General features: G+C 41.8%; 1 protein-coding gene across 3 annotated transcripts; it reads left to right on the top strand.

Annotated features, from left to right (window-relative positions):
- The first annotated feature begins 26391 nt into the window (after positions 1-26391).
- On the top strand, positions 26392-56238 carry LOC125516059 (binding protein). 3 transcript variants are annotated; one of them, XM_048681547.2, is made up of 41 exons: positions 26392-26871; positions 27486-27549; positions 28480-28612; positions 29291-29464; positions 29631-29942; positions 32703-32925; positions 33565-33618; positions 33907-34347; positions 35328-35646; positions 35761-36210; positions 36310-36468; positions 36569-36718; positions 37083-37238; positions 37356-37397; positions 37496-37840; positions 38069-38242; positions 39305-39465; positions 43369-43678; positions 43770-44175; positions 44300-44627; positions 44811-44999; positions 45682-45946; positions 46058-46264; positions 46343-46564; positions 46655-46831; positions 46933-47042; positions 48908-49363; positions 49444-49654; positions 49820-50041; positions 50128-50601; positions 50689-50991; positions 51073-51525; positions 51601-51647; positions 51749-51842; positions 52108-52314; positions 52504-52629; positions 52720-53091; positions 53186-53417; positions 54327-55067; positions 55200-55286; positions 55822-56238. In XM_048681547.2, the coding sequence occupies exons 1-39, from the start codon at positions 26696-26698 to the stop codon at positions 55019-55021; spliced, it is 9639 nt and encodes a 3212-aa protein (XP_048537504.2). In that variant the 5' UTR covers positions 26392-26695; the 3' UTR covers positions 55022-55067; positions 55200-55286; positions 55822-56238. The 3 variants fall into 3 exon arrangements, with proteins under 3 accessions (XP_048537504.2, XP_048537503.2, XP_048537502.2); XM_048681546.2 differs by having other exon boundaries at positions 28480-28684; positions 55207-55286; XM_048681545.2 differs by having other exon boundaries at positions 28480-28684.
- Positions 56239-72089: the final 15851 nt, after the last annotated feature.

Below are 72089 nucleotides of genomic sequence, written 5' to 3'. Positions count from 1 at the left end.
CTTAAGAGCATAAGTATTCTACGGTGGGTGAACAAATTACTGTTGAGCAATTGACAGAATTGAGCATAGTTATGAGAATATCTACGCATGATCATGTATATAGGCATCACGTCCGTGACAAGTAGGCCGAAACGATTCTGCATCTACTACTATTACTCCACTCATCGACCGCAATCCAGCATGCATCTAGAGTATTAAGTTAAAAACAGAGTAACGCTTTAAGCAAGATGACATGATGTAGAGAGATAAATTCATGCAATATGAAATAAACCCCATCTTGTTATCCTCGATGGCAACGATGCAATACTTGCCTTGCTGCCCCTTCTGTCACTGGGAAAGGACACCGCAAGATCGAACCCAAAGCTAAGCACTTCTCCCATGACAAGAACTACCAATCTAGTTGGCCAAACCAAACGGATAATTCGAAGAGACTTGCAAAGATAACCAATCATACATAAAAGAATTCAGAGAAGATTCAAATATTATTCATAGATAAACTTGATCATAAACCCACAATTCATCGGTCTCAACAAACATACCGCAAAAAGAAGATTACATCGAATAGATCTCCACAAGAAAGGGGGAGAACTTTGTATTGAGATCCAAAAAGAGAGAAGAAGCCATCTAGCTACTAACTATGGACCCGAAGGTCTGAGGTAAACTACTCACACTTCATCGGAGAGGCTATGATGGTGTAGAAGCCCTCCGTGATGACGGCCCTCTCCGTCGGAGCTCCGGAACAGGCCCCAAGATGGGATCTCGTGGATACAGAAAGTTGCGGCGGTGGAATTAGGTTTTTGGCTCCGTATCTATTCGTTTGGGGGTACGTAGGTATATATAGGAGGAAGGAGTACGTCGGTGGAGCACCGAGGGGCCCATGAGGCAGGGGCGCGCCCTAGGGGGGTGGGCGCGCCCCCCACCCTCGTGACCGCCTCTTTAACTCCTTGGAGTAGGGTCCAAGTCTCCTAGATCACGTTCGGTGAGAAAATCATGTTCCCGAAGGTTTTATTCCGTTTGGACTCCGTTTGATCTTCTGTTTCTCCAAAATACTGAAATAGGCAAAAAAAAGCAATTCTGGGCTGGGCCTCCGGTTAATAGGTTAGTCCCAAAAATAATATAAAAGTGGAAAATAAAGCCCAATATAGTCCAAAACAGTAGATAATATAGCATGGAGCAATCAAAAATTATAGATACGTTGGAGACGTGTCATGTAGCATCGAAGATATCGTCATCTCTTGGTTGTTATGTTGACAATGAAAGTATACCTCTCAAAATATTATTCACCTCTATTTCAAAACCGAGCTCTGGCACCTCTACAAATCCCTGCTTACCTCTGCGAAGGGCCTATCTATTTACTTTCATGTTAAGTCATCATCTTCTTATTAAAAAGCACCAGTTGGAGAGCACCGCTGTCATTTGCGTTCATTACTGTTAGTTTACGTTGAGTATGACTTGACTGGATCTCTTTTACCATGAATTACAATGTTTAGTCAGTCCTTGATCTTTAAAGGTGCTCTGCATTTATGTTTTGCGGTCTCAAAAAGGGCTAGCGAGATACCATCTTGTTATATCATATTATGATTGTTTTGAGAAAGTGTTGTCATCCGAGATTTATTATTATTGCTCGCTAGTTGATTATGCCATTGATATGAGTAAACTTGAGACCTGAGCGTTATTGTGAATGTGGTTAGTCATAATCTTTGCTAAAAACTTGAATGTTGGCTTTACATATTTACAACAATAAGAGCAAACAGAGTTTGTAAAAGTTTTTCTTTATCACTTTCAGTTTATCAACTGAATTGCTTGAGGACAAGCAAGGGTTTAAGCTTGGGGGAGTTGATACGTCTCCGCCGTATCTACTTTTCCAAACACTTTTGCCCTTGTTTTGGACTCTAACTTGCATGATTTGAATGGAACTAACCCAGACTGACGCTGTTTTCAGCAGAATTACCATGGTGTTATTTATGTGCAGAAACAAAAGTTCTCGGAATGACCTGAAACTTCACGGAACAACTTTTCGGAAATAATAAAAAATCCTTGCAAAAGATGAAGGCTAGGGGGGCCACCACCTGTCCACAAGGGTGGGGGGCGCGCCTGCCCCCCTAGGGCGCGGCCCTACCTCGTGGGCCCCCTGGAGCTCCTCCCACCTCAACTCCAACTCTATATATTTGGTTTCGGGGAGAAAAAAATCAGAGAGAAGAATTCATCACGTTTTACGATACGAAGCCGCCGCCATGCCCTAAAACCTCTCGGGAGGGCTGATTTGGAATCCGTTCGGGGCTCCGGAGAGGGGAATCCGTCACCATCGTCATCATCAACCATCCTCCATCACCAATTTCATGATGCTCACCGCCGTGCGTGAGTAATTCCATCGTAGGCTTGCTGGACGGTGATGGGTTGGATGAGATCTATCATGTAATCGAGTTAGTTTTGTTAGGGTTTGATCCCTACTATCCACTATGTTCTGAGATTGATGTTGCTATGACTTTGCTATGCTTAATGCTTGTCACTGGGGCTCGAGTGTTGGGGAACGTAGTAATTTCAAATTTTTCCTACGCACACGCAAGATCATGGTGATGCATAGCAACGAGAGGGGGAGAGTGTGATCTACGTACCCTTGTAGATCGACAACGGAAGCGTTAACTTGGTTGATGTAGTCGTACGTCTCCACGGCCCGACCGATCAAGCACCGAAACTACGGCACCTCTGAGTTCTAGCACACGTTCAGCTCGATGACGATCCCCGGACTCCGATCCAGCAAAGTGTTGGGGAAGAGTTCCGTCAGCACGACGGCGTGGTGACGATCTTGATGTACTACCGTCGCAGGGCTTCGCCTAAGCACCGCTACAATATTATCGAGGACTATGGTGGAAGGGGGCACCGCACACGGCTAAGAATATGATCACGTGGATCAACTTGTGTGTCAAGGGGTGCCCCCTACCCCCGTATATAAAGGATCAAGGGGAGGAGGCCGGCCGGCCCTCTATGGCGCGCCAAGGAGGAGTCCTCCTCCTAGTAGGAGTAGGACTCCTACTAGGAGGGGGAAAGAAGTGGGGAGGGAGAGGGAAAGGGGGGCGCCGCCCCCCCCCCTCTCCTAGTCCAATTCGGACCAGGGGGGAAGAGGCGCGCGGCCCACCTTTGGCTGCCCCTCTCTCTCTCCACTAAGGCCCATAAGGCCCATTACTTCTCCCGGGGGGGTTCCGGTAACCCTCCGGCTCTCCGGTTTTCTCCGAAATCACCCAGAACACTTCCGGTGTCCGAATATAGCCGTCCAATATATCAATCTTTATGTCTCGACCATTTCGAGACTCCCCGTCATGTCCGTGATCACATCCGGGACTCCGAACTAACTTCGGTACATCAAAACTCATAAACTCATAATATAACTGTCATCGAAACCTTAAGCGTGCGGACCCTACGGGTTCGAGAACAATGTAGACATGACCGAGACACGTCTCCGGTCAATAACCAATAGCGGAACCTGGATGCTCATATTGGCTCCTACATATTCTACAAAGATCTTTATCGGTCAGACCGCATAACAACATACGTTGCTCCCTTTGTCATCGGTATGTTACTTGCCCGAGATTCGATCGTCGGTATATCAATACCTAGTTCAATCTCGTTACCAGCAAGTCTCTTTACTCGTTCCGTAATACATCATCTCGCAACTAACTCATTAGTTGCAATGCTTGCAAGGCTTATGTGATGTGCATTACCGAGAGGGCCCAGAGATACCTCTCCGACAATCGGAGTGACAAATCCTAATCTCGAAATACGCCAACCCAACATGTACCTTTGGAGACACCTGTAGAGCTCCTTTATAATCACCCAGTTACGTTGTGACGTTTGGTAGCACACAAAGTGTTCCTCTGGCAAACGGGAGTTGCATAATCTCATAGTCATAGGAACATGTATAAGTCATGAAGAAAGCAATAGCAACATACTAAACGATCGGGTGCTAAGCTAATGGAATGGGTCATGTCAATCAGATCATTCAACTAATGATGTGATCCCGTTAATCAAATAACAACTCTTTGTCCATGGTTAGGAAACATAACCATCTTTGATTAACGAGCTAGTCAAGTAGAGGCATACTAGTGACACTCTGTTTGTCTATGTATTCACACATGTATTATGTTTCCGGTTAATACAATTCTAGCATGAATAATAAACTTTTATCATGATATAAGGAAATAAATAATAACTTTATTATTGCCTCTAGGGCATATTTCCTTCAGTCTCCCACTTGCACTAGAGTCAATAATCTAGATTACACAGTAATGATTCTAACACCCATGGAGTCTTGGTGCTGATCATGTTTTGCTCGTGGAAGAGGCTTAGTCAACGGGTCTGCAACATTCAAATCCGTATGTATCTTGCAAATCTCTATGTCTCCCACCTGGACTAGATCCCGGATGGAATTGAAGCGTCTCTTGATGTGCTTGGTTCTCTTGTGAAATCTGGATTCCTTCGCCAAGGCAATTGCACCAGTATTGTCACAAAAGATTTTCATTGGACCCGATGCACTAGGTATGACACCTAGATCGGATAAAAACTCCTTCATCCAGACTCCTTCATTTGCTACTTCCGAAGCAGCTATGTATTCCGCTTCACACGTAGATCCCGCCACGACACTTTGTTTAGAACTGCACCAACTGACAGCTCCACCGTTTAATGTAAACACGTATCCGGTTTGCGATTTAGAATCGTCCGGATCAGTGTCAAAGCTTGCATCAACGTAACCGTTTACGATGAGCTCTTTGTCACCTCCATATACGAGAAACATGTCCTTAGTCCTTTTCAGGTACTTCAGGATGTTCTTGACCATTGTCCAGTGATCCACTCCTGGATTACTTTGGTACCTCCCTGCTAGACTTATAGCAAGGCACACATCAGGTCTGGTACACAGCATTGCATACATGATAGAGCCTATGGCTGAAGCATAGGGAACATCTTTCATTTTCTCTCTATCTTCTGCAGTGGTCGGGCATTGAGTCTGACTCAACTTCACACCTTGTAACACAGGCAAGAACCCTTTCTTTGCTTGATCCATTTTGAACTTCTTCAAAATCTTGTCAAGGTATGTGCTTTGTGAAAGTCCAATTAAACGTCTTGATCTATCTCTATAGATCTTTATGCCTAATATGTAAGCAGCTTCAGCGAGGTCTTTCATTGAAAAACTCTTATTCAAGTATCCTTTTATGCTATCCAGAAATTCTATATCATTTCCGATCAGTAATATGTCATCCACATATAATATCAGAAATGCTACAGAGCTCCCACTCACTTTCTTGTAAATACAGGCTTCTCCAAAAGTCTGTATAAAACCAAATGCTTTAATCACACTATCCAAGCGTTTATTCCAACTCCGAGAGGCTTGCACCAGTCCATAAATGGATCGCTGGAGCTTGCACACTTTGTTAGCTCCCTTTGGATCGACAAAACCTTCCGGTTGCATCATATACAACTCTTCTTCCAGAAATCCATTCAGGAATGCAGTTTTGACATCCATCTGCCAAATTTCATAATCATAAAATGCGGCAATTGCTAACATGATTCGGACAGACTTAAGCATCGCTACGGGTGAGAAGGTCTCATCGTAGTCAACCCCTTGAACTTGCCGAAACCCTTTTGCGACAAGTCGAGCTTTGTAGACAGTAGTATTACCGTCGGCGTCAGTCTTCTTCTTGAAGATCCATTTATTCTCAATTGCTTGCCGATCATTGGGCAAGTCAACCAAAGTCCACACTTTGTTCTCATACATGGATCCCATCTCAGATTTCATGGCTTCAAGCCATTTTGTGGAATCTGGGCTCACCATCGCTTCTTCATAGTTCGTAGGTTCATCATGATCTAGTAGCATGACTTCCAGAACTGGATTACCATACCACTCTGGCGCGGATCTTACTCTGGTTGATCTACGAGGTTCAGTAGTATCTTGTTCTGAAGTTTCATGATCATTATCATTAGCTTCCTCACTAATTGGTGTAGGTGTCACAGAAACAGTTTTCTGTGATGCACTACTTTCCAATAAGGGAGCAGGTACAGTTACCTCGTCAAGTTCTACTTTCCTCCCACTCACTTCTTTCGAGAGAAACTCCTTCTCTAGAAAGTTACCGAACTTAGCAACAAAAGTCTTGCCTTCGGATCTGTGATAGAAGGTGTATCCAATAGTCTCCTTTGGATATCCTATGAAGACACATTTCTCCGATTTGGGTTCGAGCTTATCAGGTTGAAGCTTTTTCACATAAGAATCGCAGCCCCAAACTTTCAGAAACGACAACTTTGGTTTCTTGCCAAACCATAGTTCATAAGGCGTCATCTCAACGGATTTTGATGGTGCCCTATTTAACGTGAATGCGGCCGTCTCCGAAGCATAACCCCAAAACGATAGCGGTAAATCAGTAAGAGACATCATAGATCGCACCATATCTAGTAAAGTACGATTACGACGTTCGGACACACCATTACGCTGTGGTGTTCCGGGTGGCGTGAGTTGCGAAACTATTCCGCATTGTTTCAAATGTACACCAAACTCGTAACTCAAATATTTTCCTCCACGATCAGATCGTAGAAACTTTATTTTCTTGTTACGATGATTTTCAACTTCACTCTGTAATTCTTTGAACTTTTCAAACGTTTCAGACTTATGTTTCATTAAGTAGATATACCCATATCTGCTTAAGTCATCTGTGAAGGTGAGAAAATAACGATATCCGCCACGAGCCTCAATATTTATCGGACCACATACATCTGTATGTATGATTTCCAACAAATCTGTTGCTCTCTCCATAGTACCGGAGAACGGCATTTTAGTCATCTTGCCCATGAGGCACGGTTCGCAAGTACCAAGTGATTCATAATCAAGTGGTTCCAAAAGTCCATCAGTATGGAGTTTCTTCATGCGCTTTACACCGATATGACCTAAACGGCAGTGCCACAAATAAGTTGCACTATCATTATCAACTCTGCATCTTTTGGCTTCAACATTATGAATATGTGTGTTACTACTATCGAGATTCAATAAGAATAGACCACTCTTCAAGGGTGCATGACCATAAAAGATATTACTCATATAAATAGAACAACCATTATTCTCTGATTTAAATGAATAACCGTCTCGCATCAAACAAGATCCAGATATAATGTTCATGCTTAACGCTGGCACCAAATAAAAATTATTTAGGTCTAATATTAATCCCGAAGGTAGATGTAGAGGTAGCGTGCCGACCGCGATCACATCGACTTTGGAACCGTTTCCCACGCGCATCGTCACCTCGTCCTTAGCCAATCTTCGCTTAATTCGTAGTCCCTGTTTCGAGTTGCAAATATTAGCAACAGAACCACTATCAAATACCCAGGTGCTACTGCGAGCATTAGTAAGGTACACATCAATAACATGTATATCACATATACCTTTGTTCACCTTGCCATCCTTCTTATCCGCCAAATACTTGGGGCAGTTCCGCTTCCAGTGACCAGTCTGCTTGCAGTAGAAGCACTCAGTTTCAGGCTTAGGTCCAGACTTGGGTTTCTTCTCTTGAGCAGCAACTTGCTTGCTGTTCTTCTTGAAGTTCCCCTTCTTCTTCCCTTTGCCCCTTTTCTTGAAACTAGTGGTCTTGTTGACCATCAACACTTGATGCTCCTTTTTGATTTCTACCTCCGCAGCTTTCAGCATTGCGAAGAGCTCGGGAATAGTTTTATTCATCCCTTGCATATTATAGTTCATCACGAAGCTCTTGTAGCTTGGTGGAAGTGATTGGAGAATTCTGTCAATGACGCAATCATCTGGAAGATTAACTCCCATTTGAATCAAGTGATTATTATACCCCAGACATTTTGAGTATATGCTCATTGACAGAACTGTTCTCCTCCATCTTGCAGCTATAGAACTTATTGGAGACTTCATATCTCTCAATCCGGGCATTTGCTTGAAATATTAACTTCAACTCCTGGAACATCTCGTATGCTCCATGACGTTCAAAACGTCGTTGAAGTCCCGGTTCTAAGCCGTAAAGCATGGCACACTGAACTATCGAGTAGTCATCAGCTTTGCTCTGCCAGACGTTCACAACATCTAGTGTTGCCCCAGCAGCAGGCCTGGCACCCAGCGGTGCTTCCAGGACGTAATTCTTCTGTGCAGCAATGAGGATAATCCTCAAGTTACGGACCCAGTCCGTGTAATTGCTACCATCATCTTTCAACTTTGCTTTCTCAAGGAACGCATTAAAATTCAACGGAACAACAACACGGGCCATTTATCTACAATCATACATAAACAAGCAAGATACTATCAGGTACTAAGTTCATGATAAATTTAGGTTCAATTAATCATATTACTTAAAGAACTCCCACTTAGATAGACATCCCTCTAATCCTCTAAGTGATTACGTGATCCAAATCAACTAAACCATGTCCGATCATCACGTGAGATGGAGTAGTTTCATTGGTGAACATCACTATGTTGATCATATCTACTATATGATTCACGCTCGACCTTTCGGTCTCCGTGTTCCGAGGCCATATCTGTATATGCTTGGCTCGTCAAGTATAACCTGAGTATTCCGCGTGTGCAACTGTTTTGCACCCGTTGTATTTGAACGTAGAGCCTATCACACCCGATCATCACGTGGTGTCTCAGCACGAAGAACTTTCGCAACGGTGCATACTCAGGGAGAACACTTCTTGATAATTTAGTGAGAGATCATCTTATAATTCTACCATCAATCAAAGCAAGATAAGATGCATAAAAGATAAACATCACATGCAATCAATATAAGTGATATGATATGGCCATCATCATCTTGTGCTTGTGATCTTCATCTCCGAAGCACCGTCGTGATCACCATCGTCACCGGCACGACACCTTGATCTCCATCGTAGCATCGTTGTCGTCTCGCCAATCTTATGCTTCCACGACTATCGCTACCGCTTAGTGATAAAGTAAAGCATTACAGTGCGATTGCATTCCATACAATAAAGCGACAACCATATGGCTCCTGCCAGTTGCCGATAACTCGGTTACAAAACATGATCATCTCATACAATAAAATTTAGCATCATGTCTTGACCATATCACATCACAACATGCCCTGCAAAAACAAGTTAGACGTCCTCTACTTTGTTGTTGCAAGTTTTACGTGGCTGCTACGGGCTTAAGCAAGAACCAATCTTACCTACGCATCAAAACCACAATGATAGTTTGTCAAGTTGGTGCTGTTTTAACCTTCGCAAGGACCGGGCGTAGCCACACTCGGTTCAACTAAAGTTGGAGAAACTGTCACCCGCAAGCCACCTATGTGCAAAGCACGTCGGGAGAACCGGTCTCGCATAAGCGTACGCGTAATGTCGGTTCAGGCCGCTTCATCCAACAATACCGCCGAACCAAAATATGACATGCTGGTAAGCAGTATGACTTATATCGCCCACAACTCACTTGTGTTCTACTCGTGCATATAACATCAACACATAAAACTTGGCCCATTACTTCTCCCGGGGGGGTTCCGGTAACCCTCCGGCTCTCCGGTTTTCTCCGAAATCACCCGGAACACTTCCGGTGTCCGAATATAGCCGTCCAATATATCAATCTTTATGTCTCGACCATTTCAAGACTCCTCGTCATGTCCGTGATCACATCCGGGACTCCGAACTAACTTCGGTACATCAAAACTCATAAACTCATAATATAACTGTCATCGAAACCTTAAGCGTGCGGACCCTACGGGTTCGAGAACAATGTAGACATGACCGAGACACGTCTCCAGTCAATAACCAATAGCGGAACCTGGATGCTCATATTGGCTCCTACATATTCTACGAAGATCTTTATCGGTCAGACCGCATAACAACATACGTTGTTTCCTTTGTCATCGGTATGTTACTTGCCCGAGATTCGATCGTCGGTATCTCAATACCTAGTTCAATCTCGTTACCGGCAAGTCTCTTTACTCGTTCCGTAATACATCATCTCGCAACTAAATCATTAGTTGCAATGCTTGCAAGGCTTATGTGATGTGCATTACCGAGAGGGCCCAGAGATACCTCTCCGACAATCGGAGTGACAAATCCTAATCTCGAAATACGCCAACCCAACATGTACCTTTGGAGACACCTGTAGAGCTCCTTTATAATCACCCAGTTACGTTGTGACGTTTGGTAGCACACAAAGTGTTCCTCTGGCAAACGGGAGTTGCATAATCTCATAGTCATAGGAACATGTATAAGTCATGAAGAAAGCAATAGCAACATACTAAACGATCGGGTGCTAAGCTAATGGAATGGGTCATGTCAATCAGATCATTCAACTAATGATGTGATCCCGTTAATCAAATAACAACTCTTTGTCCATGGTTAGGAAACATAACCATCTTTGATTAATGAGCTAGTCAAGTAGAGGCATACTAGTGACACTCTGTTTGTCTATGTATTCACACATGTATTATGTTTCCGGTTAATACAATTCTAGCATGAATAATAAACTTTTATCATGATATAAGGAAATAAATAATAACTTTATTATTGCCTCTAGGGCATATTTCCTTCACCGAGTGCCATGATTTCAGATCTGAACCTATTATGTTTTCATCAATATATGAGAGTTCTTGATCCTATCTTGCAAGTCTATAGTCAACTATTATGTGTTATGATCCGTTAACCCCGAATTGACAATAATCGGGATACTTACCGGTGATGACCGTAGTTTGAGGAGTTCATGTATTCACTATGTGTTAATGCTTTGTTCCGGTTCTATTAAAACGAGGCCTTAATATCCCTTAGTTTCCATTAGGACCCCGCTGCCATGGGAGGGTAGGACAAAAGATGTCATGCAAGTTCTTTTCCATAAGCACGTATGACTATATTCGGAATACATGCCTACATTACATTGATGAACTGGAGCTAGTTCCGTGTCACCCTAGGTTATGACTGTTACATGATGAATCGCATCCGGCATAATTCTCCATCACCAATCCATTGCCTACGAGCTTTCCATATATTGTTCTTCGCTTATTTACTTTTCCGTTGCTATTGCTATCATCACTGCAAAATACCAAAAACATTACTTTTGCTACCGTTACCACTACTATCAAATTACTTTGCTACTAAATACTTTGCTGCAGATATTAAGTTTCCAGGTGTGGTTGAATTAACAACTCAGCTGCTAATACTTGAGAATATTCTTTGGCTCCCCTTGTGTCGAATCAATAAATTTGGGTTGAATACTCTACCCTCGAAAACTGTTGCGATCCCCTATACTTGTGGGTTATCAAGCATCATGAAATTGGTGATGGAGGATGGTTGATGATGACGATGGCGACGGATTCCCCTCTTCGGAGCCCCGAACGGACTCCAGATCAGCCCTCCCGAGAGGTTTTAGGGCTTAGCGGCGGCTCCGTATCGTAAAACGCGATGAATTCTTCTCTCTGATTTTTTTCTCCCCGAAAGCAAATATATAGAGTTGGAGTTGAGGTCGGAGGAGCTCCAGGGGGGCCCACGAGGTAGGGGGCGCGCCCTAGGGGGGTAGGCGCGCTCCCACCCTCGTGGACAGGTGGTGGGCCCCCTGGTCTTCATCTTTTGCAGGGATTTTTTATTATTTCCGAATAGGTGTTCCGTGAAGTTTTAGGTCATTCCGAGAACTTCTGTTTCTGCACATAAATAACACCATAGCAATTCTACTAAAAACAACGTTAGTCCGGGTTAGTTCCATTCAAATCATGCAAGTTAGAGTCCAAAACAAGGGCAAAAGTGTTTGGAAAAGTAGATACGTCGGAGACGTATCAACTCCCCCAAGCTTAAACCTTTGCTTGTCCTTAAGCAATTCAGTTGAAAAACTGAAAGTGATAAAGAAAAACTTTTACAAACTCTGTTTGCTCTTGTTGTTGTAAATATGTAAAGCCAGCATTCAAGTTTTCAGCAAAGATTATGAACTAACCATATTCACAATAACGCTTAGGTCTCAAGTTTACTCATATCAATGGCATAATAAACTAGCAAGCTATAATAATAAATCTCGAATGACAACACTTTCTCAAAACAATCATAATATGATATAACAAGATGGTATCTCGCTAGCCCTTTCTGAGACCGCAAAACATAAATGCACAGCACCTTTAAAGATCAAGGACTGACTAGACATTGTAATTCATGGTAAAAGAGATCCAGTCAAGTCATACTCAATGTAAACTAACAGTAATGAATGCAAATGACAGCGGTGCTCTCCAACTGGTGCTTTTTAATAAGAAGATGATGACTCAACATGAAAGTAAATAGATAGGCCATTCGCAGAGGGAAGCAGGGATTTGTAGAGGTGCCAGAGCTCGGTTTTGAAATAGAGATGAATAATATTTTGAGCGGTATACTTTCATTGTCAACATAACAACCAAGAGATGGCATTATCTTCCATGCTACACACATTATAGGCGGTTCCCAAACAGAATGGTAAAGTTTATACTCCCCCTCCACCAACAAGCATCGATCCATGGCTTGCTCGAAACAACGAGTGCCTCCAACTAACAAGAGTCCCAGTGGGAGTTTTGTTTGCAATTAATTTGATTTAGTTTGCATAAAGCATGGGACTGGGCATCCCGGTGACCAGCCACTTTCCCGTGAGTGAGGAGCGGAGTCCACTCCTCTTAAGAATAACTCGCCTAACATGGAAGATATGGACAGCCCTAGTTGATACATGAGCTATTCGAGCATAAAAAACAGGACATTTATTTGAAGGTTTAGAGTTTGGCACATACAAATTTACTTGGAACAGCAGGTAGATACTGTATATAGGTAGGTATGGTGGACTCGTATGGAATAACTTTGGGGTTTATGGAGTTGGATGCACAAGCAGTATTCTTGCTTAGTACAGGTGAAGGCTAGCAAAATACTGGGAAGCGACCAGCTAGAGAGCGACAACAGTCATGAACATGCATTAAAATTAATCAACACCGAATGCAAGCATGAGTAGGATATAATCCACCATGAACATAAATATCGTGAAGGCTATGTTGATTTTGTTTCAACTACATGCTTGAACATGCGCCAAGTCAAGTGACTTAAATCATTCAGAGGAGGATACCACCCTATCATACCACATCACAACCATTTTAATAGCATGTTGGCACGCAAGGTAAACCATTATAAGCTGCTAGCTAATCAAGCATGGCACAAGAAACTATGATCTCTAGTTGTCATTGCAAACATGTTTTTTCATAATAGGCTGAATCAGGAACGAAGAACTAATCATATTTACAAAAACAAGACAGGTCGAGTTCATACCAGCTTTTCTCATCTCAATAAGTTCATCATATAATCATGATTATTGTCTTTCACTTGCACGACCGAACGATGTGGATAATAATAATAGTGCACGTGCATTGGACTAAGATGGAATCTGCAAGCATTCAATAAACAGGAGAAGACAAGGCAATATGGGCTCTTTTGTCAGATCAACAATAATGCATATAAGAGCTACTTCAACAATTTAATTATGGTCTTCTCCTACGACCCCCAAAGAAAAGAAAGGAAATAAAACTATTTACACGGGAAAGCTCCCAACAAGTAAAAGAAGAAAAGGAAATCTTTTTGGGTTTTTCCTTTTTTTAATTACTACTACAAGCATGGAAAGTAAACTAATTAAAAGCTACAACTATTTTTTTAGTTTTTCTTAAGGTTTATCAAACACACAAGAAGAGAGCATAAAAAGGAAAATAAACTAGCATGGATGATACAATGAAAAAGTATGAGCACCGACATCTAGCAATGAGTGTGTGAACATGAATATAATGTCGGTGAGAAATGCGTACTCCCCCAAGCTTAGGCTTTTGGCCTAAGTTGGTCTATGGCCACGGTTGGCCTGGCGGATATCCATAGTAATAGTTGGGGTCGTACTGAGATGTAGCGGCTATCGCCTCCTGAGCTGCAGCGTGGCGACGAGCGGCCTCCGCCCTCCTCTCGTACTCATCTGCCTCCTCTCTGGTAATAACATATCTTCCTTTTGCCTGATAATCAAAGAAGGCAGGAGCATGGAGAGTAATATGGACAGCACGACGTCTGTCAAAGATTAAACGATACTGGAGAGGTGATTCATTCCTCTCGACAAACTGGTGGTGAACCATAGCATTAAAGTCTAGGTAAGCAGGAGGTAATTCAATATCATCATTACATATAGTAACACCAAGAAAATCAGCTAAGCGGGTTGCATAAATTCCACCAAAGAAATCTCCATTAAATCTATTCAGATGCAACCTACGTGCAACAATGGCTCCCAAATTATAAGATTTATCTCCCAACACAGCACTCCTAAGAATACTGAGGTCAGGGACACACATGTGACATGCTTTATCTTTACCGTTAATGCATCTACCTATGAAGAGAGCAAAATAATGTATAGCAGGAAAATGAATGCTCCCTATGGTAGCTTGTGTTATATCTCTAGATTCCCCCACAGTTATACTAGCAAGAAAATCTCTAAATTCATATTTGCGAGGTTCCCTGACACTACCCCATTGTGGAAGTTTGCGAGCAGTGGTAAAATCCTCTAAGTCCATAGTGTAAGAATTTTCATAAAGATCAAACAGGACAGTTGGAGAATTACGTGAAGATGAACATTCAAACCTCCTCACAAAGGAACTAGTGAGATAGTGATACTGGCTGCACTTTTCTTCCTCGAAGCTCACAAGATCAGTGTTACGCAAATATGCGTTAAATTCTTCCTTAATTTCCGCTCGATCCATAAAATTTTCCGAAGGCCATTCACGAGGACGCACTGGAGCGTTTCTTGGTGGCTCATCATCAGCATCACACATTGCAAGTCTGGGCTCTTGTTTCCTTGAAGAGCCACCTTGGTACATTTTCCTAAACATATTTCTTCCTCTGAAAAATTTCTGAAATTTTTAGTAGCTTCAAAATAAAAGTGAACCAAACTCAATAATATTGATGGCAACTACTCCTACAAGTGCCTAGAGCCTATATCATGCATCAAAACTACTTTTTACCATATAAATTTGACATGCAAGCTCAAGAACAGGGTCACCTAAGCAGCACAATTTTGCAATGAATAAATCACTAGAACGAAAACTAATTGGACCAATTGAGGAGTCACATACCAAGGAACAATCTCCCCAAGCAGTTTTGTGAGAGGTGCTTTGAGCAAGGAGATCGAAAATGGCAGCAAAATGAGCTTGGACTCGGGTTTGAGCTGGATATTCGTGTTTGTGGGAGGAAGGAGTGTGTGGGTGCAAGGATAAGTGGAGAGGGGCCATCATGGGCCCACGAGGCAGGGGGGCGCCCAGGGGGGTAGGGCGCGCCCTCCACCCTCGTGGCCAGGTGGATGACCCCCCTGTTGTGTTCTCGGTGCCAAATATTCTCAAATATTCCAGAAAAAATCATATTTAAATTTCAGGGCATTTGGAGAACTTTTATTTTCGGGGTATTTTTATATTGCACGGATAAATCACATAACAGACAGAAAAATACTATTTTTATTTTATTTAATATAAATAACAGAAAGTAAAAGGAGGGTACATAAGGTTGTGTCTTCTAGTTTCATCCGTCTCATGATCATCAAAAGGAATCCACTAACAAGGTTGATCAAGTCTTGTTAACGAATTCATTCTGAATAACATGGAACCGGAGAAATTTCGAATAACACTATGTTACCTCAACGGGGATATGCACATCCCCAATAATAAGAATATCATATTTCTTCTTGACAGTAGGAAGAGGAAATTCAAAACCTCCAAATATAATCGATGGAATTTTTCCAATAGAGTTGATACTATGAACTTGAGGTTGTTTCCTCGGAAAGTGTACTGTATGCTCATTACCATTAACATGAAAAGTGACATTGCCTTTAGTGCAATCAATAACAGCCCCTGCAGTATTCAAAAAGGGTCTTTCAAGAATAATAGACATATTATCGTCCTCGGGAATATCAAGAATAACAAAGTCCATTAAAATAGTAACGTTTGCAACTACAACAGGCACATCCTCACAAATACCGACAGGCATAGCAGTTGATTTATCAGCCATTTGCAAATATATTTCAGTAGGTGTCAAGTTATTCAAATCAAGTCTACGATATAAAGAGAGAGGCATAACACTAACACCGGCTCCAAAATCACATAAAGCAGTTTTAACATAGTTTCTTTTAATGGAGCATGGTATAGTGGGTACTCCTGGATCTCCAAGTTTCTTTGGTATTCCACCCTTAAAAGTATAATTAGCAAGCATGGTGAAAATTTCAGCTTCTGGTATCTTTCTTTTATTTGTAACAATATCTTTCATATACTTAGCATAAGGATTCATTTTGAGCATATCAGTTTATCGCATACGCAAAAAGATAGGTCTAATCATTTCAGCAAAGCGCTCAAAATCCTCATCATCCTTTTTCTTGGATGGTTTGGGAGGAAAAGACATAGGTTTCTGAACCCATGGTTCTCTTTCTTTACCGTGTTTCCTAGCAACAAAGTCTTTCTTATCATAACGTTGATTCTTTGATTGTGGGTTATCAAGATCAACAGCGGGTTCAATTTCTATATCATTATCATTACTAGGTTGAGTATCATCATGAACATTATCATTACCATTATCACTAGTTTCAGGTTCATTACCAGATTGTGTTTCAGCATCAGAGATAGAAATATCATTTGGATTCTCAGGTGTTTCAATAACAGGTTCACTAGAAGCATGCAAAGTCCTATCATTTTTCTTTTTCTTCCTTTTAGAAGGACTAGGTGCATCCACATTATTTCTCTGAGAATCTTGCTCAATTCTCTTAGGATGGCCATCAGGATACAAAGGTCCTGAGTCATTCTACCACCTCTAGTCATAACTCTAACAGAATTATCATTATTCTTACTATTCAATCCATTGAGCAAATCATTTTGAGCTTTAAGTATTTGTTCTACTTAAGTGGTAACCATAGAAGCATGTTTACTAATAAGTTTAAGTTCACCTTTGATGTTAGCCATATAATCACCCAAGTGGTCAAGCATATTTGAATTGTATTTCAATTGTCTACCAAAATAAGCATTAAAGTCTTCTTGCTTAACCATAAATTTATCAAACTCATCTAAGCATGGGCTAGCAAACTTAGTAAATGGGATTTCAGCTTTATCATGTCTATAGAGAGAATTTACCTTTACTACCTGTGTTGGGTTATCAAGACCATGAGTTTCTTCAATAGGTGAAGGATTAAGATCATATGTTTCTTCAACAGGCGGTAAATTAAGACCGTGTATTTCTTTAATAGGAGGTAAATTCTTAACATCTTCAGCTTTAATACCTTTTTCTTTCATAGATTTCTTTGCCTCTTGCATATCTTCAGGACTGAGAAATAGAATACCCCTCTTCTTCGGAGTTGGTTTAGGAATAGGCTCAGGAGCTGGCTCAGGAAGTGTCCAATTATTTTCATTTGTCAACATATTATTCAATAGAATTTCAGCTTCATCCGGTGTTCTTTCCCTGAAAATAGAACCAGCACAACTATCCAGGTAATCTCTGGAGGCATCGGTTAGTCCATTATAAAAGATATCAAGTATTTCATTTTTCTTAAGAGGATGATCAGGCAAAGCATTAAGTAACTTGAGAAGCCTCCCCCAAGCTCGTGGGAGACTCTCTTCTTCAATTTGCACAAAATTATATATATCCCTTAAAGCAGCTTGTTTCTTCATAATGATTAGCAGATATAAATCCCAAGTGACTCAAAGAATACAGCTATGTTCCCCGGCAACGGCGCCAGAAAATAGTCTTGATAACCCACAAGTATAGGGGATCGCAACAGTTTCCGAGGGTAGAGTATTCAACCCAAATTTATTGATTCGACACAAAGGGAGCCAAAGAATATTCTCAAGTATTAGCAGCTGAGTTGTCAATTCAACCACACCTGGAAACTTAATATCTGCAGCAAAGTATTTAGTAGCAGAGTAATATGATAGTAGTGGTAATGGTAGCAAAAGTAATGTTTTTGGTATTTTGTAGTGATTGTAACAATAGCAACGGAAAAGTAAATAAGCGAAGAATAATATATGGAAAGCTCGTAGGCAATGGATCAGTAACGGAGAATTATGCCGGATGCGGTTCATCATGTAACAATCATAACATAGGATGAGACAGAACTAGCTCCATTTCATCAATGTAATGTAGGCATGTATTCCGAATATAGTCATACGTGCTTATGGAAAAGAACTTGCATGACATCTTTTGTCCTACCCTCCCGTGGCAGCGGGGTCCTAATGGAAACTAAGGGATATTAAGGCCTCCTTTTAATAGAGTACCGGACCAAAGCATTAACACATAGTGAATACATGAACTCCTCAAACTATGGTCATCACCGGTAAGTATCCCGATTATTGTCACTTCGGGGTTAACGGATCATAACACATAATAGGTGACTATAGACTTGCAAGATAGGATCAAGAACTCTCATATATTGATGAAAACATAATAGGTTCATATCTGAAATCATGGTACTCGGGCCCTAGTGACAAGCATTAAGCATAGCAAAGTCATAGCAATATCAATCTCAAAACATAGTGGATACTAGGGATCAAACCCTAACAAAACTAACTCGATTACATGATAGATCTCATCCAACCAATCACCGTCCAGCAAGCCTACGATGGAATTACTCACGCACGGTGGTGAGCATCATGAAATTGGTGATGGAGGATGGTTGATGATGACGATGGCGACGGATTCCCCTCTCCGGAGCCCCCAACGGACTCCAGATCAGCCCTCCCGAGAGGTTTTAGGGCTTGGCGGCGGCTCCGTATCGTAAAACGCGATGAATTCTTCTCTCTGATTTTTTTCTCCCCGAAAGCAAATATATAGAGTTGGCGTTGAGGTCGGAGGAGCTCCAGGGGCCCCACGAGGTAGGGGGCGCGCCCTAGGGGGGCAGGCGCGCCCCCACCCTCGTGGACAGGTGGTGGGCCCCCTGGTCTTCATCTTTTGCAAGGATTTTTTATTATTTCCGAATAGATGTTCCGTGAAGTTTCAGGTCATTCCGAGAATTTTTTTTTCTGCACATAAATAACACCATAACAATTCTGCTGAAAACAGCGTCAGTCCGGGTTAGTTCCATTCAAATCATGCAAGTTAGAGTCCAAAACAAGGGCAAAAGTGTTTGAAAAAGTAGATACGTCGGAAACATATCAATTGATAATATAATAGCATGGAACAATAAAAAATTATAGATACGTTGGAGACGTATCAGCATCCCCAAGCTTAATTCCCGCTCGTCCTCGAGTAGGTAAATGATAAAAACAGAATTTTTGATGTGGAATGCTACCTAACATATTTATCCATGTAATCTTCTTTATTGTGGCAAGAATATTCAGATCCATAAGATTCAAGACAAAAGTTTAATATTGACATAAAAATAATAATACTTCAAGCATACTAACCAAGCAATCATGTCTTCTCAAAATAACATGGCCAAAGAAAGCTATCCCTACAAAATCATATAGTCTGGCTATGCTCTATCTTCATCACACAAAATATTTAAATCATGCACAACCCCAATGACAAGCCAAGCAATTGTTTCATACTTTTTATGTTCTCAAACTTTTTCAATCTTCACACAATGTATAAGCGTGAGCCATGGATATAGCACTATATGTGGAATAGACTGGTGGTTGTGGAGAAGACAAAAGGAGGGGAAGATAGTCTCACATCAACTAGGCGTATCAACGGGCTATGGAGATGCCCATCAATAGATATCAATGTGAGTGAGTAGGGATTGCCATGCAGCGGATGCATTAGAGCTATAAGTGTATGAAAGCTCAAAAAGAAACTAAGTGGGTGTGCATCCAACTCGCTTGCTCACGAAGACCTAGGGCATTTTGAGGAAGCCCATCATTGGAATATACAAGCCAAGTTCTATAATGAAAGATTCCCACTAGTATATGAAATTGACAACATAGGAGACTCTCTATCATGAAAATCATGGTGCTACTTTGAAACACAAGTGTGGTAAAAGGATAGTAGCATTGCCCCTTCTCTTTTGTTCTCTCATTTTTTTGTTTTATTTTATTTTATTTTTTTATTTGGGCCTTTTCTCTCTCTTTTTGGCCTCTTTTTTTATCTTTCGTCCGGAGTCTCATCCTGACTTGTGGGAGAATCATAGTCTCCATCATCCTTTCCTCACTGGGACAATGCTCTAATAATGATGATCATCACACTTTTATTTACTTACAACTCAAGAATTACAACTCAATACTTAGAACAAGATATGACTCTATATGAATGCCTCCGGCGGTGTACCGGTATGTGCAATGATTCATGAGTGACATGTATGAAAGAATTATGAACGGTGGCTTTGCCACAAATACGATGTCAACTACATGATCATGCGAAGCAAATATGACAATGATTGGAGCGTGTCATAATAAACGGAATGGTGGAAAGTTGCGCGGTACTAGAGAGGTTAGCAATGATGGAAGAGTGAGAGTGCATATAATCCATGGACTCAACATTAGTCATAAAGAACTCGCATACTTATTGAAAAAATCTATTAGTTATCGAAACAAAGTACTACACGCATGCTCCTAGGGGGATAGATTGGTAGGAAAAGACCATCGCTCGTCCCCGACCATCACTCATAAGGAAGGCAATCAATAAATAAATCATGCTCCGACTTCATCACATAACGGTTCACCATACATGCATGCTACGGGAATCACAAACTTCAACACAAGTATTTCTCAAATTCACAACTACTCAACTATCATGACTCTAATATCACCATCTTCATATCTCAAAACAATCATCAAGTATCAAACTTCTCATAGTATTCAATGCACTTTGTATGAAAGTTTTTATTATATCCCTCTTGGATGCCCATCATATTAGGACTAAATTCATAACCAAAGCAAACTACCATGTTGTTTAGAGACTCTCAAAATGATATAATTGAAGCATGAGAGTTCATCTATTTCTATAAAATAAAACCACCGCCGTGCTCTAAAAGATATAAGTGAAGCACTAGAGCAAATGGCAAACTACTCCGAAAGATATAAGTGAAGATCAATGAGTAATTGAATAATTATGCAACTATGTGAAGACTCTCTAACATTTAAGAATTTCAGATCTTGTTATTTTATTCAAACAGCAAGCAAAACAAAATAAAATAAAATGAAGCTCCAAGCAAAACACATATTATGTGGCGAATAAAAATATAGTTCCAAGTAAAGTTACCGATGAACGAAGACGAAAGAGGGGATGCCTTCCGGGGCATCCCCAAGCTTAGGCTCTTGGTTGTCCTTGAATATTACCTTGGGGTGCCTTGGGAATCCCCAAGCTTATGCTCTTTCCACTCCTTATTCCATAGTCCATCGAATCTTTACCCAAAACTTGGAAACTTCACAACACAAAACTTAACAGAAAACTCGTAAGCTCCGTTAGTGTAAGAAAATAAATCACCACTTAGGTACTGTTGTGAACTCATTCTAAATTCATATTGGTGTCATATCTACTGTATTCCAACTTCTCTATGGTTCATACCCTCCGATACTACTCATGGATTCATCAAAATAAGCAAACAACACATAGAAAATAGAATCTGTCAAAAACAGAACAGTCTGTAGTAATCTGTATCAAACGTATACTTCTGTAACTCATAAAATTCTCAAATAAATTGGTGGACCTGAGTAATTTGTCTATTAATCATCTTCAAAAAGAATTAACTAAATAGCACTTTCCAGTAAAAAATGACAGCAATTCTCGTGAGCGCTAAAGTTTCTGATTTTTACAGCAAGATCACAAAGACTTCATCCAAGTCTTCCCAAAGGTTCTACTTGGCACAAACACTAAACTAAACATAAAAACTCAATAATAACAGAGGCTAGATAAATTATTTATTGCTAAACAGGAGCAAAAAGCAAGGAGCTAAAATAAAATTGGGTTGCCTCCCAACAAGCGCTATCGTTTAACGCCCCTAGCTAGGCATGATGATTTCAACGATGCTCACATAAAAGATAAGAATTGTAACATAAAGAGAGCATCATGAAGAATATGACTAGCACATTTAAGTCTAACCCACTTCCTATGCATATGGATTTTGTGAGCAAACAACTTATGAGAACAATAATCAACCAGCATAGGAGGGCAAAACAAGCATAACTTTAAGATTTTCAACACATAGAGAGGAAACTTGATATTATTGCAATTCCTACAAGCATATATTCCTCCCTCATAATAATTTCCAGTAGCATCATGAATTAATTCAACAATATAACCATCACATAAAGCATTCTTATCATGATCTACAAGCATAGTATTTTTATTACTCTCCACATAAGCAAATTTCTTCTCATGAATAGTAGTGGGAGCAAGCTCAATAAAATAACTATCATGTGAGGCATAATTCAATTGAAAGTTAAAATCATGATTACAAGTTTCATAGATATCATTATTCTTTATAGCATACAAGTCATCACAATAATCATCATAGATAGCAACTTTGTTCTCATAATCAATTGGAACATCTTCCGAAATAGTGGATTCATCACTAAATAAAGTCATGACCTCTCCAAATCCACTTTCATCAATATAATCATCATAAATAGGAGGCATGCTTTCATCACAATAAATTTGCTCATCAAAACTTGGGGGACAAAAAATATCATCTTCATCAAACATAGCTTCCCCAAGCTTGTGGCTTTGCATATCATTAGCATCATGGATATTCAAGGAATTCATACTAACAACATTGCAATCATGGTCATCATTCAAATATTTAGTGCCAAACATTCTAATGCATTCTTCTTCTAGCACTTGAGCACAATTACCGGAATCCTTATTCTCATGAAAGATAGTAAAAAGATGAAGCATATGAGGTATCCTCAATTCCATTTTTTTATAAATTTTTTTATTAAACTAAACTAGTGATAAAACAAGAAACAAAAAGATTCGATTGCAAGATCTAAAGATATACCTTCAAACGCTAACCTCCCCGTCAACGGCGCCAAAAAAGAGCTTAGTTGATGGGTTGTTAGTGCCGCTTTCCTTGCCTCCTCGGCAACGGCGCCAGAAAAGAGCTTGATGTCTACTACACAACCTTCTTCTTGTAGACGTTGTTGGGCCTCCAAGTGCAAAGGTTTGTAGGACAGTAGCAAATTTCCCTCAAGTGGATGACCTAAGGTTTATCAATTCGTAGGACACGTAGGATGAAGATGGTCTCTCTCAAGCAACCCTGCAACCAAATAACAAAGAGTCTCTTGTGTCCCCAACACAACCAATACAATGGTAAATTGTATAGGTGCACTAGTTCGGCAAAGAGATGGTGATATAAGTGGTATATGGATGGTATATAAATGTTTTTGTAATCTGAAAATATAAAAACAGCAAGGTAACTAATGGTAAAAGTGAGCACAAACGGTATTGCAATGCTAGGAAACAAGGCCTAGGGTTCATACTTTCACTAGTGCAAGTTCTCTCAACAATAATAACATAATTGGATCATATAACTATCCCTCAACATGCAACAAAGAGTCACTCCAAAGTCACCAATAGCGGAGAACAAACGAAGAGATTATGGTAGGGTACGAAACCACCTCAAAGTTATCCTTTCTGATCGATCTATTCAAGAGTCTGTAGTAAAATAACACGAATCTATTCTTTCCATTCCATCTATCATAGAGTTCGTACTATAATAACACCTTAAGACACAAATCAACCAAAACCCTAATGTCACCTAGATACTCCAATGTGACCTCAAGTATCCGTGGCTATGATTATATGATATGCATCACACAATCTCAGATTCATCTATTCAACCAACACAAAGAATTTCAAAGAGTGCCCCAAAGTTTCTACCGGAGAGTCAAGACGAAAATGTGTGCCAACCCCTATGCATAGGTTCATGGGCGGAACCTGCAAGTTGATCACCAAAATATACATCGAGTGGATCAATAGAATACCCCATTGTCACCACGGGTATCCCAGCAAGACATACATCAAGTGTTCTCAAATCCTTAAAGACTCAATCCGATAAGATAACTTCAAAGGGAAAACTCAATCCATTACAAGAGAGTAGAGGGGGAGAAACATCATAAGATCCAACTACAATAGCAAAGCTCGCGATACATCAAGATCGTACCACCTCAAGAACACGAGAGAGAGAGATCAAACACATAGCTACTGGTACATACCCTCAGCCCCGAGGGTGAACTACTCCTTCCTCGTCATGGAGAGCGTCGGGATGATGAAGATGGCCACCGGATAGGGATTCCCCCTCCGGCAGGGTGCCAGCATGGGTCTAGATTGGTTTTCGGTGGCTACGGAGGCTTCTGGCGGCGGAACTCCCGACCTATTCTGCTCCTCGAAGTTATTAGGGTATATGGGTATATATAGGAGGAAGAAGTACGTCGGTGGATCTCCGGGCTGTCCACAAGACAGGGGGGCGCGCCCAGGGGGTGGGCCCGCCCCCACCCTCGTGGGCAGCCCGGGACTCTCCTGGTCCATCTCCGATACTCCGTGGGCTTCTTCTGGTCCAAAAATAAGTTCCGTGAAGTTTCAGGTCAATTGGACTCCGTTTGATTTTCCTTTTCTGTGATACTCTAAAACAAGGAAAAAACAGAAACTGGCACTGGGCTCTGGGTTAATAGGTTAGTTCCAAAAATCATATAAATTAGCATATAAATGCATATAAAACATCCAAGGTTGATAATATAATAGCATGGAACAATCAAAAATTATAAATACGTTGGAGACGTATCAGACCACTACGTGGTGCACTAAGAGGCTGAGCTAACATAATCACCACTAACACCCTAATAGGCAACCTAGGGACTTCAAGCATCCGGAAGAGCTGCATCCCCCAGCTGAGAAAGCTCCAATGCTCCCTGGCCACCATGATCAAGCAGGGCATCCTCGATGCCTTTGTTAGTCAAGTCATCAAGATGGAAAAATGATCAGTACTGCGGATAAGAAGAAATGGTTTTAAATAGGCACGGCATATGTTCCAAAATGATCATGGGCTCATTGTGATATCAACTAGAGCATTCATCGCCTATTTCTACACACACGTTGACAATGTAAATCTTGTAAGTGAAAAAAAAACCCCGCAAGTTATACATATCTGTTTTGCCTCCACCATAGGTACAGGTGGACCATGGCCCTCTCCATTGTACACTTAACTTTTATTTATCATTCTAAGATCCCAATCATCAATTCCTTATGTTATCTCTTTCCCTGACACTTGCTCTTCTCGACCGCAAGAAGGACCGAATAAATTGTTGTGAAACGCTAGAAGAATAATTTTTTATCGGGAAGGATGTTGATGATGCTGTTGTTGCACCAACCCAACCCTTCATGGAATGCTGAAGGATTGCAAATTTCGGTTCACATATAGATTCATATAGTTCAGATGTCGAGAAACCCTTTATGATGGACTAGCAATCTTCCTTTTTTCTTGAATATTGTTTTCACCCATTTTTTGATTTCTCGTGCTCGTGGTTAATTGTTTGACACATATTAGAGTCGTAGAACTTTTACTCTCGCATAATCACACACATGATATTCAAGAGCAAACATGTCAAGAGTGCATCATAGCTATGTGGCTGATACTCTTCACCAGTGCTTTAAATGAGTGGAGTGAGCATGATAAGATGGATGTTAGGTGGCACAAAGGAAGTTATGCAAACACATTTCATATATCAACGAATGATTAGTGTTGTCTATGTGAATGCATGAAGATGGGCACATTGAAGTCCTCGACAAACTTCATCCCTGCTACTAGGATATCCGTTGATTGTAGCTTGTGATTAGAGACGAGCCCGAGCACATGTGTAATTTTTTTACACGAATGTAGATTTTTTTTTCAAGGGTACGTCAATAGCGTACCTTAGCTTTATAGAAGGAAGAGAAATATGTACAAGAGGTTACAATTTTGCCGGTTAAGGGCCACAAGCCGACCGTCACCGAGCCTCCATTCCACTCACACGCTACTCTACTGCTCTGACCTACGTTGAACTCCAAACATGATTATACGGCTCGCCACATGCCTTTGGTTCAAAATGCAAAGTTCTTAGAGGAAGGTGATTTATTCCGTGGTATGATGGTTTTTTGTAATAGTTTTCCGCCCTGCATGACGTTTGCTATATAACGATTATAATAATTTTAATTAATTAATATATGGGTGGGGTTTTGCAATAAAAAAACTCTAAACTCGTCGCTCCAAGCTACATCCTCGATCTCAACATCAGCAAACTAGGGTCAACTCTCAGGGAGGGAATCCAAGAATCCACAGGGTTACCCATGCAAAAGCGCAGAACGCAAGGAAGCCTACTCTGGCTCACCATACTGTACACTCCCTTTTGCGGGAAAGGCCCTATAGAAATTCACATTTTTATCCAATCGCCCCCCTGAGTCTCCCCCAACATCTCCCCGTTGCTTCCTTCCAGAATTAATCCAGATCCCTCTCTCCTCTCGCACTCCTCCTCGATCCGACTAAACCAAAAAGGCTTCGCACGCACGCTAGAGACCAAAACATTTCCCCGAATTCCGATCTCCCTCACGCGATCTCCCCCCCACCTCGTCTCCACTCCTGTCACTACCCGGGGATCGGGTCCGGGCTGGGTTGGATCCGGAACGAATCCCGCGGGCTCGTCGTCTTCCCCGCGAGCGCGCGCGCAGGCGGCGGTGATGCGCTGCTCGAACTGCTGCTGCTGCTGCTGCTGCTAGCCGCGTCCGATCGGGGGCGATGAACATCGTGAAGGGCGTCGCTGATCTCCTCCGCAAGTCGACGCCCTCCTCGCCGGGCTCCGGCGGTGGCGGCGCCGGTGCCGGTGGAGGCAGCCCCGGCGGAGGCGGGGGCGGCACCGGCTCCCCCTCCGCCGACAAGTTCGCCGCCGCGCCCTCCCCCAGAGTCCGCTTCAGGTACACAGCCCTACTCCCGAACACTCGCGAATTGCCATTGGCTCGTTTGCGGTGGGGAAACGCGGCTTGCTCGTGTGAACTGCGTGGGTGGCTGCTCAAGTTACGCTGCCTAATTTCGAGCTACTGTTGGATGGTGACGGATGGGTTTTTGATTTTCTAGTTTATTACTTCAGTCTGTTAAGTTCTTCGTGCTTTTGTTTGGATGAAGCCTCCAGGTGGGGGTAATGGCTTAGCTAATTGGAAGTAGCTACACCTGTTAATTTGTTAACTCATAGTAGAACGGTAACACTATGATCCTAGAGATTTAAAATATTGATTAATTTATTCATCCTTTTCCATTTCACTAGGTCTGCTCAGCATTTTGCTGGAGACACACTAAATCATTGGCAATTGGGTAGTTGAATGGATTGCCCTGGTTCCTTATACCTAATTTCACCAATTGTGAGCTCATAACGTACCGTGATGTTACAATGTAGAAAAACAACTAAACTCTGTCGACGTTTTCATTCACCACTTCTGTTTCTTAATGAAATGTACCAGAAGCTGGTGCAGTATTGCTAGTTTTGCGATTGAATGTGGGCATTTTATCCTAATCCTGTGTTATATGGTTCCAGTGACACTGGTGAGGAAGGAATCTTAAACACACTCTGGCAGAGGTACGAGAATGCCATCGACAAGGTACTCACCCCTTCACAGAAATTTTCACTACTAAATCTAAGATAGTGTCACTGGGTCCTTCAGTTATATCACAAAAAACCTCGCGTAGTGCAGATAGTGTCACTCATTCCTTCGATTAGTAGCGCAAAAAACCTGGCGAAAATGCAGACCGTAGCCTCAAACTTGAAGTTGTCAGCATACATCTCCTAATTTTGGTGCAACATGAAATATTTCCTAATACTTGAGTATCTCTTGTTGAATTTACTGAGTGAGTAATTGGACTAATATCCTCAATAAGAGTCCTGTATTATTGTGGAACTTGGTTGGGTAAGTCTCTGAGGGCAGAGCCTTGAGAGATTGTCCTCATCTTGCTGCTGGCAAGGCTCTTCACTGTTGTGTAGAGTTGCTTTAAGACTGAAAGAAGGGTCTATGGAGAGACTATAGAGAACTTATGCATATTCTTTGTTTATTCAAAAATAGTTGGCAATGCCGTGCCTATACTGACGGTGACCTGAAAAGGATAGCTAGTACAACCAAAACACAAGATCAAATCTGAACTATCTTCTTAACATAAATATACACTTCTAACTAATTAGGATGCCTTATGCTGGTCATTCCTATATTTTAACGAACATAACCCCTTCTAAACCAATAGTGCTTCACACTTATGCACTGATTATTGCCCCTTGCACGCACGCCGCTGCACATAAATCATAAATGTATAAAGAGAGGAGCTGTCCAAGTTCATGAATGAATCAACGTATTTATATTCTAAATCATGTAAATTAGTTTAAGAATGGATCTGCACACATTTGTATTTTTTCAACTAGATAATAATATCGAGGAGGTACTTGTGATTTATAACAATATTTAAACCCTATAATTTCTCTATAGCACGTTTCCTATTTATTTTATGACAAATGTCCATTTCTCATGTCAACAATTTCATAGGCTGAAAAGAAGAAGTCCCTGCAAATATTTGTCCTGCATTTTATACAAGCATTTAAAGACTGGGAGCCACACCGTATTGATCAATCAGTTGACCGGAGATCAGTATCAGATGATACAGTTATAGGATGTTCTGGTGGGCATCCTTCTGAGGTCATCCTTATTCTCGTTCAGGAGATTTCTCATTTAACTTCATTTGTTACTGAGAGTAAGTGGGCCCACTGGAGAAAATATATCTTTCTTAACTACAGATTCTTGGCCCCTTTGTTTACCATTCTTATACCTTAGCATACAATGTTTTTTCAAGTTTCCACTCACTACTGACACCTTCTCAAGCTGCCATATGTCTATAAGGACATGGTTGTATGTCATTCTCACTGAATGATCTAAGACCAAGACTGGTGAAAAAGGAGCAAAATAATTGCTAGACCTGGGAATTGAGATAATATATGACTTAGGAAGCAGTTAGTTCACTAATCAAATAATGTTAAACACAGTTCTAAATTTGTAATGTTCGCTAGATGCTCTCAAGCAGGTAGAAATTGTAAGATTCAATTTAAGTACACCGAAAGGCTGTGTGGCGTAAATTCCTGAGTCAGTTATTTATTCCCTGAACTGTCTCTTGAACATTTTCAACTTCTTTTATTGTGGAAGTTCATTGTACTACACTAAAATGGGCACTTGCATTCTACATACCAGATTAACAATGACCAATTGTTAGACCGTGCCAACTGTTAATTATAGTGGTTTATTAGGTTTAGCAACTGCAGTGATTCGGTGATAATTGGATCGATCTTGTTTCCTGTATTCGCAGGCAGCAGCTGTCCAGAATCCTCGGCTAATCTCTCAGAGCAATCCACAGACCTGGGATTAAGCACTGAAGTATTACCTGTTTTGGAGTGTTTCACCATTATTACTCGCTCAGTGCATAACTGTAGAGTATTTAGTTATTATGGAGGTGTGCAAAAGGTTACTGCTCTTTTGAAAGGTAGATTCTTTCTTTAGTTGGGTATTTATTATCCTAGATTCATGTTGATTCTTTACTCCTTTCTCCATGTTATGAATCTCCTTGTAGCATAGGTTATGATAGCGGTGATATATATGTTAATTCTGTAATGAATCTAATTTAACTGGCCTTTCTTTTGTATATTCAGCCGCAGTTGTAAAGCTCAAGACCTTGACAAGTTTGCTTGCCACAGATGAACAACTGTCAAATAGAACTGTAGAAAATATGAGGATGATGCAAAAGATTCTTGTACACATTGTTACGATAATTTCAAACTTCATGGATTTGGAGCCAGCTGCAACAAGAATTTCACGGGTTGTCAATAGCACTGATCATACCCCATCAAACAACTTAGCCACAGTTACTCCCAATGCTATAAGAAGATTTGTTTCTGATAGAAATTGGCAGCAAAAAGCCATTGTTTCAGTTATGGAAGCTGGCGGCGTCAATTGGTTAGTAGGTAAAGTTGGTTTTTCAATGTTTGTACTTTGTATACATTTGATTATATCTTTAACTATTTTGCTTCATTACTTGCTTAGGACAGGGAATCTTAGTCTCTACATTGCGTAACTCTTACAGTTCTAGCATGGTCCACAACTCCGCTTTACTTATAAGAGTTTGCTAGTAGCTTGAAGTGCAATGCGTAATTTCCGCTCTGGAGAAAGAGAGAAGTGCATATTTCAACCCTGAACTCTTGCCCTAGTTTAGTTTACAACCCCGAACTTTAATACCGTCTAAATTACAACCCCCAAGTCTCAAAACCGGGCAGGATTCAACCCTCCCCTCTCTGTTGACCGGTTTTGACCTGGGGTGACCAGTTTTGACTAGTCAACGGGTCCAATCAGCATGCCACGTCAGATTTTTTTTCAAATTTCAAGAAAAAGTAAATAAAAATCTGTAAGATCAGGAAAAAAATATAAAAAAGCAAAATTCCGAAAAAATTGTTCGCGAAAAAAGCTAGGGAAAATAAAAAATGATTTTTTTCTGGAAATTGAGTTTTTGGGTTTTTTCTGGATTTTTTTTGGAAATTCGTTTTTTTATTTTCCGTGTTTTTCGGAAATTGGATTTCTTATTTCTTTTCCTGTATTTTCTTCGATTTTACAGGTTGTTTCCTTGGAAATTTTGCATTTTTTGCTGATGTGGCATGCTGACTGGACCTGTTGACTGGTCAAAACCGGTCAACAAAGAGGGGAGGGTTGAATACTGACCGGTTTTGAGAGTTGGGGGTTGTAGTTTAGACGGTATTGGAGTTCGGGGTTGTAAATTAGACTAGTCCAAAAGTTCAGGGTTGAAATATGCACCTCTCTCCTGGAGAAATATTCTGCAGGAAATATCAAAACAAAGATTAGATGGCATGTAGGTTCCACTCTTGATATTAGGCTGTGGATATTATTGATGCAATTAAGACATGTTTTGGTATAACTGTAGATGGAAGTGAGCAACTTGTGGATCATCCCTGAATGTGGGATAAACAAAGTACTACTCCCTCCGGTCCATATTACTTGTCGCTCAAATGGATGTATGTAGCACTAAAATACGTCATAGATACATCCGTTTGAGCGACAAGTAATATGGATCGGAGGGAGTACCTTCATTCGGAATAGACTGCATGCAGTCAAACTTCTCTTATTTTGACCATCGATATGTCAAATACTATTTGAATTTCTCATGGAAAATACTATAACTACATTTTTTATGAAAAAATACACTCATAATTTTATAAATTTTACTAACATATTCATATGGAAAATAATGGTCAACGTTGTGGGCCAGAGACTGTATCAAAACCTGAAATGTCATTTATTATTTTAAGGGAGAGAGAGAGGGGGGAGGGAGGGAGGGACGACGGCAATTTTACCCATGGGTATGGGTATCCGCGGGTACCGTACCCACATGGCAGGGTACGGGCACACTTTTATACCCACGGGTAGTACCCATATCCTACCCATTAAGTCATGGGTAGGGTATGGGTATAGTCTTGTACCTACGGGTATACCCATACCCTGCCCGTTTATGAACTAATGTTAAGTTGTCGTCAATTAGTCCTTAATTTGTCATGTGACTCGTCCACTCCTATTGACTTAAGAGTATGTTGTGATTTCTAAATTTTGATATTGGTCAATTTACTCATCTACATGTTATTGCGCTGAGATAATTGATTTTTTTGTCAAATGTGCTATCAATGAGCTTAAAATTGTGAACAACTTGTGCACTATTTGTTCTACCCGCTGGGTACCCAATGGGTACGGGTACCCGTCGGGTATGGGTATGGGTAAAGTTTCATACCCATGGGTACGGGTATGGGTAGAATTTTGTACCCATTGGCTATACGGGTATGGGTATGGTATTGCTCTACCCTGCCCATACCCTACCCATTGCCATCCTTAGGAGGGAGCATAAGTTTTCCATACATTGCAAACTATAAAAATGCAATTACAAGTTTTTGGATTTTGTTCTTTTCTTATGAGTAGATGTAGAATAAGCAACGTTTAACGGAAAATGTTCTTTTTGGCGAACTGCACAGGAAGAACACATGATCTATAATTGTGAATATGCTGTCACTATTTGCTACTCCTTCCGTATCAAAATATAAGACGCTTTTTGACACTGTCATAGTGTAAAAAAACATCTTATATTTTGATACAGAGGGAGTATTTTTTTTATCATCATATTTGTCTTTATGTGGGCCCCAAGTTTAGAAATATTTCTCTGTGAAATCTTGCTTACTTAAAGTGCACTCTAACATGTACTCCCTCTGTCCGGAAATACTTGTCGGAGAAATGGATGTATCTAGGCGTATTTTAGTTCTAGATACATCCATTTTATCCATTTTACCGACGAGTATTTCCAAACGGAGGGAGTAGATATTAGTTTTTTTTTGAAATTAATAACTACACTGTAACTTTTCTAAGACAAGAACTCACTGGAGCTTGGTATATAAAAAAACCCCACACTCTTCCGTACATAGGTAGTGTATACGTTGTTTTGTACTCCGTCCGTTTCTAAATATAAGTCTTTTTAGAGATTTCAATGCGGACTACATACGGATGCATATAGACATATTTTAGAGTGTAGATTCACTCATTTTGCTCCATATGTAGTCTGTATTGGAATCTCTAAAAAGACTTATATTTAGGAACGGAGGGAGTACATATCAGCTGGTAGCACATCCATGTTTTCCATCGTTATTATGTTACTTATCTGAAATTGTTTGTTGCAGAACTCTTAAGGGTCATTCGAAGACTAAATTTGAAAGATCAGTGGACTGACTTGTCACTTCACTTTATAACTTTGTATGCTCTGAGATCAACAATATCTGAGAATACTCGTGCACAGAATCATTTCAGAAGCATCGGAGGACTGGAGGTTCTATTGGATGGACTGGGACTACCATCAAGCAAATTTTCAGTCTCAAAGCATTCTTTTGTCCCCAGTGATGAAAGGTAAGTGTTTCACTGTTTCAGCAGTGGCATATTGCTTTGTTCCGTGCCATAGAATTTAGTTCTGCGACCATTTATTTCATCTGTTCCACCGAGCATCAATATTAATAAATTGATACATATTCCGTAGCTTGTACTTTACAACAGCTAGTGCTGCCAACTTTCATGCACTGCCATTGAAGAGCAGTATCTTACATCTCCCTTTCTACTAGAGGAGACAGCTTTATAGTAATGTTAGTGTCTTCTTAGCCACTCCCTCCATTCCATAATCAAAGAGATTCTAGTTTTGTCCTAAGTCAAACTTAGAACTTAGACATCTATGACACCAAATTAATACAGTATGGAAATATATTTCATGATGGATCTAATGAAACTAACTTGGTTTTGTAGATGTTGATATATTTTTCTATAGGCTTGGTCAAACTTAAAGAAGTTTAACTTAGGACAAAACTAGATCACTTACATTTTGGAATGTAAGGAGTACCTGCTATCAAGTGTTCAATAGGACCAGTTTACCATTATAAAAACTGAAGGCACATTTTAACAACAATCTGCGATAGCAAAGATACATTTATCTGATCGTGTTTTGTGCGTTTGCCGTTCAGTTCCGTTCTTGTGTTCTAACATGACATGCTTTTGCAGGAGTGACATTCTGCAGCTCCAGATACTATCTTTGGAAATTCTGAGGGAAGCGGTGTATCCTGTTGCATAACTTTTCCTTTAGATAGATCGTTGCATTCCTTATAATACTTTGTTCTATTTCTAGATTCTGCCTTTCTGGAGCAATGATAACATATAGGTACTTCATATGCTGACCTCTTATGTAGCAAACGAGTTATAGTTAGATCATTGGCATAGATTGATAGTGCTAACTTTACCTATGAGGTCGTTGCTCACCATTTTGGTCAGAATTTTGTTTTCTGTTTCGACTTAGATGACATATAATGTTTGCAGTCTCTCTTGGATCCTTGACTGTTTATTCAGTTTCGGTAATGTTAACAATTTGCAGTTCCTATGTGAAAATGGACGGATACATAAATTTGCGAACAGCATCTGTTGGCCCGCATTTATGTTTCAGGAGTTTCATCAGCAGAAATTTCTTGATCCCGAGGTGCCCAACTGGAAACTTGATAGACAAAGTACCGGGAATTCACCTACATTAGAATCATTCCCAAGTCCTGTTGATATTCTTAATACGATCGAATGGAATGAGTATTCTGTAAAGTTAAGCAAGGCACTTTGTTCTTTCCTTCTTCCTCCTAATGAGATCAGGTACTGTCCTGGTTCAACTGTTACCAAAATTTCTCTACCCATCTCGTTGGCATACTGGGAGCAATGTGCAAGGTGGATCATAAAGATTCTTTCAACTGTTTTCCCGTGCATCAAAGCATGTGCTAGTGAAACGGAATTGCCTAACCATATAAGGTAAGTTCTTATTCCCCATTGGTTTGGTGTACGTCCTTGTTAATTAGATTAGTTAATTATCACTCACTGTTTCAAAATTTCCAGTCTATGAAGAGTATTGGCAAGAGGGCACCTCCTGCACCCATGGGCATATGCACCCACTTTTCAAAAAATGCACTTTAAGCATGTTTCAAAATGTTGAAAAATTCAAAAAAAATAATTCATGCATACATGTTCGCAAATGTGTGTGTGTGGCACAAAGTTTTGTGAAAAAATGTCTTTTTGTTTTGTCTCCGCAAAAAGGACAAATTTCAGTGCTTCTAAATAGTGTTCCACGACACAATTTTTTGTCTTTTTTGCACAGGCCACAAAAAAAGTTATTTTTTCGTGAAACTTTATGCACACACATAGAACATGGAGACGTATCCGTGCAACCTTTTTCAGATTTTTTTAGCATTTAGAAATGTGTTATCCGAAGTGGGTTCATATGTACCCGGGTTCATCCATGAACTTCCCATGTATTGGCTTCATATATAGATACTGTCCAAGCTAAGATTTAGAGGAAAAAAGTTCTGTTACATAGTTAATTCTACTCCCTCTGTTCGGAATTACTTGTCTCGGATATGGATGTATCTAGAACTAAAATACATCTAGATACATCCATTTCTGCGACAAGTAATTCCGAACGGAGGGAGTACCATATTGCATTATTGCCATTTCCAACAATCTGTTAGATACTATCCAACATATGAGTAATTTTCCGTAGCGCGGCTAGTGTCGTAGTATCTATTGTCGCTCCTTTTTTCATTCTTCTTGCAATTGTTCATTGTTCTGTTTATAATTTTTCCCTTTATGGTCAACACCTTTGTCTGTATCTGTATGCAAATACCATGTTTCCTTAGTTCCTTCAGGTGATTGAATTTCTAATTGTCTATGTAGTTTAACTGCATTGTTCTGTTCTGTAAATTTCCTTTGTTGATAAATTATTTTGATGTATTCAGGATTTTATCAAATATCCTACAACATTACATGCTCAGCACATTTAGGAAAGTTCTCATTTCAGCACCAGTTCTACTCAAATCTTTTCGAGAGGAGGGCTTGTGGGATCTGATATTCTCAGAGAAAATTTTCTATTTCGGATCATCCCTGGAGTGCATTCATCAGATTGTTGGTGAGACTGAGACACAAACTGATCATTTCACTGACGCTGCCGAATCAACTGGCTACAAAAGTAATCTACCTGATGTCAACATCCTTCAGTCAGAAGCTATTTCCTTCTTGGAGTTTGCTGCAACACTGAATGAAAACACAAATAACCTGGTATCCAAAAATTTTCTTTCCCCGCATAATATGTTGCTCATTTTACATAATTTTGAATACTGTCATGTTTTTTTTTGCATTCATGTCTTTAAAATAGTTTTGTTTTGTTTGTAGCCAGAATGCTCAGCATTGTTAAGTGCACTGGAACACTGCACTAATGGTCCTGGATTGGTTGCTACCATTCTTAAGAGCTTTCATGTTATCCTGAAACTTGCCACTGAGCAAACTCTAGTTTCTTTCAAGTCATTGGACGTGCTTACCAGAGTCCTGAAGGTTGCATGCCTTCAAGCACAAGAACTAAGGAAGGCACATCCAAGCGATGACTTCAGGGGAAATGGTTCTCAATCAAACAATGTTCAGATGGATTCTCTAGATGAGAGAATTAAGAATGCTCTTACATGTGTCGAATTGGCTTTCAACCTTTTCAAGGAATATGTCACAATATCTAACCTTGGAAGGATGATAATTTTACATAATGCCAATTGTATTGGGTGCCTATTTGATTTATTCCAAGAAGAGAACCTCCGGAAACATGTACTGGAGCAAGTTCTTGCCTTATATAGGGTATAACCATGTTTACTATTCTCTCGTTTTTATCACACTTGATATTACTTCTAGAATTAACTTTCTCCTCCCTTGTTCTTTGTTCTTTCTTACAATCAGTTGCCTCCATCATCAGCACAAGATCATACAGCAAAGTTGCAACTATGCTCCAAATATTTAGAGACCTTCACTCGTGCAAAAGAGCATGAAAAGAACTTTGCAGAAATGTCGATTGATTTATTAGTTACCTTGAGAGAGATCATTTTGATAGATCGCGCGGTATGTTTTTTTATAGATGGGGACAGTAATTGCATATTATTGGCTTGTTTCTTCCTTAGTAGCACTCCATGCCTGATGAATCCCTAATATCTTTTGCTAGTATTACCAAAATCTGTTTCGCAATGGGGAGTGCTTCCTGCATATAGTCTCTTTATTGAATGGAACTTTTGATGAAGCAGTTGGGGAGCAATTGGTCCTTAATGTCCTTCAGACGTTGACCTCATTACTTGCTGAAAATGATGAATCCAAGGTAATCATATACTGCTTTAGTTCGCTTCACATGTTCTCTGTATGAGCTATATGGGGCCAATAATAGTTTTTGGTCTTTTCTGGATGGCCACCTGTGCTGTCCTCTTGTTACAAGGTATTCACCCAAAATTATAAAGGTTTACTTTGTTGTGGAACCAGCTGATTTCTGGTGAAACCAGGTTATCCAGCAATAAAAAAAATTCTCCTATTTCTCAATGGTCACACAATTTTTTTCTTCCATTCTTTGTAAGGATTAATTGAAAACGTCAATTAGAATAAAAGTTGCCATAATCAACGAGCGTAGTTACTCTGGTTCATGTAACTTACTTGCTTAATGCTTTTTTTTCCTGATTTATCTTATCCAGGCTGCTTTTAGAATGTTGGTTGGTGTGGGCTACCAAACACTGCAAAGCTTGCTATTGGACTTCTGTAAATGGCTGCCAAGTCGGAAACTCTTGGATGCCCTACTTGGTATGCTTGTCGATGGGACTTTTGAGATAAATGAAAAGACAACAATAAAGGTATGCAATCTTCATGATCTTTGAAGCAATGTGATCCTTGTATATTCAGTTGCTTCACTCAATTGTACCTGCATTGTAACTTGATTCTTTACCCTGATGTTTTCTTTTTCTCCACAGAATGAAGATGTAATTATACTTTTCTTAAATGTTCTACAAAAGGTTCGCCCCCCCCTCTCTCTCTCTCGCGCGCGCACACACACACACACTGTTGTTTTGCATTCATATGTTTATGTAACAATGGTGCTTCTGATTGGCAGAGCAGTACTTCGCTTCAACATTATGGGCTTGTGGTCTTACAGCAATTGCTCAAAGGGTCCATTACAAATAGAACTTATTGTTTCAAAGCAGGATTACTTAGCTTTCTTCTTGACTGGTTTTCTGTTGAGGAATGGGAGGACACAGTTATAAAAATTGCAGAGTTAATTCAGATTATTGGAGGACATAGTATTTCCGGGAAAGATATCCGGAAAATGTTTGCTCTCTTGCGTGGTGAGAAAATTAGTGTCAAGCAGAAGCATAGCTCATTGCTTTTGACAAGTCTTAGTCATATGCTCAAGGAAAAGGGACCTGAAGCTTTCTTTGAGTTCAGTGGTCATGATTCTGTGAGTTATTTTCATTTCAGTACTTTAATTGTTTTCTATAATCTGTTTCCTGACATAACTTTAATGATCATTTTAAGTATATTTGCCTCAGTTGCCATTATGGTATACAAGTTTATATTTTGAAGCAATGCCATATTGTTCTCTTCATGGTTCTGAATAAAAGCTGCCGAACAGTTACTTTGTTTTATTCAAGTAATATTTATGTGGTGAATTTCTTCCCCTCAACAGGGTATTGAAGTAAAATCACCTGTTCAATGGCCTTACAGTAAAGGTTTATCTTTCTGCTGTTGGCTTAGAGTGGAAAGCTTCCCTGAGAATGGTATGATGGGCCTTTTCTCCTTTTTCACGGAAAATGGAAAAGGATGTTTAGCTATGCTTGGGAAAAATACTCTAGTCTATGAGGTAATGGTGGTTGCTGCCTTCATCTTTTCCAAGAACTTTCGGTAAATTAGTCTTGTATTTCTTTTTCATTGGTTAAATTATATCCTGACAAATAAATTCTTTGGTCAGTAAAATTGGGAAATATTTATTCAAGACAAAATTACTTTCTGAAGTTGGTTATTCGATCGCTAAGTTGGCTACATAACTGTGTGAAATCCAACATAGTTGCTGACTTACGTTTTTTTCATGAAAATCCTAGTTTGGTTTTACATATATTTCAATAAATTTCTTTGTTTCCTCAAAAGAAGATTTGTCTCCATTTCACTGACTAATCTTTGATCATGTAATGCTGGTTTCACCATAGATTAATCCACGCTAACAGAAGTATGATTTAATCCATGTTTCTATTTGAGTGAAATACACTATTGTTCCGTAAACTTTGAGGAAATGAGTACTTCAGTCCATGAACTCCAGAGACGCACACATATCACCATAAATTCGTTTAAGTGATGCAGTTTAGTCCAAAACTGGTTTGGTGGGGAAGATGACGCGCAGTTGGACCGATTGCGCGCACCCCAGCGAGAATGCGCGACGGTGCTCCTACACCTGCGTCTCCTGCTTGTACTTCCGCCGGGACCTGGCCTCCTGCCGCAAGGGAGACGCATGCAAGTAGCGCACAACGTCTTCGAGTCCTGGCTCCACCTGACGGCGATATGGTGTCGAGGTGGAAGGCGCAGTCGGTCTGAGAAATTTACAGAAAACTCCCTTGCTAAAACTCCCCCTCGGTCGAGGTCCTCCACTCGCACACATGCTGCGTCACCAAATCGTTTTTTGGACTAAAATGACTGAAACAAGTTTATGGTGCTATCTGTGCGTTTGTTGAGTTTGTGGACAGTTGTTTAGTAGCCATTACCAAGATGGTTTTTAAAACTCGGCCATTTTGCTGATAAGAACTCTATATGTTACTTAGTTATACATATAAATCCATATGGCATGAGCTCGTTATTTGACTTCAGTTGTCGAATAACAAAGTTTGATTTTAGTATTAATGTCAAATTTAATCACCCTATCTACCTTATGCAGTCTGTCAGTCAAAAGAATCAGTGTGTTTTGTTGCCTTTAAGCCTCCCAACGAAGCAATGGAAATTCCTTTCTGTTACTCATACAGTAGGGAGAGCTTTTTCTGGAGGAAGCCAGCTGAGATGCTATGTAGATGGCGATTTAGTATCAACTGAGAAATGCAGGTGAGTTAGCACACCATTTGACTGAGCCTGTTCTGTTTCTGTAATAATATCTAAGGATTTGAAATAGTCCCTAGTATTTTCGTGTTTAATATTTGAAATTTCTTTTCTTTGTCCATGGTTTTTATCACTATTAGTTCTTACATGTGTGTGTGTGTGTGTACCTAATAAGGACTCCTAGACCAATACTAATACTCCTTAACACCCCCCTCAAATGCAATGTGTATTCAATAGCATTGCATTTGAAGAAGTGTAACACTAAAAAATAAATGATAACCCAAAATCCGCGTCTTGAGAGTGTAGCATGAAGATTCTTCAAAACCTGTTGAGTCAAGCCAAAGGAGATAAAGAGAAGATGGCGCATTAGAGGAAGACACCACATCAGTAGAAGATACAAGAGATCAATAGAAGTTGGGTTGTCAAAAGTTGGCACATCAAGAGGATGAAGCATTGCACACAAAATCATAGCCCAAGAAAACTGGCGGCAAAAGAAGCTCGGCAGCATGAGAATGGACGTAGATTGACAATGCAAAAGAGGCCACAAAAATCCTATAGAAAGGACAAGGTTCAGAAAGAGGCTGACGGATAAAGATATGGTGGACTCGCATGACATGAGAAACACGAAGAAGAGCAACGGACTTGGTGGACACAACGGAAAACATAGAGAGCTAGAAGCTAGAAAGCATACACTAGACGAAGATGCAAGCCATGTAGTCAGAAGAGGCTGCGGAGGAGACCGTGCAGGTGAGATGCCGGCAGGAAGCAGAAAAGAAGAGCAACTAGTGGAAGAGCACAACGCCGATGAAAGGTGTATGTGCGAGACGGAGTCGACAAAGAACATCGTCGAGAATCACCAAACATCAAGGGAAAGAAGAGATGCTAGATGACATTGTACCCCCCCCCCCCCCCCCCCCCCCCCTACTTGAAAAATCTAATCTACGAAGAAGGAACACCCGTATGGGCACTTAAGGTAGAAGCAGATCAACAGATGTAGGAGAGCAGCACGCAAGCAGCAGCACAAGGAGGACAGTAGCATACAAGCAGTAGCACAAGGAGGACAGCAGCATGTAAGCAGTAAACAGCCAGGCATGCGCGCTAGCAGAGGAGAGGTGCATGCGGGGAAGCAGGCTAGCAGCCCTGCAATGCGAGAGCCAGCCTGGAGGCGGAGGGCAGACGCGGCTGTTGGAGATGGGCGGCGGAGAGCAGGCCGACGGGAGTGGCGATCTGAACGGTGCCGCCATGCGGGGATCTGTAGGTGTGGAGGAGATAGCGTTGGCCCGATCCAATTGGGCCCTAGTCGATGCAGGGATTGAACGAGGCGGGAGGCCGAAACAAAATTGATCAAGAGGAGGACGAGTTGTGGCGTTCGGGGAAGAAATCCCTAAACCTGGGCTCATGATGCCATGTCATGGATGCAACTTATCTCTATTGCATAACCCAAGGGGCGTATATATATTAGTACATCAGAGCAACTCCAACGCGGCGACCATTTCGTCCGCGCACGTCCGTTTGGGTCGGTGCGAACAGAAAAGTCGGCTCAACGCGCCGACCCAAACGGACGTGTGTTCGCTTTTCGTCCGCCTGCCGACCCATTCCCGGCCCATTTTTGAGCCTCATTTGCGTCGGCGCGGACACGAGACGGACGCGCGTGGTGCCCGCCTACTCCTCCCCTTGGCCCGCTAGCCGGTGGCACATTGGCCATCCTCTCCCATTCCAACAGCAAACCCTCGCCCGCCTTCTTCGTTGACGCTGCCGCCGCCCATTTTTCGGTGCCTCTGCTAGCTGTCAGTGCCGCAACATCCCCCCACCCCCCTCCACCGCCGCCACCTCCCACGTCGCCGCCATCGCCGTCTCGCCGCCGGGGCTCTGAAAGCTTTCCACCCCCACCTCCCCGACATAGCCGCGACCAAGAAGCTGCCTCGCCGCCCCGCCAGCTCCTTCGTCCTGACAACGGCACGCTCGTCAGACGCCGCTAGGGCAGCCAGCTAGTCCGAGGGTGGCCCGACTCCCTTCGCCGGCTGGCTCCTTCGTCGACGCCCGCAAGCTTTTCGATAGTTTGCCAAGGTACAAAATGGACCCCGCTGACGAGTTCTTTTTCCATAATTTCCTTTGCGACTCTGACGATTCCTCGTCCGATGATGGGGAGGAGATCTTGACTGCCGTGTTGGTCCATCACCACCTCAATAGCCAGCGGTCGTTGTTCCATGGCTCCATTCCGGGGCACCTTCCGGCGTTGAATCGCAACCGAGAGAGCGGGCATTTCCTTCTTTGGAAGGACTACTTTGACACAAAGAAACCACTGTTCAAACATCAGAAATTCCGGCGCCATTTCCGTATGGGTAGGCATCTTTTCAACCGTATTAGAGAGGGGGTGGTCGGATACGATGACTATTTCGAGTGCAAAGAGGATGCCCTTGGAAAGATTGGCTTCTCCTCTTATCAGAAATGCACTGCAGCCGTCCGGATGCCTGCATACGGAGTGCCCGGTGATCTCATTGACGAGTACGTCTGTATGAGCGAGTCTACATGCCTAGACTCCATGTACAAGTTTTGCAAGGCTGTGATTGTTGTGTTTGGCCCTGAGTACTTGAGAGAGCCGACTCCTCAAGATACAACCCGCTTGTTGGGATGAATGCCAGTAGGGGCTTCCCAGGGATGCTTGGCAGCATAGACTGCATGCACCATAGACTGCATGCACTGGGAGTGGAAGAACTGCCCTTCTGCTTGGCAAGGGCCATATAAGGGCCATGTCAGGGCTTGCACTGTCATACTTGAGGCCGTGGCATCACAAGATCTTTGGATCTGTCACTCTTTTTTCGGCATGGCTGGATCACACAATGATATCAACGTGCTTCAAAGCTCGCCGGTGTTTGCAAGGCTTGCCGAAGGCAACAGCCCACCGGTGAATGTTACCATTAACGGCCACAACTACGACAAAGGATACTACCTAGGTGACGGTATCTATCCTCAGTGGACCACTATTGTGAAGACAATCCCCAACCCTGTCGGAGAGAAGAGGAAAATATTCGCCCAAGAGCAAGAGAGTGCTAGGAAGGACGTCGAGCGTGCCTTTGGTGTTTTGCAATCTTGATGGGGCATCGTTCGGTATCTTGCTAGGACTTGGGAGCACGAAGAAGCTGTGGGAGGTGATGACTGCTTGTGTGATCATGCACAATATGATCGTAGAAGATGAGCGTCCGGGACGTATACGATCAAGGGTTTCAGTTTCAGGGTGAGAATGTTGCGCCTGAGCATGGAGGAGCGGCAACGTTTGAACAGTTCACCCAATTTCATCATGAAATGCGTGATTGGGAAACTCACATGCAGCTGCAAAATGATATGGTCGAGCTTATGTGGGCTCATGTTGTCAACCAATAGATGTATCCTTTTTATTTGGCTTGTAAAACTATGCGAGAACAATTTAATTTATATTCGGGCTTGTAAAATTATGCTTTATATTTGGTTTTGAATACTATGCTTCCTTGTGAAACTATATATTTGCTTGTGAAATATGCAAAGTGTTCATTGAAAATGGAGGCCAGCCGGCCACACCGGCAAATATGGGTCGGCGCGTTGGGCGCACTGCTGACCCAAATCAAAAAGAGGGCGGACACCGAGCGGGGGCCAACACAAACGGAGCGCGTTGGAGTTGCTCTAAGACTTGGGGTACAAGGAAAGAGACATAGCCTAATAAGGACTCATAGACCAATACTAATACTCCTTAACAGGTGCAAATTTGCTAAAACTTCGAAAAGAAAACTGGCATCTACATGCCCTAACTGCAAAAGATAGCAATTGGATCCTGTGAGCTCATATATGGTTAAGATATCAAGGATTTTTTGTCTGTTGTTTTGATTTTCAGTATATTAGTTAAGATGTTTTATACCACTTCTTTTCTGTTCTCAGGTATGCAAAAGTCAATGAAGTGATGACTCGCTGCAGTCTTGGAACAGAATTAATGCCCATTGGTGAAGAACCAACTTCTCTTGGTTTTGAGGGCACTTTTGCTTTTACTGGTCAAATGGGCCCAGTTTATGCATTTTCTGATGCTCTCTCTGCCGAACAAATAAGAGGCATATACAATCTTGGACCAAGTTACATGTACTCTTTCCTTGGTGATCAAAACTTGCTTATGAATAATGACTCACTTTACAAGGGAATTTTGGATGCAAGGGATGGTATTTCATCGAAGATGATTTTTGGCTTGAATGCACAGGTACGAACTGGCCTCCAAATAACATGTTATATTTTCTTGATCAATTGCTGGAACCAGAGAATTGAATATTTTGTTCTTTTTTTTCTCCTAGGCTAGCAATAATAGGACTTTGTTCAATGTGTCTTCTGTACTTGATAGTCTTGACAAGAGCAAGCTTGAGGCAACCATCATGGGTGGTACAAAGTTATGCTCGAGGCGCTTGCTGCAGGACATAATTTATTGCGTTGGAGGTGTCTCTGTATTGTTTCCTCTTCTGATACATTTTGATGATGCCATCACTCATAGTGGAGAATCTCCCACTGGGGATCAGTTGGCAGGTCAAGTCATTGAGCTTGTTGCATCTGTTCTGGATGGAAATGTAGCAAATCAGCAACAGATGCATCTTCTTTCTGGATTCTCTATTTTAGGCTTCTTGTTTCAATCTGTTTCACCACAGCTGCTAAATTTCAAGACTCTTTCAGCACTGAAGCACTTGTTTAATATTTTGACAAACAGTGGTGACGTCTCTCTCTCTCTCTCTCTCTCTCTGTCTGTCTCTCTCTTTGTCTCTCTCCCGACAGTCGGCCACATTTTTCTGCCTGCTTGAAACTATGTATATCACTAACATATCTGTTCTTTCAGGTATGTCAGAAATTCTATTGAAAGATGCTCTTTCACAAATTTATCTGAACCCGCATATCTGGGCATATTCAAGCTATGAAGTACAAAGAGAACTTTATCTGTTTCTGATACAGTATTTTGAAACTGACGGGAAATTGTTACCAATGTTATGTGGACTCCCTAGGATCATTGATATTGTACGCCAGTTTTATTCAGAAAAGTTAGATTCTAGGTCTTCTAAGCCTTTGCTGCATTTGGTTACTGAACAAGTGATTGGAGAGAGACCACATATAGAAGAAATTCGCAAGATTCGTCTTCTCCTCTTGAGTCTGGCAGAAATGAGCTTAAAGTAAGTACTTTCAACTTTACATTCAGAGATGCAATGTTGTGTTTTTTTCTCAATCCGTACTTCCATATTTTTGTTTGTTCTGCTATCATTGTTTTATTATCATTCAATGCTGCCATATACTCAAGTCTAAAAGATATATTCCTTGGATTCATATGCTAACAATTCAACTAACTTTTGTTGTAGGCTGAAGGTCTCTTCACATGATATAAGAGCTCTTGTGTCCTTTTTCGAGAAAAGTCAAGATGTTGCATGTATCGAGGATGTACTTTACATGATTATCCGTGCTCTTTCACAGAATTCACTTCTATCATCTTTTCTGGAGCAAGTAAATTCTGTTGGAGGTTGTTACATTTTCATCAATCTTCTTAAGAGGTAATGCACATCTAGTTATTTATGAGTCATATTTTGGACCTAAGTCATGCAGTGCTTATGTTTTGTGCACTTTACTGAGTGATAGACTGATAGGGGCTGTTTGGATTAGAGCCCCGAGCTGCCGTGCCAAAAAATAGGCGTTGACTGAGGGGTTAGTTGCTTGTTTGGTTGGCCGCCGATAAATTGGTGTGCCCATGTTTGCTTTGGCTCCTCGGTTCATTTCACGCGAACATTTTGGCGAGAAGCAGGAGCCCGATTCCTTCGCCAATTTTTTGGCGCACCCGCAAATTGGTAGGGCTAGCCCTGGCGGCATCCAAACAGCCCCGTAGTCTCCGAGTGTAAAGTTACTATGGATGAAATTCCACTTTGACAGGGAGCTTGAGTTTTAGCCACCCGTTTAGTCAGTGATAATGCTATTTTTTGTGCATATTGCATTTTGATCTTTGAAATAGGTTCTGTGCCCATTTTTTCCGGACTAATTCTTCTGAGAATGATGGGTCTATGCTACCATAGTTTTGCCTCATTTCCTGGCATTCCTTGTTTATATGTCTAAATCATGGGCATTATGTAGTGTGGAAGATGACTGTTCTGATTCTGTATTACCCTTTGCAATCCGTGTTTCTTTTAACTTCTCAATCAGTATTATTGAGGATGTGTATTTATAACATCACCTGCTGTTCAGGGAATTCGAACCAATTCGTCTACTGGGTCTTCAACTTCTTGGAAAGCTTCTGGTTGGAGTTCCATCTGAGAAAAAAGGACCAAAACTTTTTGGCCTTCCTGTAGGACGGCCTAGATCTATGTCCGAAAATATACGGAAAGGAATAGCAGCAACACCCCAACTGTTTTTCTATTCAATATCTGAGAGACTTTTCAAATTTCCACTTTCAGATCATTTATGTGCTACTTTTTTTGATGTTCTTCTTGGTGGAGCCAGCCCTAAGCAGGTAAATTTTGTCAAACTTCACATTGAATATGGTGATACTATGCTGTTTATCCTCTGATGTTAAACTTCTGTAAACAAATGATCTGATTTGTTCGTTATATTTTTTGTTCAGGTCTTACAGAAACGGTCCCAATCTAATGAGCTAAAAGATAGAAGCAGTATGTCAGTAGTGAGCTTGGCTCCATTTTATGTTCCTCAGATTTTGGTCTGCATTTTTAAATATATGCACTCTTGCCAAGATGCTTCAGCACGTGCAAAGATCTTGAGTGATCTTCTTGATTTACTTGATTCAAACCCCTCAAATGTTGAAGCCATCATGGTAATTGCCACTTGCTGTATTTCTAGGCCTATACAAATTACTTCTATGTTATCATAATTCATAAATCAATTTCATCAGGAGTATGGTTGGAGCTCTTGGCTTGAGACATCTGTGAAGCTTGATGTCTTCAGGGACTACAGACCAATTTCGAAAGCTAATTATGCCAGTTTGGAGACCAATGAGCTAATTCTTGTGAGGAGCATGTATTCATTAGTCCTTTCTTATTTTTTGTGCTACGTGAAAGGTGGCTGGCATCAGCTGGAGGACACAACAAATTTTCTTCTCTTAAAAATTGAGGAGGTTGGAATGCTAACTCGTTTGTTTGTGTTACAGCAATCTAGTAGCCTTTCCCATGTCCTAGTAACTCTTTGAGTATTGCTTAATCCACAGGGACAGTTAACAAATTTCTGTCTGCTGCGAGACATTTTCGAAGATATCATTGGAAGCCTGCTCGAGACTTCTCCTGATGAGGACATATTCATTTCACAGCCATGCCGTGATAATATCTTGTACCTTTTGAAGCTGAGTGATGAATTGCTTGTTGATCAAATTGGAATTAAGCTCCTGGTATCCTCTGAGCAACATGTCCTATAGAACAGAAAAACATGCTACACTTTTCTTTTTGTATAGTGCGTCGTTCACTCATTCTGCCCCTTTTTCTCTCACAGTTTCATCCACCTGATATGTGTGCCTCTTCATCCGATGGCTCACAGAAAGATGACATTGGCTCTGCATTTGTGGAAATTATAAATGCTGAGAGCAATAGCCAACCTGCAAGGTAATATATACTCCCTCCGTCCCATAATATAAACGCGTATTATGGGACGGAGGGAGTACCATACAAAGCTCGTACCTCATGATGTGTACCATCAATAGGATCCTGACTATTGTAGAGGAGGGGGGGTGGGGTGGCTTTGGCTAAAACAGGTTTTGAGCCAATTGAGGAAAATAGGTTTTGCACAAATCAGGATGTAGATGCAATCCTTAGGGTATTCCCTTATTGAGCAATGTGGTGAGCAAGCAATCAGTATGATGAGCAAGCAATCAGTATTCCTCTAAGAAAAGTAAACGCACAAGTATAAGATCAAGAGAAGAAAACCACAGATGGCCTCGATGAATGTATAGAGCCTTAGATGCAAACCACGGGATCAACATATATTAGCAAGGGAAGATAAATGCATTGTAACCCTTATTGAGCAATGTGGTATTTGATAGGTATCAAGCTACTAGGCAACGCTAAAAGTAAGCTTAGCAACTTGGTCTTCAACCTAACGACAAAGATCGCGCATTGCTATAAAAATGCCCCCAGTCTTTATTTTTAACTTTGCCTTGAGACACTTTACTCAAATCCGGGATTATTTCTCCTTCATTAATCACAATGAAAATGTTCATACAATAGGATTGTTTAATCATCAAAACTAATTTATGAGATTAGATATGCTTTCGCAATGCAACCATATGGAAAAATATCTCTAATAGGTAATGACGTAACGTGCACATGTTAAAGATCAAAGGTGCTGAAAATATCCACTACTTGTACTGAATTGCACACTGGAGGCCATCATGTATTCCTGTGAAGAACCTTATCCTGATGTCGTGAGTGCCTGATGTGTCACATCATGGTTCTTTTTTTACAGCTCATTTAATCATTTATATTTTACTCAGTTTAGTAGAGATTGTTTCACAATCACCACACAGGCAGGACACAGAGACAAGCTTAGAGAAGAACAAAGATCTGTTTGGTTCATTGGGGGAACATGCTATAATAAAGCATGATTGGGATTTTGCTGCTTAAGTTGCTGATATTACCATTTCTTCTTATATGCCTGTTAGAGATATATAGTTGTGTTATAGTAGAACTCTTTGTATTTCCTGCTGTATGTCCGTTTCCTACTCTTTCTTATACATGTATTTGTATATTATGGGCCTAAGGCCAAGGAGTAGAACAAGTTGCTTCCCTCGTACTCCCTCCGTTCCAAATTACTCGTCGCAGAAATGAATGTATCTAAAACTAAAATACATCTAGATAAATCCATACCTGCGACAAGTAATTCGGAACGGAGGGAATATAATAGAACAAGGTTTCCAAACCTTTTTTTTCCTCCACATGTCTGGTTGCTGACAAGGTTGCTGCTCTGTATTTTATATTTCCTTTTTGTATGTACGTTTCCTACTCTATCCCATGCATTTGTATATACTCCCTCCGTTCCTAAATATAAGTCTTTTTAGACATTTCAAATGGACAACAACATATGGATGTATGTAGACATATTTTAGAGTGTAGATTCACTCATTTTGCTCCGTATGTAGTCACTTGTTGAAATCTCTTGAAAGACTTATATTTGGGAACGGAGGGAGTATTTGATCCTTAGGCCATGGGAATGGAACAAGTTGCTTCCCTCATGACAATGTTAAGTGGAATACCTTAGGATTAGTGACTGCTGCTGCATTACAAGTAACATTTTGGTGGTATCTGGTAGTTAGGCGATTCAGTATCGGTAATTTGACACCGAACTTCCTCTAGTAACTCTTGTTCCCATTTCTGTTCACTTGCTTACCTTCTGTTTGATGATATGTAAGAGTAGAACTTCTGATAAATTTATATTTACCATCTGTAAATATGTTTATTTTGCACTTTTGCAGTCTTCCTTGGAGTAGCAACATATTTACTGATGGTGAAAAACTGAGTGATGACTGGTGGAGCTTTTATGACAAAATCTGGACTCTTGTTTGGAACTTGAATGGCAAGGGACAAAACAGATTGACACCAAAGGGTTCAAGTGCCTCTGTTCCATCTATTGGGCAAAGGGCACGTGGGTTGGTAGAATCGCTAAATATCCCGGCTGCAGAAATGGCTGCTGTAGTTGTAACTGGAGGCATTGGTACGGCATTAAGTGCAAAGACGAACAAAATTACTGACAAAGCCATGATGCTACGAGGAGAAAGGTTCCCAAGAATCATCTTCCACCTTGTAATTATGTATCTCTGCAAAGCTGGCTTAGAAAATGCATCCAAGTGTGTCCAGCAATTTATAACAATGCTTCCTAATCTTATTTCCGAAGAAGATCAATGCAAAAACAGACTGCATTTCATAATTTGGTATGGCTATCACCCTTAAGACCCATGGGAATATCCCCTTGATTATCGTGGCTGTTCTAGTAAATTCCTTTTTGCTGCAGGTCTTTACTAAGGGTTAGATCCCACTACGGGGAACTTGATGATGGTGCACGTTTCCATGTTATTTCACATTTGATTCTTGAGACTGTCATATATGGAAAGTCCATGCTAGCCACTAGCATCTTGGGCAAAGATGATTCTGCTGAAGCAAATAGCAATAAAGAGTCCGGCTTCATTCTTAATCTTGTACAGAAGGATCGTGTTCTTGCTGCGGTTTGTCTCTCTTCATTTTTAGTTTAGTTCAAAAGTATTGTGCTTTGGCATGAAAAAATTAGATGCCTTACATTGTCGCTCCCATTTTTTTTCTTTTTACCATGCTCTTTATGATTTTTTTTCCAAACACCACTAGCAAGAAATAAACAGTTTGTTACTTGCCAGGCTTCTGATTTAGTAAAATACATGAAGGACACAAAGGCTGATCGCCTGAGGCAACTCCAGGACCTAAATTCTAAACTTGACGAGCGCTTGATTGAAGATATAGAACAACTCCAAAGCTTGGAAGATGATATACAGTTTGCAAAGACTGCCGCAATTTCTGGGGATGACAATAGGAAAGCAGCTTTCAAGCTTGCATTTGATGAGGATCAGCAAATTGTTGCAGTAAGTTGTGGTCACAGTAAATTTTACCAAATATTTCAATGTTTAGTAGTTTGAATTGCAGATAAAACTGACATGTTTTATATCAGGATAAATGGATACATATTTTCCGCGCTTTGAGTGACGAAAGAGGACCATGGTCTGCTAGCCCCTTTCCAAATAATTTGGTGACATACTGGAAACATGACAAGACAGAGGATAAATGGCGGCGGCGAATGAAGCTGAAGCGTAATTATAAGTTTGATGAACGCATTTGTCAACCACTGTCCACCAAATCTACTAATGAAAATACCGCCCCGTCTGTTGATCCTTTTGTTAGTGCCAAGATTCCAGAAAAAATGAAGCGCTTCCTTCTGAAAGGAGTGCGTGGAATCACAGGGGATGTTGGTTCTGAATCATGTGAGGATAACAATGATACAAGTGAGCCTTCCCAGAATAAACCATCAGAGAATCAGGTGTCAAGTGATGCTGCAAATTCTAAAGACTCTTCAGATTATCCTACTAGTAGTGTGCAAAATAGGAAAGAACAATCATCTACTGGTGGAGATAATGATTATGCTGAGGTAAACAGGCTTCATTATATGCGTTTAACATTTTGGCAGATTTATTGTTGTATCCTCAGACCCTTGGTTTTCCTTTCCAATTTCCAGGTGCTGTCTTCTGTTCACTGTGTTCTTGTTACACCAAAAAGAAAACTAGCTGGACAATTTACTATCACTCGAAATGCCCTGCATTTTTCTTTTGAGTTTTTGGTCGAAGGCACAGGGGGCTCATCTGTTTTCAACAAGTTTCTAGATAACAAAGAATCAGATGCCAAGAGTGAGCTGGGAAGTGTGGAAAAGCTGAAGGGTAATTCTGATGTAGGACGAGGCAATGAGGCTGGATCTGGTGATGCTCTGATGAAAAGTCAGTCTAACAAGATAAAACACCATAGAAGGTGGAAAATAACCAGGGTGTGTTGTCCGCCCACTCTCATTGTGTCTGCATTCGTGCATGTGTGTGAAAGATCTGACTCCACTTTTCTTTGTTGACAGATAAGAGCAGTTTACTGGACACGTTATCTACTACAATATACTGCAACGGAGATATTTTTTGATGATGCAAATGCACCTATATTTCTTAATTTTTCCTCCCAAAATGATGCTAAAAATGTTGGGTCTCTTTTAGTTTCCTTGAGGAATGATGCTTTGTTCCCCAAAGGAAGTACAAAAGACAAAAATAGTGTAATTTCGTTTGTTGACAGAAAAGTTGCCCTTGAAATGGCTGAGAGTGCCAGGGAGAGTTGGAGAAAAAGGGAGATCAGCAACTTTGAGTATCTAATGATTCTGAATACTCTTTCTGGACGATCTTACAACGATTTAACTCAATACCCTATATTTCCTTGGATATTGGCTGACTATTCATCAGAAAAACTTGATTTCAACAAGTCATCTACTTTCAGGGACCTGTCAAAGCCAGTTGGTGCATTGGATGCAAAACGCTTTAAGGTATTTCCCGTAGCTATGGGGTATCGTACTGTCTCTCCCAGTTATCATCTCTGATAAATAATAAACAATGTGCAGGTTTTCGAAGATAGATATCTTAATTTCTGTGATCCTGATATACCAAGGTTTGACCTAAATATTTTTGAATTGCATTCCTAAACTTTTCTTGTGTCCCAAGTTTTCTCTAGACGCTCATTGCATCAGAATTTTGTTTTTCCTTCTGCAGTTTTTATTATGGATCACACTACTCTAGCATGGGAATTGTTCTTTACTACCTTCTAAGGCTCGAGCCTTTTACTGCTCTGCACCGCAATCTTCAGGTCCTTTATCTGAGTAATTCTGTACTAGCTTGAATATTAGTCTCTTACTCCCTGCGATCCATAATAAGTGCCGCAGTTTTATACAAGGTTGAACTAACCTTAGTTCAAACCTGTGACACTTATTTTGGATCGGAGGGAGTACTAAATAAGTGAATTTGTTTAGGATGTGTATATATTCTTTCATGGCATATCTTTTCACTGAACAGCAAATAGTACTATAGCTAATTAGCTAATACTACATTACTTTATATGTTTATTTATGCAGGGTGGTAAATTTGACCATGCAGATCGTCTCTTTCAGAGCATTGAAAGCACATATAGGAACTGCCTATCAAATACAAGTGATGTCAAGGAGCTTACACCTGAATTCTTTTACATGCCTGAGTTTCTTGAAAATTTGAATTCATATCACTTTGGGGTAAAGCAGGACGGTGAACCTTTAGGCCATGTAGGTCTCCCTCCATGGGCAAAGGTAATGATTGATAATTTCTGCAGTTTTTTAGATTGACTTTGTGCGAATGTACTCATATAACCAATCTAAATATTTGAAAGAGTTACCAATCTAAATGTTTGGAAGAGTTATTATTGGTTAAAGGTACACAATATTTAGTGCACACGAGGGCAGAAGAATTCATGATCAAAGGAAACATGTCTTGTGCAGGGTTCACCAGAAGAATTCATTCATATCAATCGTGAGGCCCTTGAAAGTGAATATGTAAGCTCTAATCTTCATCACTGGATTGACCTCATATTTGGTTATAAGCAGCGTGGCAAGCCTGCCGTTGAGGTACATGATTTATCACCCTTTTGCAGCATACTTGAGTTAGTAGATCACACAATTTGACTTTACTAATCAAATACCAATTATCTGGGGCAGGCAGCAAATATATTCTACTATTTGACATACGAGGGTGCTGTTGATTTGGAAAACATGGATGATATGTTGCAGAAGTCTGCTATCGAAGACCAGATTGCAAATTTTGGACAGACACCCATTCAAATTTTTCGGAAGAAACACCCAAGAAGAGGACCTCCTATACCAATTGCACACCCACTATATTTTGCTCCACAGTCGATAACAGTGACTTCTGTTGTTCCTAGTGCAATCAGCTCTTCATCATCTGTATTGTTCATTGGCTTGTTGGATTCAAACATTGTCTTGATGAGCGAGGGGCTCATACTGTCAGTAAAACTTTGGCTAACAACGCAATTACAGTCTGGTGGAAACTTCACATTTTCTGGATCACTGGTCTCTTCCTAATGAAAACTATATCTAATAGGGTAAAATTATTAGTCCATAAGTGTATGTACTTTTATTTATTATGTATGTTCTTTTCTTGTAGGAGCCTTTCTTTGGAATTGGTTCTGATGTTATTTCTCCCCGAAAAGTTGCCACTTCCTTGGCTGAAAATGTTGAGTTCGGAAGACAATGCCTGGCAGCTGTCCAAATTCATGGTGACAATTATTTAATTTTATGTGGTAATTGGGAGAACAGTTTCCAGATCATTTCCCTTAGTGATGGAAGAATTGTGCAGAGCATCCGACAGCATAAAGATGTTGTTAGCTGTGTTGCAGGTGGTTAATCCTTTCTGATGTGTATGGTATTACATTTACTCTTTAAGATCCAGCATTAAGCATATATAGTTGAATAAACTGCAATAATATACTCCCTCAAGTATCTAACATTAAAATGTAACTAGATACATCCGTATTTAGACAAATCTAAGACAAGAATTTTGGGACAGAGGGAGTATAAGTCTTTTAGAGATTCCAATGTGGACTACATACGGAGCAAAATGAGTGAATCTACACTTTAAACTCTGTCTATATACTCCCTCCGTTCCGAATTACTTGTTGCAGGTATGGATGTATCTAGATGTATTTTAGTTCTAGATACATCCATTTCTGCGACGAGTAATTTGGAACGGAGGGAGTACATCCGTATGTAGTTCATATTGAAATCTCTAAAAAGACTTATACTCCCTCCGTTCCTAAATATAAGGCTTTTTAGATATTTCGATATGGACTACATACGGAGCAAAATGAGTGAATCTACACTCTAAAATATGTCTATATACATCCGTATGTGGTGACCATTTGAAATCTCTAGAAAGACAAATATTTAGGAACGGAGGGAGTATTTAGGAACGGAGGGAGTATTTAGGAACGGAGGGAGTATAATGGAATCTAACTTACTTGCTTCCATTAATTAATTTGATTAGTTGTAGTCTTAATTAATTTGGTCAAACATGGTCTAATTCTATCAAATACTCCCTCCGTCCCAGAATAAGAATACAACTTTTTACTAAATCAGCTACACTTATTTTGGGACGGAGGGAGTATTACTTGAGTTCTGAGCCATCTTGGGTATGCACTCTTAACCTGAGGGAGAGATCAGTTAGTGCTAGCAACTAAGCAGACCTCATAGATGCTTTCTTCCATTCAATTTTGCCTTAACATCTTGGGAGCACACTTTTTGTGCAGTTTCATCTGATGGAAGTGTAATTGCAACTGGAAGTTATGACACGACTATTATGATTTGGCATGCATTCCGAGGAAGATCAAATGACAAAAGATCAAAGAATGCAAGTAATGACCTATCAACTAAGGACCATGTTATCATCGAAAACCCTTCTCACATCTTGTGTGGTCATGATGATATTATCACATGCTTATTTGTTAGTAAGGAACTTGATATTGTTATCAGTGGATCAAAGGATGGAACTTGTATATTTCATACGCTGCGTGAGGGGACTTATGTTCGATCCATTCGACATCCATCAGGTGCTGGCCTGTCAAAGCTGGTGGCATCACAGCATGGTAGGATAGTATTTTATTCTGACAGTGATCTCTCCTTGCATATGTATTCCATAAATGGAAAACATATCGCTTCATCAGAATCCAATGGCCGCCTGAATTGCATGGAACTAAGTTGTTGTGGAGAGTTTATGGTATGTGCTGGTGATCATGGACAAATTGTTCTGCGGTCTATGGATTCTCTCGGAGTTGTTTGGAGGTATGATGGATCTGGGAAGACAATAACTTCTTTAGCTGTGACTCCCGAGGAGTGCTTTTTGGCTGGAACCAAGGATGGCAGCTTGATTGTATTTTCAATAGAAAATCCATTACTTCGCAAAGGCGGCATACAACGAAACAAAGTAAAATCTTCTGTAGGTTAGTGGTGTGTGATTAAGCAGCGCTCCTTGCTGCAAGTTCTGAACAAAGGTGAGTCAGTGGCCACAGTCAATGCAGCTTGTCATGTCATTGTTTTCTTGTTTATACCTTTTTTTTTATCACTCCATCCTTAATGTCTTTGTGCTGATGCCTTGGACCATTTTGTTTGTTCTCATCTCCAAGCTTGCAGAATGCTCAAATTGCATAGTCAATCTGCCCTTCGGGATCTTTCCAGGGGAGGAGATTGTTGTGATGCTCTCGTCAATGGGGGTATTTTACTGTACCTAGTCATTTATGCTTCTCATTGTACCTACAATATTCACTGTAGTTAGACACGCTACTAGGTTTTTAATTATCATAGGATTGATGGAAGAGGAATACTCCCTCTGTTTCTAAATATAAGCCTTTTTAGAGATTTCAATACGGATTACATACAGATGTATATAGACATATTTTAGAGTGTAGATTCACTCATTTTGCTCCGTATGTAGTCCATATCGAAATATCTAAAAAGCCTTATATTTAGGAATGGAGGGATTAGATTTTGTTGTAGTTAGCCGGCATACTTTTCTAGGTTTCCAGTTGCATGCATTGGCTAATAATTAAACATTCTAGTGCACTTTCTGTGTTCTTCAGGATATTTTTAGGGTAGGATGCTACTTTGACCTATCCATGCTTCAAGGAAGAAGACTATTTTTAAAATTGTAGTTGGCCTACCGTTATGTTTTTTCTTTGGTTTCACAAATTGCATGCCTACCGTATTTTTTTTCCGGGAATATTGATGTTTCTATTTTGAACTCTGCAGGTCACCGGCAGTAAATGTAAAAGAGAACAGTTTGTTGCTCTTCTGTACATACAGCTTTAGATTGAGGAGTTAGGATTCTACAGGATGCCTGAGCTGATCAAGGTCCACAAGCGGATAATTCTTCTAACTGCAAAATGGATACGTGGTAACTAATACCACAGTACTTTCTCCTTTTGATTTTCGAGATGAGCTCGGATACCGTGGTGCTGGACTGCTAGTTGCATAGCTAGTGCATGCGAGTGTAACATAATCTCGTGCGGTGTTCTTACAAGTTAGGGCGAGCAATTTCCTCTCCCAATAGAATTTATCTGTATGTATTAGATGCCAGTATCCTGTAGTTACGAAATCATACATTGTACATGAAGCTCATCTTCTCAGTGGGAAAGTAAGCGGCGCGTGGTTGTGCCATTAGTCTCTTGAGACCCAGAAACCTTTTTATGAACTTCGGGGCTAGCTCTTCTTTCTAATGAAATTTCGGTAGCAATTTCCCCCCGAAAAGGAGGACAACCCTTGGTCTTTGTATCGATTGGTGCGCACGGCCAATCTCGGTAGCAAGATGAGCAGTGCTGTCTAATACTTTGCGGAGCTCTCATGTGCGTGCCATGATTTTGTGGCCTACAACACATGGAGAGGCGAAGGTGAGACATGGATCGTGAGCGGAGATGGTATGATTTGAATGAGAGAAGTCTAGCGGCAGGGGAAGGAAGACCCGAGTGAACAGAAGGGTGACCTGAGTCGCTTAGTCGGATTAGACCACTCGAGCCAAGGAGGCTCTACCCCACCGGGGCCTCCTGCCATGAACGTGGCGGGCCTGCATGCTTCGACCCCCGAGCCACCCATGCTGTTGGAAAACACGCCACGCGCGGAGGAAAGCGCGGATGGCATGGCTGCACAAGAGACAGTTGCATTCGGGAAGATGAAGGCCTTCTGCTCCAGCATCATACAGAGGCTGGCGCCCCCACTGATACGCGAGGTACAGGCGACCCAGCTACGTCCGGAGGCCGAGTCCTTCACCCCAAAGCGTACTACCAGGGCGGCCAAGCGCTCGGTGCAAAACCATTCGAAGGCCACGCCAGCTGAGAATGTTCTCCTCCATGCGTTGGGTACCGTCGCGGGTATAATTTTTACCAAATGATCTCTGCCTCCCCCCCCCCCCCCCCCCCACACACACACACACTTATTTTGTCGTCTGACCCCTTGCCCCCCCCCCCCTCGCCGTGCCGCCCGCCGAGGCGCCGTTGACCGACGATGACCCCTCCCCCCTCCCCCTCGCCGTGCCGCCCGCCGAGGCGCCGTTTATCCGTTCCCTTCATCCTTTCCGCCACCTCCTCCATCTTCATCCTTTCTGCCCCTCCTGCTTGCCCCCCATTCCTTGTACCGGTTTCCATGGGTGCCTATGATATCACGGCGTCAGAGGTGAGGCGCCTTAGAGAGGAGCTCGTAGCCAAGGATGCGCAGCTCCTGGCCAAGGATGTGGAGCTTCGTCAGCTCTGGGAGGAGAAGAGTGACTTGCTCCTCCGTCATGAGCGTCAGCTGACGGAGCTTCATGAGCGTCAGGCGTCGAAGACTAAGATGCTTGTGGCGTTGTCGGCGTTGTTGCAGGAAGCGGCGGCTACGCTGGTGCGCGAGCACTCTGATCGTGAGGATCTCCAGGGTCGCCTGGACCGCTTGCTGGATCATGTCACCACACAGGTGGTGAGGCTTCGCGACGCGTACCATCATGTGACCGCGACCATGCCAGCCGTCGAGCTAAACCCGTTCGGTCACCCCATCGACTTCCACGAGCTCCGGCTTCCTGACCTGGTCTCCTTCTTCAGTTATCTCTCTAAGAAGGTGAACCGTCTCCGTGCGGCGGTGGATGAGGCGTTGGACAAGGAGGGGGGTCGTGGTGCCGTCGCCATTGGTGGTTGAATCCTGTTCAGACTTCATCACCGCAATCCATTTGTGCCATTCGACGCCGTCTTCGACGAGCTGGCTCCTCTGGACCGGGAGCAGGCTCTGCGTGTTGGGGAACGCAGTAATTTAAAAAAAATTCCTACACACACGCAAGATCATGGTGATGCATAGCAATGAGATGGGAGAGTATCGTTCACATACCCTCGTAGACCGTAAGCGGAAGCGTTACGAGAACGCGGTTGATGTAGTCGTACGTCTTCACGATCTGACCGATCCAAGTACCGAACGCACGGCACCTCCGAGTTCAGCACACGTTCAACTCGATGACGTCCCATGAACTCCGATCCAGCAGAGCTTCGAGGGAGAGTTCCGTCAGCACGGTGGCGTGATGATGGTGATGATGTTGCTACCGACGTAGGGCTTCGCCTAAGCACTGCAACGATATGATCGAGGTGGATTATGGTGGAGGGGCACAACACACGGCTTGGAACAATCAACTTGCGTGTCTTTGGATTCCCCCGCCCCCGTATATAAAGGAGCAAGGGGGGAGGACGGCCGACCTTGGTGCGCCCCAAGGAGAGGAGGAATCCTCCTCCTAGTAGGAGTAGGATTCATCCTTTCCTAGTCCTACTAGGAAGGGGGAAGGAAAGAGAGGGAGAGGGAAAGAGGGGCCGCGCCCCCCCTCCCCTAGTCTAATTAGGACTCCTCATGGGAGGGGGTGCGCCACCTCCTGGGCTACTGCCCTCTCTCTCCTCTCAGGCCCACTAAGGCCCAATACTTCCCCGGGGGGTTCCGGTAACCCCTCGGGCACGCCGGTTTTCTCCGAAACCACCCGGAACGCTTCCGGTGTCCGAATATAGCCGTCTAATATATCAATCTTTACGTCTCGACCATTTTGAGACTCCTCGTCATGTCCATGATCACATCCGGGACTCCGGACTACCTTCGGTACATCAAAACACATAAACTCATAATACCGATCGTCACCGAACTTTAAGCGTGCGGACCCTACGGGTTCGAGAACTATGTAGACATGACCGAGACTCGTCTCCGGTCAATAACCAATAGCGGAACCTGGATGCTCATATTGGTTCCTACATATTCTACGAAGATCTTTATCGGTCAAACCGCATAACAACATACATTGTTCCCTTTGTCATCGGCATGTTACTTGCCCGAGATTCGATCGTCGGTATCCTCATACCTAGTTCAATCTCGTTACCGGCAAGTCTCTTTACTCGTTCCGTAATGCATCATCCTGTAACTAACTCATTATTCACATTGCTTGCAAGGCTTATAGTGATGTGCATTACCGAGAGGACCCAGAGATACCTCTCCAACAATCGGAGTGACAAATCCTAATCTCGATCTATCCAACTCAACAAGTACCATCGGAGACACCTGTAGAGCACCTTTATAATCACTCAGTTACGTTGTGACGTTTGGTAGCACACAAAGTGTTCCTCCGGTACTCGGGAGTTGCATAATCTCATAGTCATAGGAACATGTATAAGTCGTGAAGAAAGCAATAGCAACAAACTAAACGATCATCATGCTAAGCTAAACGGATGGGTCAAGTCAATCACATCATTCTCTAATGATGTGATCCCGTTAATCAAATGACAACTCATGTCTATGGTTAGGAAACTTAACCATCTTTGATCCAACGAGCTAGTCAAGTAGAGGCATACTAGTGACACTCTGTTTGTCTATGTATTCACACATGTACTAAGTTTCCGGTTAATACAATTCTAGCATGAATAATAAACATTTATCATGATATAAGGCAATAAATAATAACTTTATTATTGCCTCTAGGGCATATTTCCTTCAGTCTCCCACTTGCAGGGCCGACTTTGGACCAGTGCGAGAGGTGCAACGGCCCGGGGCCCAGACTAAAAGGGGGCCCATAGTATATATGCAGTATATATATTATATATTACGAATTAGTGGAAAAAAAAGAATGACTAACGTCCAGCCCAGGTAGCTCTGAGCCCACCCAGCAAGCAGCACGCAACCACCACTAGGGCATGCCCAACCAAGCCCAGGCAACGCACGTTGCCCTGTCGTTCGCCTGGAATCTAGGGAGACGCACCGACACAGGAGCACGGAGACGTATCGACACAGCAGCACGCCGCCTGACGCCGACAGTGCAGCGCACCGAACCTGGAGCTGAGTTTGGGGATCAAATCGGCAAGAATTCGGGGAAGAGATCAACTGATCAAGATCATCATTCAGAAGGTAATAATTCTCAGATCAATCTATTTATAAATCCTAATCTATAGGCGAATATTTTCCGGTGGTCTCAATTCTGAAACTTCTCATCTAAAAACATAACATCTTCAATCTCTGATACTGTATTCGTGTTTCTCACTTGCAGCATAATCATGTTACCTAAAAAACATCTATCTGGCTGTGAGAAAAGAAACAACAAGAAAAGAGTAGACAAGTTGATTAAATCTCAGGAAGGCGCTATGGATATGTTTGTCTTGAGGCCTGGTGCTGCTACAAATTCAGAGCAATTATATATCACAAATGGTGAAGAAAAACCTGATGATACTAAGAACGCCGTTGAGGAAAATCATGTCGAGAAAAATAATGCTGCGGAAAATGATGCCGATCAGCACACGGAAAATTTTAGTGACCATGAGAATCTTGGAAATGCAGATGAGCAGGGTTCTTCTTTTGATATATATGATCCTAGAACTTGGAATATTCTTGACAATAAATCAAGAGATATTCTCATTGAAAAAGGACCTATAAGGGAATACAATCTTGTGTTTCCCGAAGATGAAATTAGTGGCAGGCATTTTTCATATGATTACTACACAAGAAAGTAAAGGAATGGCGAGTTCAGTGATCGGAGGTGGTTAGTGTACTCTAAACACGTGAATAAAGTCTACTGCTTTTGTTGCAAATTGTTTAAATTTGGAAAAAGCAAAAGTCTGCTAGCATCCGAGGGATTGAAGGATTGGAGACATTTTAGTGAGAAGCTCAAATTGCATGAGAATAGTGTTGAGCATATCACTAACATGAATACTTGGAATGAGGTAATGCTGAGGCTAAGTAAAAAGGAAACAATTGATAAAGACATGCAACAAGAGATTGCAAGGGAGAAGGAGCGATGGAGACTTGTTTTAATTAGAATTGTTGCTGCTGTGAAATTTCTTGCTAAACATAGTCTGGCTTTTCGAGGATCGAATGAGAAATTATATCAAGATAACAACGGAATTTTTTTGGGAGTAATTGAAATGATGGCAGAATTTGATCCTGTAATGCAAGAGCATCTTCGGCGCATTAAGAATAGTGAAATCCATCATCATTATCTTGGCCATAATATTCAGAATGAGTTAATTTCCTTTCTTGGTCGCACTGTTAAATATTCTCTGTTGAGGATAATTAAGGATGCAAGGTATTTCTCTGTCATCTTGGACTGTACACCTGACGTGAGCCATCAAGAACAAATGACTCTAATTGTGAGGTGCGTAAACATGTCAAGTACTACTACAAAAATAGAGGAGTTTTTTCTGGAGTTCTTGAAGGTGGATGATACATCCAGACTTGGACTTTATAATGTGTTACTAGATTCACTTAAATATGTTGGTTTGGATGTTAAAGATGTTCGTGGACAAGGGTATGACAATGGTTCGAACATGAAGGGAAAACACCAAGGGGTACAGAGCAGACTACTTGAAACTAATCCAAGAGCATTATTCATGCCATGCGCTTGTCATAGCCTGAACCTTACTCTTAGTGATATGGCAAAATCTTGCAGTAAAGCTGTTACCTTCTTTGGTGTTGTGCAAAGAATTTATATATTGTTTTCAAGCTCTACTAAAAGATGGCAGCTATTGCTTGATCATGTTCCAAAAATGACAGTTAAGTCTTTGTGTAACACTCGATGGGAGAGTCGAATAAAGAGTGTTCAGGCTATCAGATATCAAGCACCCGAGTTAAGAAAAGCATTACTGGAATTGAAGAGAACTTCTACCGATGACGCCAAGACTAAGAGTGACGCAAAATCTTTGGCTAGCGCACTTGAGAAATTTGAATTTTTACTTGGCATGGTCATCTGGCATGACATTTTGTTCACTGTAAACATGGTGAGTAAGAAGTTGCAATCTAAGTTTGTGTGCATTGATGTTACTCTTAAACAGATTGAAGGTGCCATCTCATATTTTAAGAAGTACATAAATGACGGCTTTGCAACTAGTCTGGATATTGCGAGATCTATTGCAATTGACATGGGTGTACAACCTTTGTTTCCTGTCAAGAGACGTATTACTAGAAAAAGACAGTTTGATGAAATTAGTGGCAATGACGAAAATAACCAGAATGAAGAAACGCATGAAGAAACGCAAGCAAGTGAGGTGGAATCATTTAGAGTTAAATACTTTTTGGTGATGATTGATGTTGCAATTGCTTCCCTAACTACTAGATTTGAGGAACTGAGGACATTTGGGAGCATATTTGGTTTCTTGTTCAACTCGAAAGAGTTGAAGTCCTTGGCTGATAATGATCTAAGAAGATGTTGCACTAATTTTGTCAACAAATTCACTCATGGTAAGTCAGCAGATGTCGATCTAGATGATTTCGTTTCTGAACTAAAAGTACTGCAGATGACATTGCCAAACACATTCATGTCAGCGGATCAGATATTTGAGTTTTTTAGAGATGCGGATTGTTATCTAAATGTCTCAATTGCTTATCGTATCCTTTTGACCGTACCTGTGACTGTTGCATCAGCTGAAAGGAGTTTCTCAAAATTGAAACTATTGAAAAATTATTTGAGGTCAACGATGTCTCAAGAAAGATTGAATGGATTGGCCATGTGCTGCATTGAGAAGAATATGCTGGATAGTATTGATCTTGACACTCTCATTGATGATTTTGCGTCAAAAAATGCACGAAAGTCTCGTTTCACATGATCACTGGAGGTTAGCATGCTATTTCAATATGTTTTTTCTGCGTTGTAACTTCCATGATACTTGGTTTGGAACAAAGACAGGGAAAATAACATATGCTTGATTCTAGTAAAAATATATTAGTTTTATGATTTTATAGCAATTTTATATTTTCATGTATCAAATTGGATTTTTCTCTCTATTGGGCCCACTGGTCGGGTTCGCACCGGGGCCTTCGAAATCATAGAGCCGGCCCTGCCCACTTGCACTAGAGTCAATAATCTAGTTCACATCTTTATGTGATTAGTTCACATCTCCATGTGACTAATACCCAAAGGGTTTACTAGAGTCAATAATCTAGTTCACATCGCTATGTGATTAACACCCAAAGAGTGATCATGTTTTTCTTGTGAGAGAAGTTTAGTCTACGGGTCTGCAACATTCAGATCCGTATGTATTTCGCAAATTTCTATGTCTACAATGCTCTGCATGTAGCTATTCTAGCTAATTGCTCCCACTTTCAATATGTATCCAGATCGAGACTTAGAGTCATCTAGATCGATGTACAAAGCTTACATCGACGTACCTCTTTACAACGAACTATTTTTATCACCTCCATAACCGAGAAATATTTCCTTAGTCCTCTAAGGATAATTTTGACCGTTGTCCAGTGATCTACTCCTAGATCACTATTGTACTCCCTTGCCATAATCATGCTAAGGTATACAATAGGACTGGTAAACAGCATAGCATACTTTATAGAACCTATGACTGAGGCATAGGGAATGCCTTTTCATTCTCTTTCTATTTTCTGCTGTGGTTGGATTTTGAGTCTTTACTCAACTTCACACCTTGCAACACAGGCAAGAGCTCCTTCGTTGACTGATCCATTTTGAACTACTTCAAAATCTTGTCAAGGTATGTACTCATTGAAAAAACCTATCAAGTGTCTTGATCTATCTCTATAGATCTTGATGCTCAATGTGTAAGCAGCTTCATCGAGGTCTTTCTTTAAAAACTCTTTTCAAACACTCCTTTATGCTTTCGAGAAAATTCTACATTATTTCCGATCAACAATATGTCATTCACATATACTTATCAGAAATGTTGTAGTGCTCCCACTCACTTCTTTGTAAATACAGGCTTCACCGCAAGTCTGTATAAAACCATATGCTTTGATCAACTCATCAAAAGTGTATATTCCAACTCCGAGATGCTTGCACCGGTCCATAGATGGATCACTAGAGCTTGCACATTTTTGTTAGCACCTTTAGGATCGACAAAACCTTCTGGTTGCATCATATACAACTCTTCTTTAAGAAATCCATTAAGGAATGTAGTTTTGACATCCATTTGCCAGATTTCATAAAATGTGGCAATTTGCTAACATGATTTGGACAGACTTAAGCATCGCTACAAGTGAGAAAATCTCATCGTAGTCAACACCTTGAACTTTATCAAAAACCCTTTTCGATAAGTCTAGCTTTGTAGATAGTAACATTACTATGAGCGTCCGTCTTCCTATTGAAGATCCATTTATTCTTAATGACTCACCGATCATCGGGCAAGTCAATCAAAGTCCATACTTTGTTCTCATACATGGATCCCATCTCAGATTTCACGGCCTCAAGCCATTTCGCAGAATCTGGGCTCATCATCGCTTCCTCATAGTTCGTAGATTCGTCATGGTCTAGTAACATGACTTCCAGAAAGGATTACCGCACCACTCTGGTGCCGACCATACTCTGGTTGTCCTACGGGGTTTGGTAGTAACTTGATCTGAAGTTTCATGATCATCATCATTAGCTTCCTCACTAACTGGTGTAGAGATCACTAGAACTGATTTCTGTGATGAACTACTTTCCAATTTGGGAGAAGGTACAATTACCTCATCAAGTTCTACATTCCTCCCACTCACTTCTTGTAAGGGCATATTTATCCCTTAGTTGTTTTGGTGATTGATGACAATGCTTTTGCGAACTAATCGTGTGCATTGAGTATTTCAGATATTTCATCACTAGGCACAAGACGTTTTGGTGCCCCTCGAAGACTATTGAAGACGATGTTTCTCTATGTTTCTTTTCAGTGGATTTGAGTCGTAGGAAAGCCGTACTATTAAGAGGGGGTGCGCTTTGGAAAGGTTTGGGTGGAATCATCACGTACACATCTTCTCCTTTGCACCGCCTTTCCTTTGGCATTTTGGAGCATCCTCCGTTTTTTTCTCGTCTGTGCAAATTGTCGTGTTGGCTGAGCTTGGGCATGCGGAAGTACTACTCCTAGGAGCGGTAGTACCACAGGCCCTTGCGGTAGTACCGGGCTAGGCGCGGTAGTACTGCAAGCGCCCACGGTAGTACCGCTCCTTTGGAGCTGTAGTACTGTGGCCTCAGGCCGGGCCCTACTGCGGCTGCAGTAGTAGGAGCGGATATAATTTTTTACATCCGCGCCCTACGCGGTAGTACCGCGCCCAGTGTGCGGTAGTACCGTGCGTTCTGGTCTGGCTCAGCAGCCTGCGCGGCAGTAGGAGCGGATGTAATTTTTTACATCCGCACCCCGCGCGGTAGTACCGCCCTTGGCTCACGGTACTACCGTGTCAGATTTTTGCATTGACTCCAACACAACGGAAGTTGCCACTGATGTATTTTTATATGTCCGTGCCTTCTTAAAAACTGGAACATCCCTGCCTTGCGGTAGTACCGCAAGGGGGAGCGTTAGTACCGCGCCAGCGGTTCTACCGCCCTCTGCTTCAGTGCATTTGGGTTGTCCTGGTTTGTGCTGCTCGGGCGGTAGTACCGCGGGGCCCTACGGTAGTACCGCATGCCCCTGCGGTAGTACCGCGGCCCTGGTGCGGTAGTACCGTGCTATGTAGGCTGGGTTGGTGGATAACGGTTGGATTTGTTCTTCCACTATAAAAGGGGTGTCTTCTTCTCCGAGTTGACTATCTCTTTAATCCCCAAGCTCCATTATTGCTCCAAGCTCCATTTTCGCTCGATCTCTCTCCCTAGCCAATCAAACTTGTTGATTCTATAGGGATTGGTTGAGAAGGCCTAGATCTACAGTTCCATCAAGAGAAATTTGATTCCCCCACTCATCCCTTGCGGATCTTGTTACTCTTGGGTGTTTGAGCACCCTAGACGGTTGAGGTCACCGCGGAGCCATATTCCATTGTGGTGAAGCTTTGTGGTATCGTTGGGAGCCTCCAATTAAGTTGTGGAGATAGCCCCAACCTTGTTTGTAAAGGTCCGGTCGCCGCCTCCAAGGGCACCATTAGTGGAATCACGACATCTCGCATTATGTGAGGGCGTGAGGAGAATACGGTGGCCCTAGTGTCTTCTTGGGGAGCATTGTGCCTCCACACCGCTCCAACGGAGACGTACTTCCCCTCAAAAGGAAGGAACTTCGGTAACACATCCTCGTCTTCACCGGCTCCACTCTTGATTATCTCGTGCCTTTACTTGTGCAAGCTTATTTGTGTTATATCCCTTGCTTGCTTGTGTTCTTGTTCTTGTTGCATCATATAGGTTGCTCACCTAGTTACATATCTAGACAACCTACTTTGATGCAAAGTTTAAATTGGTAAAGAAAAGCTAAAAATTGTTAGTTGCCTATTCACGCCCCCTCTAGTCAACTATATCGATGCTTTCAATTGGTATCAGAGCCTCATCTCTTTATTAAGGACTTTGCCGTCCGAAGAGTATGGTTGACACCGTAGACGGTGTGGAGGAGCACTCCGGTGTGAATCTGGTCTTGTCTACGGCCGATGGGGGAACCGCGGTCTCCCATGAGGAATTCAATGTGGCTTTGGACACATTGAAAACCTCCATGACGACCGAGGTTGAAAGCATGTTTACTAAATTCTTAGAAGGGCTTAAACTATCTACCGCACCGTTGAAAGTGGGTGATCCCACTAACAAGGTGACGGCTGCTAACTCCGACAAGGGGGAAGCTACTAGTGAAAAGGCTCCTTCTTCTAGTGGTAAAATTGGCAACGACATCTTTGCCCATGTGGAACCTCCGCTTACTTATGGTGGACCGATTCCTTCCACTCATTTGAATCATGCCGGTCCTCCCCCTAAGATTGTGAAAAATGAGGACTTTGATTCTTGAGTTTATCGCTTTAAGCATCATTTGAACCATGTTAATACTAACCTTTGGAGAATCATTGAAGAAGGTTTTTATCCGCATGACCGAAGCAACTTCACCCCTAGAGAAGCCACGGATAATCAATTCAATGAGAATGCTCTCTTCATCATCCAAGATGCAATTCCACCCGAAGATCTTGCTCATCTCTGGCCCTTCACCATGGCCAAGAATGCATGTGACCATGTTGTTTCCCTCTACAGGGGAAGCACAAGCATTCAACGCTCCAACTATGAAGTGGTGCAAGATGAAGCCGATGAGTTTGCAATGAAAGAAGATGAAGAACCTCGTGAGCTTTATCAGAGATTAACCAAACTCACGGTATCACTCCGAGATCATGGGAGCAAGGATACAAATGACAATTGGATCAAGCGCAAATTCCTCAAGACCATGATGCCTTATCACAAGGCAACGTCCTCCGTCATTCGTCAAAGGCCGGACTTCCACACCTTTTCCTCAAGTGAAGTCTTGGATGAATTTGTGGATATGAGCATCTTGGACAAGACCGCTGACAATGCGGTGTTACGTTCTCAAAGAGCAAAGAAGCCCTACCTTGCATTGAAGGCCAAGGTTAGTGTGGAAGAAGAGGACGAAGAGGAAGAAGAGGAGAGCAACCCCGAAGATACAAAGTATGCCTATCATGAACACATGGCTCTTGCTTCAAGGAAAATTTGGAGCAACAAGAACACAAGCCCCAACTTCAATAAAAACCACTCAAGTGGCGAGAAGGTCAAGCAACGAGTGAGGACGTGCTATAATTGTGGCAATGCGAGCCACTTTGTTGTGGAAATGTCCTTATGAGAAGAGGGAAGACAATGGTGGCAAGCTCATCCGAAAGGACAAGGCCAAGTCTTTCCCCAACAAGAGCAACTTCACCAAGAAGACTCCTCCCAAGGGGTTGGTGGCACAAGAAGAGTACAATGAGGATGATGATGATGATGATGAAGACGGAGAGCCGGTTGCCATGGCCTCCGTTGCCGTTGCGACAACTCCACGGGTGTCTCTCTTCGACTCATCCAATGAGAACATCACCGCCAAGTGCCTCATGGCTAAAGCCACCAACAAGGTAACCCCCAACATCAAAACTACCATCACTAATAATCCTTCTTTGACAGATTGCATTGATGAACATGAGGGGTCCAATGTGGAGGAAAATGAGTTTGAGTCTTTTATGAGTAATCTTAAGGGTAAATCCAAGAAGCACTTCTTTGCTCTCTTGGAACAACTTGGTGAAGCCAATGACATGATCGAGGCTCACGAGGACACCATCTCTAAGATGGAGGGGCATAGTCATGACTATGCCGATGAGATATCGGATCTCTCTAATGCTCTTGAGGAAGAGCATGGTCATCTCTTGGCTCTTGAGGAGTCACACAACGATGACCATGCTAAACTAAAGAAAGATCTTGATCATGCTCTTGTTGTTTCTTGTGTGCTAAACTCCGAGAAGGCCAAGCTTGAAGTTGATCTTGCTAGACTCAAAGAGGAGTTTGACTTACTTGACAAGGCTCACAAGGTCTTGAAGGGTGCTCATGCTAGCCTCAAAGAGTCTCATGATCAACTCCAAGTAAAGCTAACCAAGGAGAAAGCCACATTTCCTCATATGGTCTTAATTGATAATGCAAATGCTACTAACCCGTGTTGTGAGCATGTGCATCTTATGGAGGAGAATGCTAAGTTGAAGGAGCAACTTGAGAAAGGCCTTGTGTCGTGCATACAAGGCGAGAAGAACCTCAACAAACTTTTGAGCAATCAAAAGGAAGTTGTGGCCAAGGAAGGGATTGGGTTTGCACCCAAGTCCAAGAACAAGAAGAAGAATGACAAGACCAAACGACCTCCTCCTCTCATGCAAACTTTTGTCAAAGAGGGAGAGGGTGCCTCTAAGAAGAAGAAGAACAATGTGAAGGGCAGTGATGCCAAGAAGGGCAATGCTACACCTCCCAACAAAGCCGGCGACTTTAACCCTTCTTATGTGTTATGCCGTGCTAGTGATGGACATGTCTATGCCAAATTTGTTGGTTCTTCTTATGAGTACATTGAATGGTCTATTTGGGTTCCTAAGACCCTTGTTACTAACATCAAAGGACCCATTACAAAATGGGTACCTAAAACCAAGCATTGATCTCGTGTACGTGTTTGCTTCCGGTGGGGGATCATGGTTGCTCGATAGTGGAGCTACTAATCATATGACCGGAAGCAAGGACGTGGTGGTGGACGTGCAAAAGATTCCATCTATGCCCACCAACGTCGAGTGGGGTGACGCCTCGTCCTCTAAGGTATTGGGACTCGACAAGGTTGTCATTTCTCATGATCTCACGATCGAGAAGGTCATGCTTGTTGAGTCCCTTGCATACAATTTACTTTCCGTTCGTCAACTTGCGCTTATGGGCTTTGCCACCTTCTTTGATGTTGATACCGTGGCCCTCTTGTGGAGCAAGACTCTTAAAGTAGCCTTTGTTGGGCATGTCGAAAACGGTCTCTATGTGATTAACTTTTCGGAGCGAATCACTAAGATCGCGACATGCCTAATGGCTAAAGTTGACATGTGATGGCTTTGGCATCGCCGTTTAGCCCATGTCAATATGAGATCTTTGCAAAGTCTTCTCAAGGGGGACCATGTCCGTGGACTAACAAATGTTAGTTTTGCCAAAGATCATGCTTGCAGTGCTTGTATCGAAGGAAAGCTACATGAAAAGGCTCACCCTCCCACGACTATCATTTACTCGAAGAGACCTTTGGAGCTCCTTCACATGGATCTCTTTGGGCCTCCATCTTTTGATAGTCTTGGGGGTAGGAAGTATTGCTTGGTGATTGTGGATGATTATTCAAGATACACTTGGGTATATTTCTTCAAGAGGAAGAGTGAGACCCAACAAACCGTCATTGACTTTGCAAATGAAGCTCAACGTCAACACAATGCAAAGATCTTGACAATAAGAAGTGATAACGGCACCGAGTTCAAGAACTACACCTTGGATGAGTTTCTTAGTGACGAGGGGATCAAGCATCAATATTCCGCACCTTACACTCCTCAACAAAATGGTGTAGTGGAGAGGAAGAACCGGACGTTGATGGATGCGGTAAGGACCATGATGGTGGAGTTCAAGTCTTCATACAACTTTTGGGCCGAAGCCATCAACACCGCGTGTCATGCATCCAATCGGCTCTACCTCCGCAAAGGCTTGAACAAGACTCCATATGAGATACTCACCGGCAACAAGCCCAACCTCAAGTACTTCCGGGTGTTCGAGTGTAAGTGTTTCATTCTCAAGAAAGGTGTTCGTTTGTCTAAATTTGAGGCTAGAGCTCATGAGGGCATATTTGTTGGTTATGCTACAAACTCCCGTGCTTACAGTGTCCTCAATAAGTCCACAAGACTTATTAAGGAGACATGTAACGTGGAGTTTGATGAGAATAACGGCTCCCAAGTGGAGCAAAGTGGCACTTGTGATGTAGGTGAAGAAATTCCTCCCCAAGCCATAAGAAGAATGGGTGTTGGTTTTATCCTACCCATTGAGGATCCCCTTGTGGCCGAAGGAGAAGGACAATGTTCCAGCCACGTGGAGCCATCACCAACTCAAGGCCCACATGCTTCCAAAGAACAAAGTGAAGGCCCTCAACCTCATGAACAAGACCAAGGGCAAGATCAACCTCAAGATGGTGTTGAATCACCAAGTGATGCCCAAGGTCAAGTTCTATCATCCAAGCAAGTTCAAGATCAAGAGAAAGCTCAAGATCAAGAACGAGCTCAAGACGACGCTCAAGATGATCAAGTGACCGCTCCTCAACTCTCTCCAGAGGAGGAATTAGAGCATCGTGCCGCCAAGATCGCATCCAAGCTATCCACCAAAGATCATCTCATGACAAATGTGCTTGGAAGCTTAAGAAAGGGGGTAAGCACTCATAGACAATTAGCAAACTATTGTGAACATCACGCGTTTGTCTCTTGTGTTGAATCCCAAAAGGTCTATGAGGCACTCGAGGATCCGGATTGGCTTAATGCCATGCATGAAGAACTCAACAACTTCGAGCACAAAAAGGTGTGGAGATTGGTGCCAAGGCCAACGGGGAACCATAATGTCATTGGAACCAAGTGGATATTCAAGAACAAGCAAGATGCTCATGGGATTATCATTCGCAACAAGGCTCGTTTGGTAGCCCAAGGCTACTCCCAAGTCGAGGGTATCAACTACGGTGAAACCTTTTCTCCCATTGCTCGCCTTGAATCCATTCACATGTTGATTGCATATGCTTCTCATCATAACTTTAAGTTACAACAAATGGATGTGAATAGTGCTTTTCTTAATGGCCCTATTAATGAGTTGGTATATGTCAAGCAACCCCCCCGGTTCGAGGATCCCTATTTTCCCGATCATGTGTACCAACTCGATAAGGCACTCTATGGCCTTAAGCAAGCCCCACGTGCGTGGTATGACCACCTTACCGAGTTGTTGCAAGATCATGGTTTTGAAATTGGGAAAATCGACCCCACTCTTTTTACTAAGAAGGCCAAAGGGGAGTTGTTTGTGTGCCAACTACATGTTGATGATATTATCTTTGGTTCCCCTAACAAAGCTTTCAATGATGAATTTGCCGCACTCATGACCTCCAAGTTCAAGATGTCCATGATGGGAGAGTTGAAGTTCTTTCTTGGGTTCGAAGTCAAGCAACGAAGAGAAGGAACCTTCATCAACCAAGCCAAATACACTCAAGACATGCTCAAGAGATTCAAGCTAAGTGATGTCAAGCCGGCTTTCACTCTAATGCCCGTCAAATGCCAACTTGACATAGATCCCAACGGTAAAGTGGTGGATCAAAAGGTATATCGCTCCATGATTGGCTCCTTGCTTTACCTTTGTGCATCTAGACCGGATATCATGTTGAGTGTGGGAATTTGTGCATGGTTTCAAGCCGCCCCTAAGGAAAGCCACTATGTGGCGGTCAAGCGAATCTTTCGATATTTGGCTCATACCCCAAACTTTGGCTTATGTTATCCAAGAGGATGTAACTTCAATCTTGTGGGCTATCCGGACTCCGATTGGGCGGGAGACAAAGTGGATAGGAAGTCAACTTCCGGAGGGTGCCAATTTCTTGGTTGCTCTTTGGTGAGTTGGTCTTCCAAGAAGCAAAGTTGCGTGTCTGTCTCGTCCACGGAAGCGGAGTATGTGGCTGCCGGTAGTTGTTGTGCACAACTTCTATGGATGAGGCAAACTTTAAAGGATTACGGTATCATTTGTGACAAAGTGCCTCTTTGGTGTGACAATGAAAGTGCCATCAAGATCTCTCTCAACCCGGTGCAACACTTCAAGACGAAGCATATTGAGATTCGGT

The sequence above is a fragment of the Triticum urartu genome, chromosome 6A, assembly GCF_056163025.1.
Source record: "Triticum urartu cultivar PI428250 chromosome 6A, HENAU_Tu73, whole genome shotgun sequence".
In the NCBI taxonomy this organism is placed as follows: domain Eukaryota; kingdom Viridiplantae; phylum Streptophyta; class Magnoliopsida; order Poales; family Poaceae; genus Triticum; species Triticum urartu.
This window is presented reverse-complemented; position numbering and strand designations above follow the sequence as displayed.

Excerpts from the sequence above, each read along its gene's own strand:
- LOC125516059 (XM_048681546.2), top strand. The coding sequence starts at position 26,696 with ATGAACATCGTGAAGGGCGTCGCTGATCTCCTCCGCAAGTCGACGCCC. Across the intron at positions 37,239-37,355 it reads ATGAAAAGACAACAATAAAG|AATGAAGATGTAATTATACT; the intron begins GTATGCAATCTT and ends TTTTCTCCACAG. Across the intron at positions 50,602-50,688 it reads GAGATAATGATTATGCTGAG|GTGCTGTCTTCTGTTCACTG; the intron begins GTAAACAGGCTT and ends TCCAATTTCCAG.